We start from the raw sequence: 71,361 nt of genomic DNA, 5'->3' as shown, positions 1-71,361 counted from the left end.
ATAATTATTCACATTTAAAGCTAAAATTTAAACTGATCATATTACATACTTCATTTTTGACCCAATGATGATGCAAAGCAGGCAGAGATAGTTGAAGAAGGAGTCACCGGTCAACAAAGCTTTCCAAACTGGCACCACTCTGCCCCTGTACTCTCAAAAGTCCTCAAATCTGATACAATGATGGCTGACTCCTGGGGGTTATACAAATATCAATATGCCTTAATGGGTGGATGTCAGTCTTGAGGAGTGAACATCGATAAGCAGGATGCATTTGCAAATTCCCAGGTTTAATACTGGGCCTTTATGGATGGAAAAACTTGATTCCAATAAATAGAAGGTGCAGGATACTAAGGAAAGGGCTACATGATGCTCGGTGTAGTCATGGAATGAGTTGTGCTCCATATGAGCTGCAGCTTCTAATGTACTCTGTGAAAAGCTTACAATGTAGAGTATATATATATATATATATATATATATATATAATAATTGTACAATCCTGAAAGGAACGCTAGAGTTTTGCTTTAAATAAAGAAATCCTATTGATTCCCTGTAATTGGTGATTGAGGTTAAAATCTCATAACCACCCTTCATGAGCACATGGGTTAAAGAAGTCCACAGTCCTTCCCTACAAATTGTTCAGCTAAGATATTTTGCAAAAAGCATGTGTATATTTCCCTCTGTGAATTGTTTTATTAGTAACATATGATCCTGATTAATTCTTGGCAGAACTAACGTTCAAGTTGTTATGGGCCACCAGCAGCTCTGTCTGCGACTCACTGTAAACTGGAATCATTCCTGTCTTTCTATCCATTATCCAGTGAACAACTGCTTCTCAGGACCGGTGTGTCTTTCCATCTATAACTGTTTATATATTAAATCCTTACAAGCAGACATATCCGTTTTCCATTTCCCTATATGAAAGAGCCATTTGTGCTGTCTGCTGGATTAGAGCTCTGTAGGTGGAGAACTTTTCCTGTGCACCTTTAGACATCTATTACAGAAAGTTTTTATGTAAATGGAAACCATGCATGAGTATATATGAATCTTACGCTGTGTACAGTACAGAGTTTTTTTTTTTATTACTGTGGAGGAAAAATAGCTTTAAGTTGTTCTACATTGGAAAAGATCACATTGCACTACCTATCCTGTCCAGGAGATGGCACCAGATATTCAGGTACAATATTACTATAGGTCACTTAGCATTGTAGAATGTAGGGCAGTGCTGGCAGGAGAGCTAAGGAACAAATGCCCTAGGGGCAACTTTGTGTTCACCATAAAGGCCCAGCACAGCATTATCTTCATTGCCACTTCTTTGAAAATATGCTACATAGGCAATCCACACAGTAGTAAAGGAATGACCTGTAAAGAACACATGTGGGGGGTGGAATGAAAATAGAAACATGAAAAGTAAATTTAGCTGCATATGTAGGTTATAATAAGTTAATTACTAGTTAGGAATATAAGTCAGCTTTAAAAGACGCTAGTGAGCAATCAAAGAACAGAGATCGGCAGATGCCAAACTGCTATTGCATTGGGCAAAGCAGCTGCAAGAATATGTTTGTTCAAGGTGAGCAGATTTATTAATTGTTATGGCATATGCCAAGGTTGGGCAAATGGCATCAGCAGTAAGGGAACAGAGTCACAAGGTCAAAGGATATACTGGGGAGGAAAACACATCAGGCAAACACAGCAGTTGCTGATTCTCTTCAATACATGATAGTTATATATCTGCCATGCAACCCCCTAGTTCTTTTCTGCACCATTCATCTGGATGATACAAGAATATGGAAGTGCCAACCAGTCAGTTAGCATTTTCAGAGAGAATTGCCAGGGCAGCTTCCTTTCACACATGATATGTTTAACAGAACGGTTGGTGTATGCTATTAACAAGCAGCTTCGAAAAATGTCACAAAATTGTATCAGGTCTTATTATGATTTCAGTTGTACAGTTTTAATATTTTATACAGACCACTTTATGTAGCTATTCAATAATTTGCTGACCCAGCACTTTAAAATCTCAGATTTATGTCGCCTGAGAGGTCGGTAAATGACAGAATACTAATGACCGATATTCTATACTATGGGGGGGATGGAGCTGGCTGTGTCAGACTTGTCCTCCCCCTTCCCTTTCCCTGGAACAGAACAGCACTGTTATTCCACTGTCTCTGGAAACAATCACTAACAGTAGTTTTTAATGACAGATATTGAGCATGTATACCAGCTTTTAGTCGTGTGACCACATGCGACACAACAGACCCAAATATAAACACTGATATAAAAGCGCCATACACGTGTCCTCAATGAACGAGCAAAAAGCATAACATATAATCTCATGATGATATATGTACATAATGACACAACCATTCGCATTGATCAGCAGACCGCTATATTGGCTGCACATGCAATCATTTAAAGATCACACTCTTACTGTCCATGCATGTCTGGTTGTGTGCACACTTGTCTGTCAAGATGGATCATTCACTGCACCCGAGAGTCATCATAGATGTCATCTCTGGACGCATTTTAAATAAACAATTATCTAATGATATTTCGGTAATCATTTGTTTTGAATGGCGATTATCTTGCATGGCTTTTCTCAACCTTTTTACATTGGGGAACCTCTAAATAACTTTCAGGTCTTGGGGAACCCCTTCTATAATTACTATATCCACAACTCATAATAAATTAGTGTGGTGGTCAGTGAGAGGAATACCTTTTACATTGCTGGCCAGTGGGAAGAATGTCACCCTTACAGATAGTCAAAAAGGTGGTGTCAGTTAAACTAACCTGAGAAGCACAAATTCATTATTGCTCAAGGAACCCCCAGCAACCTCTGGAGGAACCTTGGTTGAGAAACACTGATCTATCAGTCTACAGTCCCTGTTTTTTGATGCCTCTGGGTGCGTTTGTCTTGCCAGCATTCCTCTGCCACTACTTCCTCCATTGCAACTGCCCATAAAATCCCCAGTGTTGATTTTGGAAAAAGAAGGTGCTGGAATTACCTTTCACTGTAACCACCAGGACAGGAAATAAGAAGAAATCTATTGGGGATACATTTATGAAAGCACCTTGGGGTATGGAAGGTTTGGAACCACTTTTATTGGTTTATCTGTTTAAACGTGGAAGATATATTTTACTTCCTGCCTGGTGACTTATGTCATCTAATGCAGGAAGTGAGAAGGAAATCTCAGGAGAGAGACATATGAAGGTTCTAAACATAGTAACCTAATACTAAAAAAAAGTTTAGAAGCTGCCATAGCTTCTTCTGGCTGCAGTCATAACTCCTGATTTGTAAACTTTTTCTGGATCAGTGATTAATAGTCCCTGGGTATATATGAGATAAGGACTATAGGTTTGTTCATAAGTTGAATTGGTATGTAAGTCAGAACAGCTACATTATTTTAATAAATGCAATTAGGACAGATGTTTGTCCTAACATATTATTAGGCAGCGTGGTGTCAGTTACTGTATAAAAACCTCACTGTGAGCTAATCACAAACAAAGCACATTCCTCGGTCCTGCACTGGAACGAGCAGGGGCGAGCAGATAAGCCCCGTTCATATCTAAGTGTCGTCTATATGTCGGATGTCCTTAACTCAGGGACTACTTGTTTGATCAGAATGACTACAACCTTTTTCAGAGCAGTTCTATATTTTTCCTAGCATGGATTTTCTTTAGGATGAAATTACAAAAGAGGACGGAATCCCTTGCCTGTCCTAAGAAAACCACTGCAATAGGCTCCCATGGTGGCCATTGACACAAATGCATCAGTATTTGGTCACATGGGACTTGTAGGAAAATGCAGAATCAATTGGCTGAGATCACATGACATAAAAAAAACAATTTTGTCAAAATAGCAGGCGCCTCTAAAAAAGTTAAAACACAAAACATTGTAACAAATTCCATTAAACAAGAAAATGGTTCTTCCTTTTTTCATATGCTTGGTGGAATACCATCAATCTGAAAAGCACACTCGAAGTCGAACTCGAATCCCGCATGAGTTACCTATCCACGTTCCATCGCAGGGTGCCGCCATCTTCCTTCTCTTCTTCCTAGGTAATATCTGTGTTTTTAACGTCATTTGGTGCACCATGTGTTATATTATATCCTCAGAGGCTATATGTTTCAATAAAAGTTTTTGTGCCAGAAGTTTAGCCATCAATGTAATTCTCTTTATATATATATATTATTTTTCAGGTGTCACACTGAATTGATATCCTAAATGCTTCTAGCCTTTTGTAAGTGCAAATGTCAATACTTATTCCCATAACTGCCTGGTATGTTCTCGCTTGACTGGTTCCTCTGTTGGTGACTTCTGGGAATCTCTGGTCAGCGGAATAAATCTGTAACTGTAACTCTATAGGGCGCCCATTAATGGACTGTTGGGACGTGTTCCCTGACACTAATTAACGTGTGGGATACAATTAATGGCAGCACCATGCAGCGCTATGTAAGACTCTTAGATTTCCTCTGGTAAGCCTTTGATCGCTAATTACTGCCGTTATTCCATAATCCCTCTGCTTGATGCATATCGACCAATCAAATGTATTTAATTGCCTAGTGGTTTAATATTAGAGTTATGTGAAAAAATAAATCTGAAGGGGTAATCATGGGTACAATTTCACCTATAACCATTATGAGCACAGATCCTTTACAGCAATTACCTTGAAATGGCTAAATTGGAATTCCAGAATTACTATTTTACATTTTCTATGGGATATGTTAGTCTAGCAGTATTGACTTTTTTAGGCTTCATTGGATATTTCCTTGTATATTTCATCCAAAATGTAAATGATTTACTCCACCAGAATTGAAAACATTTGCTAACAAGTAACAAATGACTTTTCTTTCACCCACCCGCCCGTTTCTTCGGGTACGGTGGTTTGAGATGGCGGTCAGGTGTTCTAGGGATGTTGGTGTTTGGTGGCGGTATCAGTGGGTGGGAAATCCATCGTTGGTGGGGATTCTCCTGAATGTGGAGGTAAAAGCCATGGTTGGAATGGTATGGGGTGGGGGCTGCGAATAATTGTGATATCATTCCTGAGCTGGGGTATGGATATGGGTATATATATCATATATATCATATATGGGGGAGGCTCTTGTTACCAAAGAAGTAAGAGGTTCAGGGTATAGTTAGAGAATGTTATCATAGGGTTATGCTCTATTACCATTTATAAGGTTATTTATTGTTATTGTTGTTTAAAAGAAGTTATTTAAATTTGTAATAAAAGGCCTACGGGCCATTAAGCACTATTAGTGTCGTGTGCAAATATTAAGGGCTAGTTGGGTGGGATACTGGATGCGGTTTTTCTACCATGCCACAGTCATGTGATTTTATTATGGATTTTTACTTTTACTATATTGTAATTATTAAAGAAACAAATTCCTAACTGATACTATATCATGGTCATGTACTGTATCATCAAATAATCCAAATTTAGTACTGGTAAAGTCCCATCATTTCTTAAACGCATGGTGTAAGTGTCAATTATTCAAGGATTTGGTACCCATATAATTTGTCAATGCATCAATATGACCTTTATTCATACAGTTCAAACAGAACTGATAGAATCATGTAACAGAACAGTGTGGATTACCTTAGCTACCCAACTCCATTATACAAGGCAGCGCCATCATTATTGCACAGATATTCTGCATCATTACGCAGAGTGGCAAGGCTGTTAAAAAGCTATACATACCATATGTATCATTATTACACAGAACATTGGGAATGGTAAAATAGTACAGATAGCATCATTATACAGAGCAGTGTGGATGTATCACCTTAGCCAGCCATCTCCATTATACAAGGCAGTGTGATCATTATTGTATAGATATTCTGTATCATTATACAGAGCAGCTGTTAGAAGGCTATACATATGTGTCATTATTACACACAACACTGGGCATAGTAAAACAGAATATCTAGCATTAATATTCAGAGCAGTGTGAGATTATCACCTATTAGGTATTGTGGTCATTATTGCATGGACGCCTTGTATTATACAGAACACTATGGCCTTTAATAAACATAGCAGAGTGACTAATATGTGGGAAGATGGCATCATATGTCCATTATAATACAATAGATATTAAAATGGATCATCAATGTATTTAAGTTGAACTCATATACAAACCTTACAATAGAGGTAGCCCCCTAGTTAAGGACATCCAACATACGGAAGACTCCTGGATATGAACGGGGCTTCCCTGCTCCCTTGTGTGCAGGACGGAGACTTGGAGGGGGAAGGGGGTGGTTTGCATGACTTCTTTTGCTAAACACAGCCGAGGTTGTGGGTTATCTTAAGAGTAGAGCTAATCTGTTGATCTGCAGCCTCTTGCAACTATTTAATGACCAAGAAAAACTTTGCAGTTGTTTCTTTTTTGATATCATAGCACAGCTTGATCCAGAAGTTAGTGAATGTCTAGGCACCATAAAGTTTTTTTTTTTGCATTGTTTGTGATTAGCTCACAGAGAGAATTTTATACAATAACTGACACCACACTGCCTAATAATATGTTACGACAAACATCTGTACTAATTACATTTATTAAAATAATGTACCTGTTCCAACTTACATACAAATTCAACTTAAGAACAAACCTACAGACCCTACTTCAAGGGATGGGGATGTCACCTATTTATCATCGGTGGTAGGTGTTTTGTTGCTTACAGAAGTGGGAAGAAGCTGATAACATTGGTTCAGATGTCAGTTTAGTGCACAGGAAAAAACAAGAATTCTAGCAGCAGTGTTCAACCCGGAAATTTATTAAATCTGGGTGTAAAGAAATTTTAGGTGGGTACAGCAGCTGCTGTATTGTGACTCAACTGTTCAGCAACTACCCAAAAACAGCCGGCTGGTTACTGAAATGTGCTGGGTGGTGTGCCCGGCTAAAAGGTACTGGGGAAAACACTGTAGCTGGATCAACCCAAATTTTTTTGTACAGTACTTGCAGAAAATATACCAAGCTTTACAAAATGAATGTTGCAACCACATCTAAGCCGCAGTATATTACATTCTTGTACTGAGATACAATATAAGTAAAATTGGTATAAATATATAGAGCAGTGTGACTATTATCAGTGTATAGATACTCATTATTAATATTATTTTATTATTAATATTCATAGAGCAGTATGACCATTGGGATATATAAACACTCTTGATGATTATACAGAGCAGTGTGATCATTATCAGAGTATAGATAATCTGTTATTATTATACAAATAATATGACCACTATATATATATATATGTATATATATATATATATATATATATATACAGTCATGGACAAAATATTGGCACCCTTGCATTTACGTCATAAAATGCAACACTTCTCTAATTACAAATGCTTTGGTATTGTCAGGTTTACAGCCGGCTGGTTACTGAAATGTGCTGGGTGGTGTGCCCGGCTAAAAGGTACTGGGGAAAACACTGTAGCTGGATCAACCCAAATTTTTTTGTACAGTACTTGCAGAAAATATACCAAGCTTTACAAAATGAATGTTGCAACCACATCTAAGCTGCAGTATATTACATTTCTGTACTGAGATACAATATAAGTAAAATTGGTATAAATATATAGAGCAGTGTGACTATCAGTGTATAGATACTCATTATTAATATTATTTTATTATTATTATTCATAGAGCAGTATGACCATTGGGATATATAAACACTCTAGATGATTATACAGAGCAGTGTGATCATTATCAGAGTATAGATAATCTGTTATTATTATACAAATAATATGACCACTATATATATATATATGTACATACAGTCATGGACAAAATATTGGCACCCTTGCATTTACGTCATAAAATGCAACACTTCTCTAATTACAAATGCTTTGGTATTGTCAGGTTTATTTCTTTTGTTGGCACTGCAAAAGCAGAAAAAAAAAATGTCAAAATTTTTGGCACCCTCAACCTAATACTTGGTAGCAAAACCTTTGGAAGAAATTATTGAAATATTGAAAATAATATTATTGTTAATCGCTTTCTGGAACAATCAAAGAGTCTTTTACCTCTCTCTACTGGAATTTTGGACCATGATTGTATATTTATATGTACTTAACATGTAATATTTATCCATGTACTCAATATTATTAATAATATTATTATGACCATTATCATTGTATTATTATACAGCGCAGTATATTAATAGTTGGTGTATAGATACTGAGTATTAATTTACATAGCAGAGTAAATATATTTGTTATTATTTCACAGTTTGATTACAGGCCCTCAGCGTCATCAGAGCACTGATACTCGGAATCGCTATGGCGTGCAATATCTCGGTACAGGAATGGTTGAGTCCTGTCTGGCCGGGAGAGGAAGCGTCTGGCTTTCTCCTCTGCAGCAGGACAAACATTTCCGTCTGTCTGAGCTGCAACCTGTTATTATGTCGCTGCCGCAGTTAATCATATTTAAACTGACCACTTGTCAGACCGGGGGTCCCCCTTTCCATCATCAGGTTACTTAGGAAAGGGATGAGTGGCAGGAGGACATTCACTTATGTGGTCAGCATGTAATCAAACACATCATAATCTACGTGTCATTCACTTGCACTGATTTTGTTTGTGACATACTCTCTGGCCTTTTAATCAGACCGGCCACAAGTAACGCTAATCGTCCCAAGGCATTACACAGTAAAACCGACTGTATGTATGTTCACACATGGTCTGAATTTCTTGACTCACAAACTCTAGGTACATCAAAGGGTCAGCTTGTTTCAAAGTTTTACTTTTCATACTAAAATTTTTTTACAGATGTAAATTCATTACAGATGTAGCCGGCCTGCTGAGTAATATGTATTGAATGACGTCTCTACTTTATGGGTCTTTTGCTTTACATAAGTACTCATCTAATCGCCTTTGAATTTCCCAAGGGGAAACCATCATGCAAGGTCAGTAAATGCATAGTTATTTTAAGTAAATGTAACTTTTAAATTAAAATTTATTAATATTGGTTTTGCTGTTTTATATTTTAAATATTGGCTAATATACAATTCGGTAATTGGCTTCCCCCCAAAATTAACTTTGTTAATGATATAAGATTGGTATATGCAATCTCCTCTGGGAAATGCTTACTGACATGATCATGGTGTGAATACCGTGTAGGAGGTCACTGGTATTTAAATTCATAAATGCATATTGTGGTTTTGTATTACCATAATGGGCCTAATTTATTAAAGCTTTCCAAGACTGGAGAAGATAGACTGTCATGGGAGAACCTGGGTGATCCAGCAAACCTGGAATAAATCTGGTCCAGAATTAATATCAAATTAGGAAACCTATTCCAGATTTGTTACATCACCCAGGTTCTCCCATGACTATCTTATCCAGTCTTGAAGAGCTTTTATAAATTAGGCCTATGTTTCCTCACTTCCTGTTAGGATAGGAAATAATGAGAGATATCTCCGGTGGGGAAAATCGAGAAGGTAATATGAGAAGCTTGTCTTTTATTACTTTTTTTTGTCCAAATATCCTGATACCTTAGAACAAGTGAACATTGTCACATTGAAAATATGTTACTGGCAGAACCACCTGCCATGTTATTGACTATCATGGAAGAACCTGGGTGATCCGACAAGCCTGGAATGAATCTGATCCAATGATTTCAAATACATTCTAGGTTTTCTAAATTACCCAGGTTCTTCTCCAACCCTGGAGAGCTTTTAAAATCAGACTCTATATGGCCAAAGGTTTGTGGCCATCTGACCAATGCATGGATATGAGATTATTGGACATTCAATTCCACAACCATGGACAATATTTTAGAGTTGGCCACCCCCATTTTCACAGATGTAACATCCTCCACTCCTATGGGAAGGATTTACATAACAATATGGAACGTACCTGTGGGAATTCATTCAGCCAAAGGAACATTTGTGAATTCAAGTAATATTATTGAACGAGGGAACTTGTATTGCAGTCAGACTTCCAATTCATGCCAAAGCTTTTTAGTAGGGTTGAGGTCAGACCCTTCTACAATTAACTCAAGTCCTTCCACATGGAAGTCATTAAACCATGCCTTTATAGAACTGTAGATTTCTGTAGAATTACAAATACCCTCGTACTGGAAACACTTAATAAATTGGAGGGGTGTAAAGATACTTTGGCCATATACTGGTGTGGTGTGATGGCCAGATGTCCACAATCTTCTGGGGATAATGTGTGTTTTATTTTTATTATGTGATGCAATGCATATCAATATATTGCTTTATTATATTAAAGCGTACCTAAACTCAAAATTTTTACTTTACATAAAAGGGTTGACAACCCTTTTATATAAAGTAAAATTGTATTTAAACAAAAAAAAAAAGAGTGCAGCACCTCCCCTTTTTGGGTGATCAAGACAGAATGGGAGCGCAGAGCCCCTCGGGATACCTACGTCCCGGGAGGCTCTTTGCTGCTTCTTCTGCGCAAGAAGGTATGCTCAGAAGGAGCCTTTTCTTTAAAGGGAGAAAAAGTTGCCGATCTCACGCACGCATCCATCTACGCCACCCGATCTCGCACCTGCGCAGTGCAAGATTGGGTGATGTTCGAAGAAGAACCCAGAATTCCTCTGCGTCTGAGCTGATAAAGGATACCGGAAAGACGCAAGACACAATCGAAGAAACTTCCTGATAGATCAACAGATCTCCAGGATTAAAGGTAATTGTGTTTTTTTTTGTTTGACTTTAAATCCACTTTAAGTAAATTATTAGATTTTTTTCTTACCTGCTGTGTTTATTGAGTTCAGCAGCTCAAACTGAAACATAGACATCCCTCTTTTTACACTTTACTTACAATTTTTCTGCTTAAAGTTTTTTGTCAAAATGTACCTAAAAGATACAACTGCTGTGAAATATTTTTCCCTGATGTCCTATGGGTTGTGCAACCCTGTAAATGTTCAGACTCTGCTGTAGATTATATTGGGTTCTCTGGATTTGCACTGAGATTTAGGGGAAGGCCAAGGAAAAGCTAGTACATGTACAATGTTATGCAACCTGCTGGCTAACACAATACCAGGATGCTACAGAGGTTTGGTGGTGGATTACAGAACAAAGTATCCTATCACATAATAATTGCATGAGGAGGTGAGTGGGAAATGGGGGGGTACTTTAGTACAAAAAATGTAAATTGAGAAGAACTCAACAAATTATTTTGGTAAAGGACTGTGGTAAATAATTGCCATGTCTTAATTACTTATACCTTTCTGACATTCATTAAAAAAAATAAAATAAAGGAATACAGTGGTAATGTTAGCTAATGGGTTCAAAGTATACACATTACCCAAATGTAATGCCAAACTCCACAGCAACTTTTTTTTTGTAGCATGAAACAACTGTTTTTACTCCATGTGACATAATCATCCCCCAGAACTACATCTCTCAGGAAACCCTTTTCCTTCATAATCACGAAGGCAGGCTCTTGGGAGTCAAGGTAGCAGCACTGTTTGTTGGGAAAAAAATCAATACATATATGTGGAAAAGGACAATGAGAGGCAAGGATTAGGATAGCTCTGTAGTCCAGCAGGGAATATGTCAGATAGGCTTACAACAATGCTTGAAATTCCACTGCAGTAAGGGAAGTGTTGTCAGCCAACAACAGGAAGTTACCTAAACATAATTTTTAAAGTAATAAAACATGAAAAAATGTGCTGGTTTCTTCAACCCTTATAATTGAAAGGGAATTGATGTAGTTAGCCAATGGCAGAAAAAACAGAAGGATTTTTTTCTAAGTGTTCCTGACCCGTCACCTAAGATTTTAATATATGATGAATCTTGACCAAAGAAGAACCAACCTAGAACCTTAATTAGGTGACGGTACATCATACATTCACTGCAAGTCCAACTGCCTAAAAGAAAATGACCTGTACAACTACAAATCTAATTCACACGCCTGTTGGTCCAGTGCTTCCCTATACCAACCATCTCATGTAAGCCATGGTATGCCTATTGCTACGTCAATCAGTACCCATGCACAAAAGCTCTTGTTGTTGCATTAGATGTATGCCAATGCTGTCATTATGTACAGTCAGATCGTGAAAGAACCAGGTGAACATTTTAAAAAAGTCTGATTTCCAGTCTGAGTTTTCACAGCTGCTAACTATGGATTTCTAATAAGTTGGAATAATGACTTGGAAAGGCAGCAATACTTAACTTCGAACTGCCTCTGTGCACATGTACTGTTAGACGGAACTGCAAGATGAAAGGCATGATTCACCTTAAGACAGTCTTACTTAACCGTTTTTATGCCAGCGGAACCCTAAAATAATTTACAGGTCTTGAGGAACTCTGCTAAAACCAATTTAAAAGGAGTTAGTGGGAAAAAAATTGGTGACCAGTTGGAAGAAGAACCTTCTTATAGTGGTGGCTACAATACCACCTTGATGGCTCTAACAAGTGGTGCTGACCCCAGAACTATACAGCCATCATTAAATGGGAGGTCAATCAGTCAAAATTCATGGAACCCCTAGGAACCTCTGGAGGAACCCTGGTTAAGGACGGCTTAAGGTTCTCACATTAACATAGCAAAAAAAAACAAAAACGAAAAGAAAACCTGCATAACTATAAATCATAGATTATTAATGTGGCTGGTGCCGTATTCAGTCTTTGGACTGAATTATATATTCCACTCCTCTGGGAATATCTGCACATTTCCATAGAATGGGGTTGTTGTTTTCTGGCTGCATTGTGACACGTAATGAGGTGCTGCAAGGTGTACACATTTCTATCTTGACATTACAAGTAAACCAGATGTTCTCCAAATACTTTGTGCATCACGCGGGAAGAATCAGCCGGGATTCAGCTTGCTAAAACTTGCCGATAGAACAAGCCGCTGCACATTGCAATAACTTACTGTAAATATTTACCAGTCGTAATTGTAACTTTCCCTAATGTCTAACAAGTGCATAACATGTTAATTACTCACCACTTCTAACCAATAATTACTTTCACTGCCTAATACACCTAATTGTTGTAAAAGACACAATTTCTGTCTTGTCCTCATGTCAGATGGCACATTCTAAACTATTTAAAGTGGACCTGTATCCTGAGTTTAAATAGCTTATATACAAGAAAAATATGCTATTTTTTCTGTTTCCACCAGAATAGAGTTACAGTATGTAAACCTCAACACTGAAAAGCCTCTAATCTGTTTATTTTTTGGTCTGGTAAATATGCCATTCAAAGCATTTTGTTAGGTGTGTTTGTGTAAAAAATAACATTTGATTTGACCCGAACCTTAGGGCATCTTGAAGGTCTTTTAGGACTTGGGCGGCCTATTTCAGGACTTATAGGGATCCATTAATACTAGCTATGAGATGAACAAGTGCTGGGGTTCTATCCTGTTGTAATTTAGACCTGGAGAGCACTCATGTCTGGGGCAGAGAGGTGGGAAACATAATGCCTTACCTGTGCCTCAGGTTTGTAACATGAAAGTAGAATGCTTCTACTAGTTCCTCATGAACCCTTTGGAGAAGAAGATCTGTAAGACTTAGGCTATCTGTAAGTCCTTGGTCCAGTGCCAGTACTCATCAGACGCAGAATCCCCAATCCAACTCCCCACTCTTCACCTCTTGCCTCAGGAGGCTAGTTGGACCATCCCAGCATACGGTTGTCTCCAGATCTTCAGTGCGCAAGGGGGAAAGACTGACAGAGGACCACAAAGCAGGACAGACGACTCAATGGGAAGTCAGACAGCCCAGGGTCAGATGCCAGGTGTTTTACAGATACGTGAAGTCCAGAAACAAAACCAAGGGTCATTCAATGGTATCAGTCCAACAAACAAGGTATCCAAGGGTTAAGATAAGCAGAGCCAGGGAACCAAACAAAGGTCAGTTCAGGCTAGAAACAATCTTAGGTCCAGAAAACAGTCAGGAACAGGTTCTCAAACAGAATATCACACTACCAGTAGTTTAGGCCTTAAGCCTACAATGGGCAACTGGTGCCTGGGGGCTAGGAAGCTTTAAAAGAATCAGTAGACAATGGCAGAAAAAGATCAAGCTAGGAACTAATGCACTCATTGGCTGCAACACATACTCCAAAAGCCCCTTCAGTTGCTCAAGTCTCAAAGCAGGGGATGCTAGGAGAACATTCATGGCTAAAGGGAAACTGGGGATGCTGCATGTGCAGAGAGCTGATTGCTTGATATCCTCTGCTGCCGAATGCAACCCCATCGAACGGAGTAAAGAAGGCGCACTGGTCATAGTGGTTTACAGTGCCGGATCACCAGCCAGATATGTGTCTCCTAACACTATCTCAAAGGCTCATGTTTGTACTTCAAAAACAATTTTCAATATAGGGCCCAGACATTTGTTCTCTTTGGTGACCATATCCATCTTGGCATCTTATGGATAATTATAAATACTTTTGGTTTCCAGCCATGTGTAAGTCTAATCTCAACATTTATCTCGGAGCAGACTAAACACACCTTATAGTAAGCACCCCTCTCAGTATAAATGTTCTCATATATGTTATTACATACCTTGCTTTAGTTCTGCACCTAATTTATACCTTTTTGTAGTAGGTAATTTGTGATGTGTGTAGCTATCAGTTTATTTGCCAGGAATGACTCGAGCAATTACCGGGCACAGGAAGGTAGGTTGTAGGTTCAGCAAAAAGGCAAGCAGAAGACCAAGGGCCCCTCGTGGAATGTAAAACTAGAGGGTTGTTAGGTGTGCAGACATGATCTGACCGTCTTCCATAACTTTAGGGTATTGATGGGTCCATAAACAAGAATGTTAGGCTTTATAACCTGCCTAATCAATTCCTAGCCCCCAGCAAAAGCCTCCTCATTGCTCCACTGACAGCACTGTGAAATCATTATCTCATCCATCGGAAAACATCATCTCATGCCTATAAGGAAGCTGTCGGCATGAAAACGGGAAAGAAGCTGACATCTTTTTGATGGTTCAATTTCTATTGTTACCATCCCTATCTTTCCCTTGCTGAATAATGAGTCGGTGACCTGCAACTAACAAATACATATTGGATGTCGGAATAATAAGTTTATGGATCATTGACAAAACACCTTTAGAGCATGAGCCTTAAAAAATATGTGAGCAATTATTATATTACTACAATTGCAGATTACATTTCAGTAGGAATTTGCGTAATTTAAAAAAATATTTTTTACATTTGATACATTTGAGAATAAACACTTTGTACTGGTAGGACCATGCTCAGGGTTTTTTTGGCCTACTATAATTAAAGGATAAGTACAAGATGACTTTTTACAAATATGCCCATGGTGATCCTTTATGTTGGAGGCAAAAATATTCAGCTTCTGATTAATATAAACAGTAATAATATAGCGCCGACATATTACGCAGCGCTGTACATTAAATGACAGTGACACAGAAAGAGGCGAGGACCCTACCCCAAAGAGCTCTGATGCAGAAGCCCCTGGATTCCAATTAACATCTGAGAGTTCAGGTCTACATCGAAACTGAGCAATCTCCCCACAGGCCAATAGGCTGGAACAGATTTGTGACAACATGTCATTTTATCATTTTGGATAAGCCGGGGTAGAGTTTAAGTTTTGTTTAAGGTTTTATTTGTGCAACCCCACATGCTGTCCTTGTGATGCACGAACATGATATACGATTTGGTTATCAAGGGAAGAATAGGAAATTGACAGCCAAAAAATGATTTAACCTATTTAATGTACAGCACTGCGTAATATGTTGGCGCTATATAAATGCTGTTTATTCATGATAATATTAACCTAATCTGACAAATCCACCAAATGGGAATTGTCCCTTTTGCTTCCCTCTAATTTCTGTATTTCTATGATTTGCAGGCTTCTCTCTCTGTACAATGGCCAGGAATCTTCCCAGTTTCTCCATGTCCCTGTGATCTGCGTACAAAGCATTTATAGTGGAATCTGTATGCTAAACTTAGAAATGAGATGATACTTCTATGTGACTAAAGGGACTTTTTGTGATGACCTGTGTTGATGTCACCAGGACAAGCCCAAGTAAGATCTACCGGTAGTCCCAGGGAGGAGGAAGATTAGCTCAGTAGGTCCACGGAAATGGGTACTAAAAGTTTCTAACTAATCAACAGAAACACATGGCTGGGATTTTATAAAGAACCGATTATTACAGACACGTTTACTTTCTATAAGGACTTCTCAGAACAGGGAAATGTGATCATGCTGTTTCTATTTGGCTAATTTTGGCAGCAGTTCTACTTAAGTGTTGTATTGAATGATATATGGCAACCAGTCACATGATGATGTGAATGATAGAAATTAGTGTTATCAGATTAAAGACAATTGTGATTTTATCACTATTTATTGACTGTTTAACTTGTACATAAACCCTAAATCTTTATTTTTCATCATGTTTGGCAATGTGCCTCATTGTAAAGAGCAGAATCAGCTTGCAGCAGAAAGTTTTGTTACCGCCAAGTAATAAACTTATATCCCAGTACATTGCTATGACTCCTAAGTCTCTATAATACAATGATCAGCAAAATATAAAAACCACTGACAGATCAAGTGAATAATATTAATTATCTGCTACAATGGCACTTGTCCCGGTGGGATAAATTAGGCAGGAAGTGAACAGCTAGTTCTTGTAGGAGATGTGCTGGAAAATGTACAAGAATAAAATCTGGGCAACCTTGACAAATTGTGATGGCTCGATAGTTGTGCCGGAGCAGCTCCAAAGAGAATGACCAAAAGGTTCTAATTACTAAGCAAAGACAACAGCAAGGTCCTGGGTGCTCATTTATGTGTAGGGGGATGGAAGTCTAGCATTGTTGGTTCCCACATAAAAGCCAATGTAGTGCAAACTGCTGAAAAATGTTGTTGGCTATGAAAAGAAGGTGTCCAAACACATGGTGTATTGAAGCTTATTGCATTCAGGGCTGCGTGGCTACAGAACAGTCAAACCAGTGCCCATGCCAACCCATATTCACCACTGAAAGTGCCAAGGAATGAGCATGTGAAGGTGAGAACTGGACCATGGAGCAATAGAAAAAGGTAGCCTGGTCTATTTTGGATATTGTGAATGTCTGGGGGTGTTTGCATCTTTTTCCTGTAAGAAGTGGCAGCAGATGTGCTATTACCAGAGGAGGCAGTAAGATTTAACGGATCCGTTACTGCCAGAACCCATTGGTAGGGCCACCATTAGAAATTTCTCGGCCCCATACTACGCAAACGTCCTGGGTTTACCTCCCTCATCTCCAAAGGTTACAGCATTGTCAAAGTCAAGCTTTTTTGATTGACGTTGGATATATAGAACTCTTGTTGGCCTTGCCCACAGAAAACCTTTAAAGATCAAAGCTATTCTGGCAGCACAAGGGGCACCGATACAATATTAGGCAGGTTTTATTGTTTTGGCTGGTATATATCAGTGGATATGACCCTTAAACGATTTTAAAAGATATTGTCAGCTGATTTTTAATGTTTTTCATTTCTTAATAATATCCATTTGTATATGAACAAGAAATCCAATACATCTACAAGTTCCGGATTGCCTGCTTACAATCATTACATGTATTTTATTATTGTGCTCATGTTAGCAATTATCATTTGTGGTTTTCACAGCATCATGTTACCAAAAATATTATCATTTGCTTGCAGGGTTTTTACTTGGCTTTGCATATTTCATTATTTTTATATTCGTTGCTGTATGGAGCTGTGAGAACTCCATATACCTGACCTAGGGTGGTTTATACCTGAAATCCTTCCCTATATGTAATTGGTAGCTTCAAAAGAAACCAACATGTGATTACACAGTTTACAAGAAAATATAAACCTCTAGAGCATCGTCATTAACTTTGTTTATTACTTACCGGTTACACTGGCTCAGTAAAGGTGTTGGCGGCTTTATAGTCCTGTCCACACAGGTAGGTATGACCAGGTGTTCCAGGCAATGAGCACCTCAGGCTAAACAATTCCCAATTCTTATGACAAGTTTGGCATTGATGGTTATAGTTAGACACCTGGTGACCACTGAGACAAACACAACCCAAGTCTCTTGGGTCATTTAAAGACTAAAAACAATACACAAATATATCTGCCAAACAATCTGTTCAGCCATCATTGTGATTTATGGCAAGGAGAGTGATGGCACTATTTTTACTGTAGTTTTGTAGCTGTAACTGTGTCAGCTGCCTGCTAAATGGAGACTAAAAGATAACCACATTAAAGTCCTTTTTCTGCTTTCCTCCTGCTGAAAGAAAAGATCTTACTTTTGGTTTCTGATAACATAGTACCGATCTCAGCCCTCCCTGCACTCACAACATGTCCTCAATCCTCCAGGTTGAATGATGCTGGGTGCTATAATTGACGATGTCTAGTAGCAAAAATTAAATTCTGCCAGGGGCAAAGCTAGAGAGGATCATGGCAGGAATGTTTTCCACCATTACCAACTGCGTAGTCAGCAATTGGATTTAGGCAGATTGCACACATTAGGGATTTACAATTGCTTTTTTTGGTGCTGGAATCTCCGTTTCTCAAGGCTTCAATGGGATATTCTTGTCTTTTCTTTAGAATGATTTATAATTTGAAGGGTCAGCTTATATTATAACCACCTGGGCAGTCTCAATGTTGTAATGAGAAAAGCTGCAGCATCTGCATCTCTGTAGAAGTCGAGCAGCCGTAAGGAATATATCACCAAAAATGAAACTGTTGTAGTGAATGCCAAAAATGTGACTTATATCTCAAGCCTTTGCAAAAAACTTTTTTTATCCCTACAAACATTTGGGAAAAGCACCAGGGGAACAGCAAATGAGATTTACTGGGGAATTTTGTATGTAATACCGCAACATAATGCAGTGTGAAAGGGCCCTACAGCTGCCAACAGACTTAAAGTGTACCTAAACTCCGAAATTTCACTTTACACAAAAGGGTAGACAACCCTTTTTTTGTAGGGTAAAAATTCTGATTGTTTTTTTTTTACCTGCAACACCCTTTTTTTAAAAAAAAAAAAAAAAAAAGAAAGCACTTCCTCCTAGTTGATAGAGAATGAATGGGAGCTGAATGGGAGCGCAAAGCCTCTGGGATACCTATGTAAGAAAGCACTGCCTCCTAATTTTCGCCTAGGCTATCAAGAATGAATGGGAGCGCAAAGCCTCTGGGATACCTATGTCACGCATCCCGGGAGGCTCTTGGGTGCTCCTTTTGTGCGTGCCCAAGCATCTCGGGCATGTGCAGAAGGGGTCTTTTCCTGAAAAGGGAAAAAACTTAGTGCTGTACCCTACTGAAGTCTATTGTGGTCAAATTTTACAAATATTTATTTTGTCAGATTTCAATGCCGATAGGTAAGTTATTGTTAGCAAAGGGGCATAAGTAGCTGGGCACTGCAATAGGGGCATATAGCAATACCATATGCAAATTCACTTCAGATTCTGTATTACTTAAAACTTTAAATGTAGTGTTTTATAAAATGCAAATGGTGTATGTAACTGAATTTGGCTTGGTATCGGTCTCTTGTAATCCACTGGCTTCATATATGTATTCCATCTGTGTATTTACCTAGAGTTCTGAGCAAAACACAGAGACTACATTGCTAACCTTTACTAAAATGTCATTTGTCTAGGCATTATACCAATCCATCTGCTTCTCTAGTCACAGAAAATTAAATGCAGTTTTTTCTCAGATTTTTCTAATCTGCATACTGGTTTCCAGCCAACGACTAAGAAAATATTAAAGTCAGAGAGTTCTAATGACTGGGTAATTAGCAAGGACAGGGCTGTCCAATACCGGCCCCCAAGGGCCAGGGTCTGCACACATTGTTAGTATTTCTCTAGCAGACAGCAGTAGATTTAGTAAGCCATGGTTTACAAAGAGTCCTTTCTATGAATATTCTGTATGTATGGGACCATTGAGGATGGGAGTTGGACAACCCTGGGCGAAGAGATGGTGGTGTTCTTTATATATATATATATATATATATATATATATATATATATATATGACAGTACCCCATAGCTGCTGCTTTCTAGGTGTACCTCTCCTTTAAGCAGCACTGGGTTAGTTATTTTTCACAGTGTTGTGTTCACGGAACATTGGCAATAGTGCCGACCGCAGAAGAAAATGTGGAAAGCTGTATTTTGTTGATGTCAGCATTACTCTCAGCTTTCTGGCAGTATAACAGCGAGGAGGACAGTTTCCCTATCGTACCTACAGAATGAGCTGAGTTCATGTGGAAAATGGATAATCCAGAATGTGTGAGCACTAAAGAGTTAACGGGTGTGCGATCAAATTCTGAGATGTGCTATAGGAGATGCCAGACAAAAGTGAAGAATTAGAACCTAATCATGCTCTTGCATTATGTTGGTCCCCAATGGGGCCAATTTCCTTTTGATCCCAGTCCCAGTGGTCAGATAAAGGGGGACTGTATAGGGGTAAGGACAAAATGTAAGAGGTTCTATACCCAGACCCAAAACTTAAATATTAAATTTGTACTACTGAGTTCTACTTAAAGTTCCAATTGAAAATCTGTGATCCAGCAATCCATTCTGCAATAAACAGACTTACCTGCGGCTGCTACGACTAAAGTAACTCCCACACAGGGACATCATCCTGCCCTGGCTAATCAAGATGGTCAAAGATCGAAATTAGGAAAAGGGAAGAAAGAAGATGATGGTGCCCGCAATGGAACAGGGACAGGTGAGTGAATTTAAAGAACTACGATCAGGCAGGTATAGTTATTATATTGGAGAAGTGACATCAACAGCTCGTTCTGCAATAAAGGACCTGCTTGGCCGTAATTTTTTTTATCTCTTTTTTATCAAAATAAAATGGTTACACTTTTTCCAACACATTTCCCGAAGTGATAAACCTACCTGAACAAAAAACTTAGAATTATAAATTGCTCCCATGTGCCGCCGGTGGCAAAGATACCTTTACAGTCCTTCCAGGAAGAGAAGACACTCCTAAAACACATTGTAGTGTCTTCTCATGGGACCTTCCATGATCTGCATTCCATAGGATCCGGGCGGATAGTGATGTCGCCCTCACCTAGGCACCACGTGTGGATGATGGGGGGGCAAGATAAATATGATTCTAGATTTTTTATTTTCAGATTTCACCTACTGAGAGGTCAGTTATTAAAGAAGTAAACCTAACATTCACTGAACATTCCCCGGTGGGAATCAATCACCACCATAGATAACACATGGACCTGGAAGATTCTCCACCAGTAAACATTTGTTAAATGTCAGATTCACTGCTTTATAGAAGCCTTAGAGTAGGTGATTTGGGTAAGGGGTCCATAAGTGGACCTTTCATTTTAGCAGAAGGTTTACTTGCCATCTCAACATGACCCCCTGTTATTGTAATGAATGTGATATATAATAGTACAGTAGGCTCCCTAATGTGCTATTAAAAAGGGTGTTGGCAGGTTTCTTTACAACTGCCGCAAGCTGCATCAAAGGAGACGTATGAGAGGTGCTGCATGTTTTAAATACCCAAACCCCTGCCATGACACACATGTACAATGAGAACCAGAGAATTCCTTGGTAAATGATTCTTTAGTTTTGACATGCAGTGAAGAAAGTGCCCATCTGACCTCACCCTTCCCTGTGGACCTGGATTACCCAGAATGCCTTAGCAAATATACAAGAGATTTTGAGTACTAAAGTAGACCTCCAGGAGAGATATACAGGACAACTACGACTGTCCTTCATTTTAGGATTGCTAGTTGCTTTGCAGTTGATGACCTGGGCCAAGCATGAGGATTAGAATGTCAGAGTGAAGTCACAACTTATGTGCATGCTTGTTTTAGGTTTGTGCCATATTGAAGGCATTGGATGAGCATGAAAGCCTGAAAAGTAGGGTTATTAGAAGGAGAAATGATCAGGAGCTTTGATCAAAAAGGAATCAATCAGCTTTATTAATAATGCAATAATTTGGGTTCTCCAAGCATTTTCTGGCAAGCCCCATTTTACAAACTATGTGTTTTATCTGGGCTACTGTACAAATTATTGGGCCCATTGCCAGTATATGTTGTGTTAATAAAGGTGCATTAAAACCATGCTTTGTGATAAGATTTTTCATTAAAACCCTTATTTATTGCATTGCACAACAACATGCAGCAAATATACTTTTCTGGGGTGCACGTGTTGTAATATTGTGTTTGGGTGTCATGATTGCACAACACCGCAGTTCCTGGATTAAGGTTTGTATTTGTAACACAAGGTATAACTATGACACTACAATACTTGCTGTTCTAGGATGAATACATTCATTCTCTGTTCATTGTCCATGGAGAAGCAGCAGTATCATACCAGGATCAGTCAACACAACATCTCTAGCTCCCTTTTTCTTTGTAACATGGAGTTTGCTTTGTAGTTCATTGAGAGAACATGGTATGGCTGATAACACTGTTTGATATGACTAAGTGCAGTTTACTCATTTTTCACCTTTGGTTGTATTAAAATAATATAAACATTCTTTATTACTACTAACCTATGGTGTTATGATATAAAGGGAACCTGTCAGGATATCCATATGAAGATCTACCATTACTGATTTGTTTTTTAAATGCAAACTCCTTTTCTTTAATTTTATTATTGCTTTGCTACTTAGTGAGTCACTAACCTGGTACAACTTTATAGCCAATGAAGTGTGGGAACACCTGACATGCACATACCCATCCAAGGTTCCTTATTTATATAGCTCCAACACATTCTGCTGTGTACAGTAATAGAAGGGTGCATTTTATAGACTACAGGAACATGACACAGAAGGAAATCCCTGCCCATACACGTTTTTGCAATAGTGGCAACTTTAAAAAACCTTCTCTACTCTCTTTCTGCTGAAGTGCATCTATGACAAAAAGTGATATTGTTACTTTGCAGAACCAACCGGAGGAGACTATATAGAGTTAATCTTTGCTCTAACACATCTAGTTTATGGAGATGTCAAAGACTAATAATGTAATTTAGAAGGCTCCTGGATATTACATTTTATGCAGGGATGAGAGGGTAATAATCTCCTGGTTCCTGGACAATTTAGTCTATGCAGCGATGAGTGGGTTAATACCCCCTGGCTCCTAGATATTCCAATTTTTGCACAGATGAGAGGGCTAATAATCTCCTGGCTTCTGGACATTTCAGTCTTTGCAGAGATGAGAGGGTTAATAATCTCCTTTGCAGAGATGAGAGGGTTAATAATCTCCTGGCTCCTAGCTATTCCAATCTTTGCAGAGATGATAGGGTTATTAATATGGCTCCTAGATATTCCAATGTTTGCAGAGATGATAGGGTTAATATTATGGCTCCTAGATATTCCAATCTTTGCAGAGATAAAAAGGTTATAATCTCCTGGCTCCTGAACATTTCAGTGTATGCAGAGATGATAGGGTTAATAATCTCCTGGCGCCTGGATATTCCAATCTTTGCACAGATGAAAGGGTTATAATCTCCTGGCTCTTATATTCTTTAATTTTTGCAGAGATGAGAGGGTAATAGTCTCCTGGCTTCTGGACATTTAGGATTTTGCAGAGATGAGAGAGTTAATTTCCTGGCTTCTGAATTTTCCAGTTTATTCAGGTATGACAGGGGTAATAATCTCTGGTATTTCACTACTCTCCAGCTGCACAGAAATTAGACATTTACATTTTTTGCTCTCAAAATCCGTAATGGAGGTTCCTGAATATTCCAAAATGTGTGGTAATGACATGGTTAATTATCTCTTCCCTATTTCTAACAACCTGAAAAGACAATAAAGAGGTAATGTATTTTGATGTCAACGCACTGTAGCAGATATTCCAGTCTTTGAAAAAATGACAGGGTAATAATGTCTGTTCCATGCAGACATTCAAGGGTTAATATTATCTGTTCTCACTTTAGTGTATGAGGTTTCTGGATATCCCAGTCTAAGGATATATGAAGGGGTTAATATTCATTGCTCTCACTATTGGCTTGAATAGATATTTAAGGGTTATTACTGCCCTCTGGTGTAATAATCTATGCCCAATCACTGCTGGTATGCAAAGACAGTAAAGAGTTAATATTATTATAGTTCAATGTGGAAGGCTTCTGGATAGTTTAGACTTTTCAGTGACAAAAGAGTTAATACCTCTGGGGAAGGAGGGTTGCTGCTGGCGAACACATTTGAGAGTTACTACTCTGAGCAATGTGTAGGAGGTGTCTGGATATTTCAGGGTGACAGGGTTAATAATCTCTGCTCTATTGGTCTATGAAAACATTTAGGGGGTAATAATATCTGCTCCCAGTTCAGGGTAGGGGGCTCTTGAATATGAGAGGGTTAATAATTGTAGCCTTCCTGCTGCTGACCTGTAGAGACATTAGTGGGTAATATTCTCTGATCGCCTTTTATTGTAGAGGGCTCCAGGATATTCCAATCTATGTGGTGGTGAAAGTGTTAATATTCTCTGCTCTATTACTACTGACCTGCAAAGGCAATAGATAGTTAATATTTTCTGGGACCAGTGTATATTTCAATTTTGGATATTTCTTGGATACTGGGGGATTAAAGGGTTAATAACATTTGTGTTATTATGGATTTGTGTATCATTAGAGAGTTAGAGTTTTCTGGGCTCAGTTTAATGTAGGAGCTTTCTGGATATTCCAATCTTTTCAGAGATGAAAGAGTTATTAATCCATGTTCTGTCACTACTGACCCATATAGACCTTAGAGAGTCTATATCTATATTTTCAGTTTACTATAGAAGGCTCCTGGAGAGTACAATCTATCCAGAGTTTAAAGAGTTATTAACTTCTGCTCTACTATTCATCCAGAGAAATTGGAGTGTTATTATTTCCTGATCTCTATTCATTATAGGAGGTTCCTGGAGATTCCAGTCTATCCAAGGCTGAAAGGGTTAATACCAATGCTCTGTCGCTGTTGACTTGCATAGACATTGAAGGGTTATTATCTTCTGGTCACAGTTTATTATAGGAGAATTCTAGATATAGCATTCTACCTGGAGATGAAAGGGTTAACACTCTTGTTCTCTCACTATTGGCCCTTGTAGACATTAGAGAGTCTCAATTTAATATAGGAGCCTTCTGGATATTTCAGTCTATCCTGGGAAGAAGTTCCTAGATATTTCGGTCTACGTGGAGAGGAAAGGTTTAAAAAACACTGCTCTGCCACTATTGGCCTACATAGGCATCAGAGAGGTAGTATTTTGTGGCCCTTGGTTTTTTCAGTCTTTTGGTGATGAAAGGGTTCATAACATCTGCCCTCTTACGTCTGGCCTCACAGGCATTAGCTGGTTAAAATTTCCTGGCCTTTATTATAGGAGCCTCCTGGATATTCCAGTCTATGGGGAGATGATAGGGTTAATCATGCCTGCCCTTTCATTGCTGGGTGTGAGAGGCTCCTGGGATATTCCAGCCTGCGGGGCCCTTTTTTCTAGAGCTGTAATAAAATCTGCTATAGACACATGATTTGACGTGTTGGTTTTTGCCCAGCCCAGGAGAGCTGAACCCGGGAATACAGAGATCTGCACATGGATTTCTGTACCAGCTGGATAATGTTCTGCTAGCCAGCTGTACGGATCCTTTAATTACATACACACGGGGCCCAACCTAATCCAAAACCGATATTTTAATTTTACATGGATGCTGCCAGGTTAAATCACATGCTGGCATCTTGTATTTGTAGGAGATTTCAAAGATGCCAGCCTAATTTAACTGCTGCCACACCTACTAATGCAAAGGACCGGTTTATTATTTGTGGGCATACGGTAATCAGGGCACCATTGTATAGGAGCACCAGGGGGTCCTTGGCAAATATAAAATGGATGGCATTCCAGTTTATGGTACCCTCTGCCATCCTGCCAATTGTTGCCCTGGTAAAGATGGGGGCCTTGGGCAATGCAGTTTGCGTGCTCCAAAATCACCCCTGGGGGCAACTAAACTCATCTCTAGGTACGCTGACATGCTTCTCGTCTTTGGAGCATTTTTAGCTGATGTATGTATTTTTTACTATATAATATCATTATATCATGCCATATTTTTTTTCGGTGAACTGGTTGGCTGGTTTCATGGTATAGGGGGCTATTACTTGTGCCACCAGCAAATCCAAGAAAAATGGGACTGTTGGTACAGTGTGGGGAAGCAGCAACTTTTCTATGTGTTAATAGAGAGCATGATTGAGAGATCAGTCTTCTGCTTCTCTTTTCACAGCCCATTCACAGGGTGGGGGTATAGAGGAGACGTATCAGGACCCATTTATACCATTGCATTGTGGTAATGCATGTATTAGGTGCCTTGGTACTCCCCTAATTCTCCTCCATATGGCATCCATATTGCAACACGTTACAAAGTATGGACCCACACCACTGCATGTTTCGATGGGCTTCGGACGTGCTGTTAATGGTTGTCAAAACACATTTTAATGGATGGCACCAGAACATAAATGGACTTTCAGGTGACTTTTGTGAACTGACCATTCATTCATTAGATTATAAATACATTTATCCTATTTTATGTAAATTGTTTTCCTGTAAAATCCTCCTTTGCAAAGGCATCCTAAACCGCTGCGGTTGCTGCTGGGCGCTGCCATATTGGAAGAGATATTCGCAAACGCATAGCTGGCATTTAACTTATAGCTGTCAAATGACCTTATTTATTTTCCATCCAATAGAAAGAATCATGTAAAGATTTAAAATATTAAATTCTGCAGCATTTTTGTATGCAGGTTCTCTTTAAGTGTTACCAAACAATCCGGTCTTCTCTTTAGCCAGAAATGGCTATGCTGGGTGGCATAACTGCAGAAATACAAGGAATGGATGAAATGAAATACAAATCTATTGACATATAAAAGAGCCTTCTATGTATTCCATGTGTTTTAACTAATGACCTGAAGTTCAGTTGTATTATCAGAGTCTGCCATACTCCATATATGTCTGAATATTTCGATGGAAAGAGTAACAGGCTCATTAATCATGGATCCCATACCATTCCATTTAATGAGTGTGAAGGAGACGTGCTCGTGTTTGTAGGGTGGATTGTATTACAGGGCTGTAGAGGACACATAGCTGTGCATTAGTTACTATATCACTGCCTAAGTCTTAAGCATTTATGTTTTCTATTACACGGAGATGTACAGCACGGCTCTTGTTTCACTAGGACACACTGAACCTCATAATGAATGAGCTAATAATAACTGTGAACAAAACAGGCGGCCATTCATCCCAAGGGCCCTATACACCAATACAATTGTAATTGGGTTACACTGCACTGTGTATGCCACTGATTGTGTGGATGACTACTCAGAAATGGAACCTGTATGGAAGACATTGGGCCAACCTCGTTGCAAAGTAGACTAGTTAACTAAAAAAGACTTCTGGATTCAATTATTTTTTAGGGTCACTAACTCTAAGAAACATGCAACCAATGGCAAAGGAAGTAGGTAAAGCTGACAATAAGTTTTGGTGGTAGAGCACCTATATGAACCTGGTACAATTACCCTATCTGATGACTTCTACCTGGAGATGTTGTGGAGTGCAGGGAGTGGAACAATTCTACTCATCATCAGAGATTCTCCATCACCAGCAGACAACCTAGCATGGCCACTCTCAACCAGGGTTCCATTGAACCTCACAGTTTCACCAGAGGTTGCTTGGGGTTCCTCAAACTGTGGCTGATTGACCTCTCGTTTGATGATGCCTGCATAGTTCGCTAGCCAACACCATTTGCTGGAGCCATCTGCATGACGTTAATGAGGTTTCTAGGTGTCTATAAAGGAAGTATTCTAGCCACCACTGTAGGGGGGCATTCTTTCCACTGGCTAGCAGTTTAACAGTCTTTTTTTCCCAAAAGATGTTTTTCATAGGGGTTCCCCAAGACCTGAATATGAATATGAATATGTGCTGACTTGGCATATCACATGGAATGGGAAAGGGGAGCATGGAGCCTGGTGCTGGGCTTCAATGTTGGCATAGGACTTCAGCTGCACAGAGAGTGCATTGTTTTCAGGGTCAGCCAATGTAGGCTTTCAGAACCTCGCAAATATTTATAATATATATATATATATATATATACAAAGGATGTGTATTACTAGACATAAACACCCATTGACAAGTTTGCTTTTATTAAGCTGATCTCTTCTACATGTACTTGAATAAAAAAATACTTTCCAGCCATAACATCCATGAGCACTAACCCTGAAGTCCTCATCGATTTGTATTGCTCCCCCACTTGGCAGGGTGATGAATAGACAGAAGAGCACCGCCAGTTCTAGAGAAACGCTTCCGGCACTTTATCATCCAGCATGGGCTCTGAAAGACAACGTTGTCCTCCACTATGTTCCTATACACAGAATCATAAGAAACATTCAGTCTGTTATAGTCACAAGCCATTTACAAGCGCACTTGGCTTTTTTTAGAAGAATCGCAGAGACTATAAAAATGAATATAAATATTTTGGCTACCGGATGACATAAGCCTCAGAAATCGTCAAGAGGAACTTGGAACATGCCGATAAGATCACACAGTGGAAAAATTGGAAATGCTCCTATGATCAGAAAAAAAAACTCTATGTGTTGTTATTACTTCGTGCAATCATCCGTGCACTTTTTTTTGGGGTTAGCCTTTTGATTCTTTGTATTTCTTTTAGCTACATAGAACACATTGACCATATAACAAAGTGATATAGTGTCGGTGCTGGAACTGGTGATTATTTTCTATTGATTTTTAAGCAAATAATAGAAAAGCTTTGATCATTCAGAATACTCAATGAAGCACCAGCTTAAGATATGTCAGACAAACTGCACTACTGCATGTTAAAGTCATAAAATCCACCTGAATGTCCTTCGGGGAAAAACTTCACTTTTTGAGGCCACCATAAGTACAGCTTGTCATTGGAATAAAAACGACAGCATGAAGGGAAACCAATTCAGAGTATTTGATCCTAGGGGTAAACTGTACTCCAAGCAACCCTGGAGGCCACCACGTGTACAGCTTCCTATTAAATAAATGGGGCAGTATGATGAGGAGCCATCTGAGAGCTTTTATTCCTTTGGGTAAACTAAACTCCAAGAAACCCCAAAGGCCACCATGAGCACAGCTTCCAATTGGAATGAACAGGAAAGTATGAAGCGGGGCCAAATGAGACCATTTACCTATGGGTAAAGTGAACCCCAAGCAACATTGGAGGTCACCAAGATTCTTATAGGAATAAATGGGGTAACATGAAGAGGAGCCAGTTGAGACCATTCATTCCTAAGGGTAAGTAGAATTTCCAGCAGCCCAGGGGCTGGAGCATAGCTTATATATAAGCTATACTCTAAGCAACCCTGGAGGCCACCATGAGCACAGCTTCCAATAGGAATAAATGGAGAAGTAGGAAGAGGAGCCAGTTGAGACCATTTACAGTATTTCTATGGGTAAGCTGTACTCCAAGCAACACTGGAGGTCACCATGAGCACTGTTATAAATTAGTCAATGTGAAGAGGGGCCAGTTGAAACCATTTATCCATATGGGGAAGCTAAACACTCCAAGCAACCCTGAAGGTCACCATGAATACCACCTCCCATATGAATGAATAGGGCAGGTATATAGTATGAAGAGGAGCTGGCCAAAACTATGTTGGAAGTTAGATCACCAGAACAAGAATGAGCAGAGGACTAGTCTTTCTGTCTGGGGTAGGGGCAATTAGCAATGGACAACACAATTAATAATAATTGAGCTTCCTTTAAAGAATTTAATTCTCTGGGTTTCACACTGTTCCTTGATAGAGCTGTAGCTACCCATCCAATGATTTGAATACTTGTAGTCAATCCTAGGGATTGACCTAAAATAGTTTTAATTTGATTTAAAATCAATTGCTGATGAAATAAAATTACATAACACTTGCATTGCCTGGCATTAGAGTCATGTTAGACTTTCAGTTTGCGGATATTGCTCTGTTATCAATATTGCTCTGTTTCATAAACCACCGTTTGAAGTCTTTTGTTTTATAAGAAAATGTGAAATACATATCTGATAACGTCTATGCAGCATTGTGCAAACCCAGATAAAAGCTAAATTGTGTTGACTTTCTTCTGCAGAGTTGAAATGTTGTTTCCTGGATCACATTCTGATTAAATGTCGTGCCTGGATTTGCTCTTTCAACAATCGGTTTACACAAATGTAATATTTCAGATTTTGGTAGATATTGGAGAGTGAAATATGAACCCCGGGCAAACAGCTAAATACACAGATTAAATACATACAGTACATACTGTATATGGGAAGAGTGTAACCTGCCAAAGAATTTGTATTCATTCCTGAGATTTACACATTCCCATCACACAGCACAACCAGGGGAATGACAACACTTTTTCTGGTATGGTTATATATTGTAGAAGAGATGCGGTTGTGTTCTCTCTCCCCCCAGGCTATTGAATGGACACTGAAGGAGCAGCAGGAATCTGACGTCATGTTCCTTGTTACCAATCCTAAATGGAAAACACCTGGTTGGTATCCAGGCTTGGCTCTTTCATATTCAGTTCTGTGTTTTACTATATTGAAGATTTCAATAGACTGATAAGTCAGAATCAGGCACATGAACATTAGCTTGATCTTTATCTTTAACAAAAAAACTGCCTTTTCTGCCTACCTCTTATATCTCCCTGCTGTTTAACTTTAAACCAATTGAAAATTTCTCAGAGATTTGCTATAAGGGCCCTTTTAGAGCCATGGTGTAATACCATATGTTTTTTTTTTTTTGCTCCTAGGCTCTCAGCAAACTGCTGTGGCCAAGGGAGACAAACCGCACCACAGCCAACTAGATGAGTTACACGACTGTGCCACGGCGTAACCACTCAGCAATCTGCAGCCACATACAAAAAATGGTTCCCAACCTCTCCCATTCACTTGCATTGGAGCAGATGGGAACACAGTTCAGTCTGTGCGAATACACTGTTACTGCAGGTCTGAAATGGCCCCAAATTTCAGTGGAATTAAAGGCAGAAAAATGAATGAAAAGTGTTGGGTTCTCTTCTGTTCTATGAAGCAGGAAGGGGGGAGGACACAAAGGAATTTCCTTGCTGTATCCTCCCCAGTAGAATACAACATGGGTTGTTAGCACAGCCAATCACAAAACAGGATTTGGGGACAGCTGTACAGATGCTCGAATATTATAAGACAATCACAATCCTTCTGGGGGAGATATCTGATCCCAACACAGGCCATGCCCCTTATGAGGGGTCCCTACCTTCCCTGTTTGGTAACAAGAGGATCTGCAATGCCTAATGGTGGACTGGAACACCCAACAGTCCCACCCAAGGAATTATAACCAATTTCACTGCTGGGGTTCTCTGCTCACAACTGAGATCTATATCTATAATAGAAGCCAGGAGCTAACCATGCACTATAATATCATTTCAGGTGGACTGGCCCTTTAAGAAGATTGGATTGTCAGCTCCTCTGGGTAAGCTCTGATGTCAGTGTTCTCTGTAAAGCAACAACATGCTTGTTATTCCCCATATAATTCATTATGTTTATCAGTGACCCCAGGAGAAGGTCAGATGTGCTGTTTTCCATCATTCTGTAACATGACGCTTTGTGGTCTACAAATATTTGGTGAGAATTTTTTTTCCATCCCAAAAGATTATTCTTCTAATGCTAATACTGCGGATGGGATGGAGCATAATACTGGAGGGATCTCTGTGGCCCCTAATATTCAGAAGGCTGTCATAGGATCCAAGTGACAGGCTGGGTTAATGAAATGTAACATGAACATTTTAGAAGAGTTAATATCAGTTAATAAATAGATAAAACTGAGAGGGCTGCCGTCACCCTCGTTGTATTGCTTCCCACCCTGAAGCAAGTTATGGAGAAGATTCACCCAAGTAACTGTAATTCAGTTAATGCTATTGTTATTATTAATAATAATAATAATAATAAACAGGATTTATATAGCGCCAACATATTACGCAGCGCTGTACATTAAATAGGGGTTGAAAATGACAGACGAATACAGACAGTGACACAGGAGGTGAGGACCCTGCCCCGAAGAGCTCACAATCTACGAGGTGGGGGAAGTAACACACACTAGCAAGGGAGATATGTAGCGGTGGGAAGTGGGGACTGGTTCAAAAGACAGAAGAAGACAAGTAGGCAAGTTTGAAAAGATGGGTTTCGAGTCCTTATTTAAGTGAGAAGAGGAGGAGCAAGCCGAATAGGACAAGGAACCATTCCAGAGAGTCGGGGCAGCTCTAGAAAAGTCTTGGAGTCATGCGTGTTGTAGCTGCAAATGGATCCCTGAAAAAAGGCTCATACATGATTTATATGGTGAGGGAGGATGGAGCTGCATCGCCTTATCACATGAGTCTTCCCTGTACAACCCCATCTAGAATAGTTCTTGAGGGGCACCACAAAAGTTTTTAGTGGAAATCCTGGAATGCTTAGCTTACACGCATTACATATACATAGATCCTAAATTAAGGCATTAAAGTGTAACTCAAACAGTGTTGTAAGTTTTTCATTTGTGTCTGAAGCCTTGTGGAGGAGATTTCCATCAATTGTCCTGCAGCTGAGTTGTCACCCATAAAGGAAGTAATGGAAAAGAAAACATATAGCATTGCAAATGTAGTAGAGCCCGAGTCCTCACCCCAAAACTATTTAAAATGGAATAAAATAATTTTTGTTGCAGATTCACTGTAGCCCTTAACCACTTAACTCCCTAAAGTGTAACCCTAACATTTAAGAGACCCCGCGACCTTACTTTATCCAAAATAAATACGTTTTTTCTTTGGATAGAATTTACATTTTTTTTACTGTAATATAACACTTTACTTTATAAAACAGTGAGGACAATGTGTCAGACCAAAATGAGGGACGGCTGAGAAGGATAAAGGAACAAAAGAATTCGGACAGTCATTTGGGAACTTTTCACACCAGTACTGCAAAAAGTATTTTTTTGGTGTTAAGAACAGTCTGCAATGTATGGCTAGAAGCTAAAGGCTCTTTGACTTTCTAGCTAAAGTTGAATATTCTAATATTTTGCCTTTCTTGGTTCTCTATGCTCCCTCTTGCTTTTAGAACTTCAACAATTATACGTTTCCTTTTTTTTCAATTACTTTTTTAACCCACATTACCATCTTCATTGGGTCTCTGTACCTCCTAATGTAAAATAAGAAAATCATGGCGGCAGGGTGCTTCATAATAAAACATCACAGCACCCAGCTTCAATACTCATTCAAAAGCCATCAGCTTTGATAGTAGTGAGATAGCACTGGGGGCTAATAATATATCAAATTGTCCTAATGGGAGGATCTCAGTCTAGAGAGCCGGGCATTCCAAGGCAGAATATATTACTTGTCTGCTCTAGAACATGCACCTCTATGATGAAAGAACTGAAATCCAATCAATGAACAAGGCAGGATATGTTATTATTATTATTATTATTATTATTATTATTAATAATAATAATAATAATATAATAATATTTTTTAAACGGGATTATTATAGCGGCAACATATTATGCAGCGCTGTACATTAAATAGGGGTTGCAAATGACAGACAGATACAGACAGTGATACAGGAGGAGGAGAGGACCCTGCCCCAAAGAGCTTACAATCTAGTAGATAGACAATAAGCCAAGTATTGGATGAGCTGGATGATCATCCAGCCAGCAATCTATGCGGGATATATCAGCTTCTAATGCACGCTGTAAGAAGCTCACAGTGTGCTATACAGGACATTTTCAGTACAGGAGAAGAGTCTGTACAACTGTGCAAAACTAAGAGTTCAACTTTAATTGGTTACCAAATCAGACCACCCTCTACCATAAAGACATCTAAAAATCAGGTCAAAATCATGCAGATTTGGATGTGAACTGTTGGATGTGGACATGCAAAATATGCATGCATGCTTTGGCTGCCATATTATATAGTCCCACAGCCTGCAGAACATCCAAAAAAACATGAAAACCCAAAGAACTCTTTAATGCATAGCCAAGCTCCAACTCCCTAATTCTGGCTGAGGTCCTTTTATTTTTTGTTGTTCCTTGTTGAGAGTCATTGACCATTATTAATGTACGAGAAGCAGGAGGAGAACCAACCTTCGGAAAATGATGTCAATACTTTCAGAGCACCTTACGTTTCATGGTTTCCGAACTGTTGGGCAGGGTGAGAGACAGTGCATGCAGTTTCCAAAATGAAAAAGTTTTGCCTAAATTTTGACATAAAAAGTAATAAAAGGAACTGGTAATTTTTTGCTCTTCTCATTGTTACATGATAATTCTGTATAATACAGCATGCAGTGGTCATGTGAGATATTCCATGTGTTAGTACATTCTGCCACGGCTGTTTTCTAATAAAACATTATCAGGTTTCACTGTGAGCCCTCACCACCCCCAGGACCCAGCAACAGTTCCTTAAACTACTCTGTGTCTGTGTGTGTCAAACTTAAGTACCATCATATCCTGGGTGGAGCCTGAAGTTACAGAAAAAGCATTAAAAAAACCCCAGCCTGTTACAGCACACAGGAGGAAGGAGAGAGAGAAAGAGGGGGCCGGTAGAAGCATGTTCTAGCAAGCTGGGAGACAAGGCCGTCAAATTACATAGAAGAGAGTGGGAGCAAGCTACATACAAGGCACATAGAGAACAGCTTCTTTAAGAAGAACTTTGGCACTCACTTCTAGGAGTGCCAGACATCTCCAAGGCAGACGAGAGCTGTACCACATCTTCACCCAGGTGGGATGCTGTTTACTTGGCTCAACTTGACCTCTCTTTTTGGTATGCTTTGACCTAGACTTACATCGCCTAAATCTTGGGATTGGACTGTTCCCCATGGAAGTGGATGCTCTTGTAGTATAAGGACGATGAGATCGAAACAAACCTTGATGTAAATTAGCCCCCCAAAAAATTGGAGAATCCAGATAGGCAACAAGGCAACATTCAAAGCTTGGAAGTCAAGAAGGTTCTTCTTTTGGCCGTGTCGTAAAACTTAGACCATGGGGCTCCAATGGATGTGGTTGTTGGTCTTGTTGGTGGACCTTCTCCATGTGGCTATGTCAATGTCTACGTGCAAAGCAGTGGACATGGAACAGGTGAAGAAGAGGAGAATTGAAGCTATCAGAGGACAAATTCTTAGTAAATTGAAGCTCACCGAACCTCCAGATGTAGAGAGCGAGGAGATGACAGTCCCCATAGAGGTCCTGTCCATTTACAATAGCACTGTGGATACGATTCAGGAAAAAATAAAGAAGGAAAAGCCCGTTGGGGAGGAATATTATTCCAAACAGGTTGAAAGGATTGAAATGATCAGGAATGGTAAGATAACTATAACCTCATGAATTATATTTCTGGGGAACTCTACGTATTGTTTAAAATAAGAAATTATTGTATTACTGTACAGCCAGTAAAAGCTTTGTTCTTAGGCAAAATTATTTTGAACAACAGAAAAGTTAGAAAACAAGAAGAGGAATGAAGAAGGCAGGATTATAGAGCGTAGTGCTGTTTTGGAAAATGTATCCTAATAAAACTCAAAAGGTTCCTAATATTTACCGAAATAAAACTGCTTGGGCTGCAGTTCTTAGAAGTTTACACAGAAGCCCAACACTGAAAGCAAATAAAGACTTTGCAGAGTAAATTATAGAGTGGTGTGTTAGAAGCCCATAGCACCTAACCAGCAATCTTTTTTGTTCTGAAGAAAAGTACAATCTGATTGGTTGCTTGGGTTGCTATACTTTGTACATCACCACTTCTTTTCAGCGCTCCATTTATTCTGCTCTGTATTACTATTTCTTTTCCTTTATCAGTTTCAACAAAAGCATATTTCGTTTGCGCTGATAAGCCTTTTTTTGCTGTTTTTAAGGTAATTTCCACATTCAGCTCACAGTATTAAAATCTGCGATCGCCATAATTATCAAATTCAATCAGCGTGATCACCGCTTTATAACATTCACTGTTATGTACTTGGAACACACCATAGGTTATAATGGAGTTCAGGCACTTTTAAGTGTTGAAAAGTTTATTGACCCTTCTAAAAAGTTGAGATCCAGTAGACGCAATGTAAATCTATTGATCGTCATTTTCCAAGGTTGCGATATTGCCAGAAGAATTGGCAATCAGTATGTGAAAGAAGATTCAGATCACTTATTTCGTATACTCACGCTCAATTCTAGCCTGTTTGCCAGGGAACAAAACCGATTCTTTGATAAAAATTCTGATAATAAAGTGATAAATAAGTTTCTAAAAGTTGCAAACAAACAATAATGTTTTAATAAAGTAAACTACGTGCTTTGATGAATTCTATTGACCTATCACATATACATGAAAAGAGAGCTTTAGGAAATGTAAGATATGTTACTTAAAAAAAAAACAATTAGAAACCATGTTTCATTTTTAAATCTAGAATGGAAAAATGAAAGCTGATTGATTGCAATGAAACAACATGAATGTTTTAGAACTCCTTTCAAAGATCAGCCCTGACATGATCAATCATAAGAACAAAGTTGTATACTAATCTATGTATGTTTTCCAAAAACATGCAGTTAGGGTAATTGGCTTCCCCCAAAAAATTGACTTTAGACTATATTAAAGACATATGACTATGGTAGGGACATTAGATTGGGAGCCCCTTTGAGGGACAACAAGTGACATGAATATTGACTTTGTACAGCGCTGTGTAATATGTCAGCGCTATATAAATACTGTGTAATAATAATAATCTATAGCAACTGATCAGAAATCATTTGTGTTTAATTAAACTGAACTCAGAATTACAAAAATGTAATTTTTGATAGACAATTGTCTCTTTGTCATAAAATATATTTACATTTTCTTGAGGGCCATGTCATTGACTGGTGGCAACAGAAAAGAAACACTTGTTTGCTCCTATGGTGTTGCTCCCTTTCTTATCAAAACATTGCCAATGCTTACTGACCAGCAAAAGAGCAACGCCGAAAACTAACATCTCACCCATTCAGTCAATAGACCTGAATTATTAAAGCTCTAAAGGCTGAGAGGATACACTTTCGACAGTGAAGCTGGCTGATGCAGCAAGCCTGGAATGATTTTTTTAAAAAGTAATTGGCTAATTGTTATTATCAATCCTGGTCCAGATCCATTCCAGGTTTGCTGGATCACCCAGGTTCACTGATGAAAGTGTATCTTCTCCAGCCTTGCAGAGCTTTCCTAAATCAGGCCCAATAAGAGAACCACACTATAAAAGCCAGTTAGTGTATCCTGTGCTTTTCTTTAATGATCCTATTGCTGGCAAGTTGGACCTACATGTGTGACATGGGTCTAAATTACATTTTTATGTAAGAGTATCAATATACTATTCCTTTCCTGTTAATTAATCATCTTTTTTATTTACTACAATCCAAATTGTGCATGCAGAATTTACATTCCATGATACTAACATGGTCTTCTATGTTCCATTGGCATAATAAAGTCCTTGAAATGCTTAGAAATAAAAACAGCCCAGTGGTAACATTTTCCTGTAAATGATGATATATTCAGCCAGTGATGTGACAGCTTCCAGCATTGCCTGATGGGGCGAACCCCTAACTGATGTCATGAACAGAGGGGCTTATTATTGTTATCACAAATTTTTCAGCATTTTGGAAAATCTATATTACCAGTTGGCATTTTTTTTCTCTGGGATCTGAGTGCTGGGTCAGGAGTCTCCAGAGGAAGATGGAGAATAAAATAATTCCCAGTCTGTGTGGGCATCAGATTTGTATTGGGCACAGAAGGATTGTGTCTATTGGTATGGGAGACAAAGAGGAAATATCATACCCGGCCATAAGAATATTGTCAGCCCCTGTATGACCATGTTATATTGTAAGCCAGGTTAGATCCAGTAAAGGAGGTGATGCTAGCAGAAGGGTGTTCTTTTGGGGGCAACAAAGTCTGTGTCTATTTGTTTCAATGATGTAAATCCAGTTCTGATGATCATAGTACAATAATATTGACGCTTGTGTAGAACTGAATGTTGTGTTCAGATCTTGGTTCATGAACGAGGACGGTAAAATGAGAGTAAATCATGAAAAATAAATGCTGACTGGTTGCAATGAATCTGAAACATTTCAATACTAACTTACATCCAGTTTACGAGGCACCGGCATGGGAATGAAAGGGTAAAAGGAACCATATTGTGACCACATTGCATCTCTTCCTGTATGTTCTCTAACCATTTCCTTATCCATCTGTCCTGCTCCCCTTCCTCTTTTTAAAGCTTTTAATATCCCATGTATGCCACTGGTCACCCTTCCTGCTTTTCCGCAATTCCCCAGCTTTGTTTTATCTATTTTCTGTTTGTGTTCTCTTTTCCTTAAGCGAAACTCTCCAAACTGATATGGACCATTTAATCAGTTCACACGAGAGAGTCAGGTTCACCAGTGAAGTGAAATACTGTTTCTGGTGAATGGTTGGATTAGCTGTGAGTTCTGAATCTCAGTTTGTTCATTCCTAGTCATGAGTAGACTTATTGTTAAAATGTATTTGTCATGTATGTCAATGGGGTACATGTCAGTATTGCTAGATCAGAATATAGGCTTACTACCCATGATAAAACAACTGTTGTTTTTAAAGTTTTTGTACTTGGAACACTTGATTTATCATAAAAGACTGCAAAAGTCTATTGTTAATCACCTAACTTGTCTTAATGGTCTTAATAGTAGACCTGAAGTGAGATAAGAGGACACAAGTATTGTGGATACGGAGCCTGCATGTGTAATTTGCAAACACAGCTGTCTCCATGTACATATGTATAAAGTAACCTATACATACATTGCCCAGTGTTTCTCAATCAGAGTTCCTCCAGACGTTGCTAGGGGTTCCTTGAGCAATGAGCAATTTGTGACTCTCAGGTCAGTTTAAGTGACACCAATGATCTTTATGGCTATTTGTAAGGATGACATTCTTCCCAATGGCCAGCAAAGTAAGAGGATATAGTAATTAAAGAAGGATTTCCCTCATGTAAAAAGGTTGAGAAAGGATGCAGCAAGTGGCCCCTCCACTAAAAACGAGTCCTTTGGGCCCCTTCCCAAATCACCTAATATATGCAGAAGTTAAGCCTAAAAACTTACTTTAGCCCATTCTTTCACATCTCTGGGTGTAGTGTTACCATTTTTTGGGTACAATCCTTTGGAATATAGATATTTCTTGTTTTGAAAACCTCTGGCAGTTTATTTTTTTTGGCAGTTTCCCTTCACTTTCTTTGCCATAGGCACAACAGGAAATTGTAGGCAATATAAAGGGAATTCATGTCCTCCACAGTTGCCCCCGGATCAGGTGGCCTATTTATGGAGACTGTCTATAGTACCTATAGCCCTCCTATTATATGCTAACCTCTATTGGGAAAATGTTGGAGAATTAAAGTGTATTACTGAGCATTGAGCCCAGTACCTAAACCTTCCCTGTACCATCAATCTATAATTTCCCCCTGCCTTTACCACTGATTCAAAGCTAAACCTTCCCTGTACCACCTGTCCTTAACTCTGCCCTCGCTATACCACTGATCTATAGATAAACCTTCTCTTTACCACTTACCAGCAGTTCTATCATCTGTTGCAGTTTTTAGCAATTATCTCCTTGCAGTGCCAGTTATAATTCCTTTTTAGTGGAAATGTAGCTATGTAATTACTTTCTCATGAAGCCGCTTATTATCAGCAGGAACATATTATTGCCCCTTATCAGCCACTCCACCCTCATGGAGTCCCTTGGTAGTTATTACACCCTCATGATGTCATTGGTCTTCCATTACTACACATGATGAGTAGTTACCAACAATCCATAGTTACATGTTTATTTACTGTACCTCCTACAATAGTACAGTAATAACCCATTTTTTCAAACTTGCCTACCCATCTTCTTCTGTCTTTTGAAACCATCACTACTTCCCAACACTACATACCTCCCATCCTTTTGTGTGTGAAATTCCCCCACCTACTAGATTGTAAGCTCTTCGGAGCAGGGTCCTCTCCTCCTATATCAACGTCTGTATTAGTCTGTCATTTGCAATCCCTATTTAATGTACAATGCTGCGAAATATGTTGGCGCAATATAAATCCTGTTTAATAATAATAATAATAATAATAATACTGATGAACAGATTCATTTACCATCTACCTAGTAATGGCACATGACTAAATCCTCCTTTTCATAGCAGTTTATAATTCAGTCTATACAACAAAAACATTGCTACTCGGTCCCTATACCTTACCACTAGTGTATAATTTCACCCTTTCTGTAATAATGGCTCATGGCTACATCCTCACTTTATCACCAGTCTATACTTTCACTCATCCTTTACCACTGATCCATAACTAAACCTTCCCTATACCGCCAATTTTTAATTCCGCCTTCCCTATACAACTGATCCATATCTATGTACCACCAATCGATCATTTCCCCCTCCCTTTAGCACTGATTCAAAGAAAATCCCTATGCCACCAATCTATAAATCTACCCTTCCTATACCACTGATCCTTAATTAAACCTTCCCTGTGCCATCAATCCTTAATTCTTTCCTCCCTATACAACTGATTCACAACTAAACCTAAATACCACTATATAAATATAAAACTCTACAACTAAATACCACCAATTCTTAAATCCTTTACCACCGATTCAAAATTACACACTCTCCCTACCACCAATGTAAAGTTTCCACTGGCCCAACACTACACTATCCTTTTACCACCAATCTTTAATTACCTTTAATCTAAAGATACAATTATATCACTGTACCACTATCACATAATTATACCATTAATGTTGCACTAACCCATTGCTACACCTCATCTATGATATTAATTAGTATTTAGACCCCACTAATCTGTGCCACTATTGCATAGTTACACAATCATTCTACCACTAATTTACTTTATTTTTTAGTATTTGCACCATCCCTGTACCATGTATTATAAGTTACTCAATTTTTATACCAATGGCGTTCCGGTACACCAACAGTGTACCATTTCTGTATTGTACACCTGATCCATAGTTACACCATCACTGTATGATTGATACAGTATACCATTATTTACATCATCACTGTACCCCTGATTTAAAGTTCCACCATCCATGTACTATTTCTCCCTAGGTAAACTATCACCATTGTTATGTTCTCATTGTAGCACTGATTCATAGTTATACTATCACTATTGCACTGATTCTTAGTTACACCATCATTATTTCATTTATTTTTCCTTACTTCATCACTGATCCACAATTACTTTATTATCATACCACTGATCTATACTTACACCATTGCTGTACTTCTGATCCATAGTTATACCATTTTTTCATGACTATTCATACCTAGGCCATTGCTTTGCCACTACTCCATAGGTATGCCATCCATGTACCATGTATATGTTCCTAATCACCTACCAGTTATCATCACTGCTTCCCATTATCCCTTTCCTCTGTCTCAATGGAAATGTTGGCCTGCACAAATGACTGTACATAAATGGAGCAGTCATTTACACCCAGCAAGCATGGTATCGAACATCAGTGGTCCCAATATTCATGGGCATAATTTTTTGAATGTCTTGATGTCTACTTATATGTCAATTAATGACAGCTTCATTTATCTATAGATGTGTAAGTAGCCTTACATTCATGCATAATGGCCTGCAGAACTCATAGCAAAAAGTTGTACTTGTATCCAATTTTTACTTGATGCTGACGTAAAGGATAACTCTACTTTTGTAAGATTGTTACAATAATATGTAACTTCTACACCAACTATTTCACCATTTAAAAATGGAAATTGATGTTCCCTTTCATAATGCAAGCAGCTGTAATTTTTGATAACCAAATAACAAACAAACAAAAAAAAACTTGCTTCCTTGCGACCATGACATCTGGGGTCATTTATTGTGCAGAACTTCCCCAAAAATGTCACTTCCTGCTCTTGCTTGAGGTTCATTGGCCACCCAGCAGTTTTTTCATCATTATTACACCACTGGCACTAATAATGAAAGTATAACAGGCCAATCCCACTCAGCACACAGGAAGGAGGAAGCAAAATGAATTTACTCGCTAATTTATGTTACATGGACAGCAGGCAAAGTGGAGTTATGCTTTTAAGGGATTCTTTTGCTAGAGTACTAAAAATAAACTCAAAGTATCCTCTAAAGGAAGGATGTTAACGTTTCTAATTTTGTGAGCTTTGAAAACCTCTGGCAGTTTATTTTTTTGCGGTTTCCCTTCACTTTCTTTGCCATAGGCACAACAGGAAATTGTAGGCAATATAAGGGGAATTCATCTCCTCCACAGTTGCCCCCGGATCAGGTGGCCTATTTAGAAGATACCCCTCACCTATTCTTCTTAGGAAAGTTCTATGATTTTAGATTTTCTCCCACTTTCTTTCTCAGAGACAATGGTCACCTTTACAAATAGAGATCTATTCATAAAGCAGTGAATCTGACATTAATGATGGACCTGTGAGATTCTCTATCATAAAATGTCTGGTGATTGTCAGATTTGCTTCTTTGCAAATAGATCCTATAAAGTGGGAAATTTATTAGAAGGGGACAGAGATCTAACTACAAAACTTGGCAGAAGATTTGACAAAACTTTTACCTAGAGATGCACTTGAAAATGTGACTTCACATTTCTATATATATGGGGTACATGGCATGGGGCGAGGGAATGTCTGATCCTTGGATTCATCTCTATTGATGAGCTTTGGATGTCGCTGGTTTCCAACACTTCAGATGTCTGATCCTTTACTGATCACTGTATATAAAACTGTGACATGCAGGAATTTTACACAACACACTATTGCAGCATAGTGATAAGAACAACTAAAATAAATTGTTGTAATATAGGAATTGTATGTTGTAGAGAAACAAAACATCCATTGCACTGCAAAAAAAATGATTAATGCAAATGGATCATAAGAAAAATCTACAACTAACAATACTACTGACAGCACCTCCAAATCATCAATTCCCTAATTCATTGTAAATAAAAAAACTTTAGTCATTAGGACCACAATCTTTCAGCACTAAGGCTTTGTACACATCAGATTCTACTTGCTGTAAATGATCTTCTGTGATCGTTTCCAGCCACAGGTGAATAAAAGTCGAATGAGTGGTGAAAACAATACATTGTTCTGTTGTTTAGAAAGGAGGGGGGGATGAACAAATGGCTCCCTGCTGCATCCTTTCCCATATGATAGTACAGTGGTTGTTCCCGCTCCCTTCATTGGTGAATGTCAGGTGACAGCTATGCTCATGTCAGATTTTCACCCAAGATGATTATTTCTTTCAGGTGACAATCATCCAGCAAGTGTGCTCAGCCTAAGGCTATGTTCAGGTAGACTTTCAAAATATGCGGTACCATAGCAGTTCACTAGTTTTGAAATGTGAAATCACCATCACCACAATCTTCAAGAGCCATATTTTTGCAGCCGTATACCAGTCATGTGGTTGCATTTGCAGTTTGGCAGCACACTCAGATGCTCCATCTCAGGTTGGTCTCCTGCTGAACCACCTCCATATTCCTAAATATAAATACGTTCCTGACTCCTGGCAAGCTTTTAAGTGCCTAAGAAGCATTTGCAAGGACAAATTACTTGTTTCTGCTATCTATATATATATATATATATATATATATATATATATATATATATACACACCTTTATTTCCTGTGCAAAGACATTGCTCGTATGGTGGCTTGCAAACATTTGGTAAACCATGAACTTTATGGCAGCTGAATTTAAAGTTATTCGTCCATCTGAACATAGCCTTAGTATGATATACAAAGACAGAGCCTGGCTTCTTTGACTATGAAGCCACCAACCTGGAAATACATATACAATGGGAATTCAGAACTAGCTGTATATTTGTTCCTGATCAGTGGCTTACTAGGTGGTACAGATCGGATGATAATCCCTGAGTCTGCACCCTAACAAACCAAGTCAGCTAAAGGAGATCTGAATTTTTTCATCCTCATGCGTTTACTTTAACCCCGCAAATAATAAATGTGGATAACTCACAGAATGGAAATGACCAACACCATAAATGACAGATACGGAGGTGTTAAATGGAAGATCTAATAATGCTTTGTGTTCTCTAACTACCGGAACTTCAATATTACATGATATAACTGCTTTACACCCCTAATTATTGTGAAAAGTACAGGGATTTTCCCAGATTGGTAATACCCTGTGCATCAGAACATTGATATGCAGCTCAGGTGATATATTTAATACCTGTTGGCACATTTCCTGCTGGTATTACTAATGCAATGGCATTAGTAACACTTTAAAAACATCATGTATGGTACAATTAACTGCACCATGGATTCAAAATCAAGTCACCATAAAAGTCATGTTTAATTGGAAAGATCTAACAACTTACAGCCATAGAGATCAAATTAACAAGGCATGCATTGATTGCCTTATAGCAATTGGCAGGATTGTGGAAGTGAGAATACTATAGTTTAATTTAGGATATTGGATGTACAGCAAGGATTTCTTCAAAGTCATTTGTTATTTTCTATCACATGTTTTGAATCCTGGACCAGAACCATTCCAGGTTTGTTGGAATGGATCTGGTCCATGCAGCCTTGGAGAGCTTTAATAAATCAGGCCGGCTGTATAGATCTATGTGGGTCATCAAAGAAAACATGAGAAAAATATGGGAACTAACACTACCGATATCACCTTCTGAAAATTCTAGTTCTCTGGCTGGCTTTAGTACTTTAGTAACCATCTCTGAAACCAGGGCATGATTACTTCTGCAGCCAGTGACTTTTTCTACCCTTGTTGCTGATACAACATCCTGTAGATCAGTTTATATGTATTAGGATGTGTCATGCTGCAGAATCTATTAAGTGGCCGGACTCAAGAGGTTCTTCTCCTGTCCCTGGTGGGGGGGCGTGGTGGCCAGAGCCACGGACCACCAAATTGTTTGCAAAATAAGAGTGGGCACACATGCCTTCCCGCAAAAATTTGAGGGCATGGCGTTCCCACTTTTGCCCGCCCCACTACACCCCTGACTGTAAGGGCTATTCCTTCCTGATTATCACCATAATGGGGGCATTCTTCCCACCAACCATGAATAAATGCATTTTTATTGACCTGAAATTCATTTCAAGGGTTCGTTGGGGTACAAAGGTTCAGAAAGTCTGGTCCAGGTGTCTGTCCTTTTTTTAGCAACAAATCACATGCATGCAATCATATTTTCCCTGCAAGCTTTATGCAATAAAGTAATTTCTATTAATTTCTACTATTATACTTTGTTTCTTTCATTTATTAAATAAGCTCTCTTGTGTATGGGGTTCTTGTTGCAAGCCCCCTACATAAAAGTGTTTATGGGAAGTCCCGGTTACCCATAGCAAGCTGCTTCTCATATATGTTTCTAGCGCGGTGTGGATAAATGAAAGAAGCAATAATGTGATTGTTTCTCCTCCACCATGCACCTTATTTAAATGAGGCCCACAGATGTACGATCCAAGATCATAGCTTACACCGTTTAGGTCTGATGGTGCAGAAATGAATTAGAGGGCGAGGGGATTATTTTTATATGAGCACATGTAGAGCCAGGAACTCTATAATATTTGAAATTTGATTTAGAGGAAAGCCAGTCAGACGAGAGGTTGTGTAGCTAAGTACTTTCAATGGCTTCGTGAAGGAGGGGAGCTGGGAATAGTAAACTATTTATTTGACCGTCTGTCTGAGCCCCCGTGCCCCGTATCCCATATGGTTTCAAACTATGAAGCGATTGTTACAAAGACTTCCCCAACTGGCCGTATCGTAAACACGCAGGAGCTGCCGTCTGATCCACACGTGAAGTGCAGGCCCGTCTGGAGCACATGTGTGTAGCAGCCCATTACACTGACAACTCTGTGCATTCTCAGCCGTACGTCTGCACACATCACAGGTCCCCGCCTGTTTTCCATTGGTCTGCTCACACCTCGGCCTGCTGCGCTCACATTACTGCCAGGCCTGTAAAACCATTTCCAGGGGCACTGTGCTGCTGAGCAAGCTAATGATGCTGAATATGTTCCATATTGTAACAGCCAGACATAGAGCGGCAATTCCTGTACAATGCTTGATCTTGGAAAAATCTGTACCACGCTTTTTGTGCTAATGCAGACAATTTTAAATTCCTAATTGGTCACTGTATTTTTTATGTTTTTTAAACAATGTTCCTATCCTGTTCCAGAACATTAATAATGTTAAAACCTTGTCAAACTGTCTGCACAAGGGAGTAAAAACAACAAAGGAGGTCAGTAATACAATAATGTCAAATATGGAAGAATGCTGGCAAAGTGGCTGTAGGTTCAAAGCCCAGAAGTGACCCATCTTCATGGAGTTTGTATAGGTTGACTCCAGGTGCCTTTGTTTCTTCTCAAACTATAAAGATATGTGGGTTGGTGAACTGGTTTCTACCTTGCTAATGCACCTTCAGTATGTCGAATGCAAAGTATAGTAGAACACATCTATGGCGCTGTACCATCACCTCAATACTTTACCAGCGGAACACTAACCAACCCCTATTTATCCCTGTAACCACCAATCCTCATAACCTCTCATCCACACACCCCTTACAAACTACTAATGAGCCCCCACCAGTGGTGGGACAAGATCCTTCAGCACCCAACTGTCCACCCATGAGTTATAAATTGTTTTCTGAAGTGCCCATGGTGGTGGATTATTCTGCCTACCTCTTGGACCTCCCCCATACTTTGCAGTAGGCAATTCAGCCATTCACTTACTCAAGGTGATGGAAATAAAGACAACATTTAGCTATGGAAAGCTAACTTGTAGAAGCTTCCCGGGAGCTGGGAACTAACCACAACCTCTGTTACTATTGTTTCTATACCACTGGATGGATGAAGATGCATAGCAGATATGCTATATGGACAAACCTATGTAGATACTCCTATTGAAGAATTCAGTTGTACAAAGCCAGGTCCAAATAGACTTTATCTGAGGAGTATAGTCTGGATGATCTTAGTGGCCTGCACAGAGCCCGGGGGTTCTCCTTAATTCACATTTATGCGATTAAATGGAATGCAAATTGTGATTCCGGTCTTCTCAAACAATTTCTAGCAAACCTATAATGTTATGGGAAGTATCCACAAACTTCTGGCCATATAGTGTGTCACCATCATGAGTAACATGTGCACTAATCCCAGGGTTTCCCCAAGTCTTTGTAGCTGAGTTTAATGGAATGAATGGTATTTTCAAAATCCGCTTTCTGTTTATAATGAGCTGCAAACAAACACACCCTGACATCATGTTATAAGAATCCAGCTTTACTGGGTAATGAATGGGAAAAATTACAACTACGGATGAGTGTGGAAATTTTGACCAGGTTAAAATTAAACTTGGATGTTGAAAAAAGTGAAACGTCATAGTAAAAATCAACTTTTCATCTATAATCACTGACATTTTTAAAAATAATTGCAAAGAGATCACCAACAACAAGAGGCTGTGGAAATGAAGAACCTTCTCCTAACTTTAGCTCCCAGATTTTTGGGGATGCTTAGATAGGGGCAGTCATGTTTTAGCGGCCTGGTGTTGGCGAGAAAGGACTGGACATACTCCCTTCGTTCCCCCCTTTTTACTATCTATCCAGATTCCATGTTTGAATGGGTACCATTATTATAGAGACCCCCTAGTTATTCAAATTAATATGCATAAAAACACAATTTTCAGACCTTCCAACCATATTATTTGAATGATTTGTGTAATAGATCATTTCATTGTTTCCCCTAAGCTGCAGTCTCCAAATGTCTTCATACTATCCTGTATAATAGATTTGTACATGAAAGTCACGTTGACAGGAATGTTGCTGATCAACTTAGACAAAAACCTTTTATTGAAAGAAGTCCGGAGATGCTAATGATCTAAAGTCCTATGCTAATGAAGACCCCCAAGTGGCTTTATAAACATATTTCCGCACCTGAAATTTAACTTTGATTAATTGAAAACTGAAATGCTTTTTTAGGACATGGTCCTGCAAATCTCATTAATCTCCCTCCCAACTTTCTAATCAACACAATTACACTCAAAATGATGGCAGGAGGCTTTAAAAAAAAAAAAAAAAAAAAAAACAAAAAATGGGGTTTCCTGACTACACTGTAACTATGATTTAAGCTGATAACAATGGTAAATAAAGCTATTTATAGAAAATTGAACTGTATGATAAAATTATCCTTCTGAACTTGAACACATGTTTATAGAAAGAGTTATTGATGTGTGAATAGCCCGTTCACTGGAAACTTTGTTTTTTTTATTGATACCCCAGGACTTACTGCACACGGGATGGTGTCTGGGGATGGGCTGGCAGCAAGCCAGGAGCCCACAGATAATAGTACCAATATTCCAACAGAGCCAAGCCCAGAAATCAGAGGTCATACACAAAATATCTGTCCACCCAAGGAAGTACACAAGCAGAGTCGGGGTCATAGGCAAAAGATCAGTCCAGGCTGCATACAAATGATAGGTCAGGAACAGCCAAGTTCAGCAACAATAAATCAGCTGAAACCAAACTTAAGCACAGATTACCCCAACTATACACTACAACAGGCACTGGGAGCAGAGAGGCTATAAAGTCTCAGCAGCCAATAGCAGTGCAGGACTGAGTCTGGAGCTGATCAGCCTCTAGAGTCCCCTTCAGCTGTGCACAGCCTAACAATGGATGCTGGGGATAAGGTACATCAGGCTGCACGGCTAAAGGGAAGCAGGGGCTGCTGCAAATGACAATCGCTGGACAGAACAAACAGTGTTTTTTAATGCGATGGCACACAGCACAGAGTCACCGTACAGATGAGCATTTCCTAACATTACCCCCTCCTGAGCAGGGTCCTCCACCCGCAGTTTTTCAGTATTACCACTTTGCATCCTTGTCTGACACCTGGAAGCCTACTTTAAATTTTACAGAACTCTAGACTGGGGTTTGTCAGGAATGGTGGAAGGGTTTTAGTTTTTGGATTGCACACAGTGTCCAGGTTCTCTGGAATAAAAACAGAGCCCTTCAGACCTTCTTAATCTCTCCGACAGCCTGAGGAAGCCCAAATGCATTGACTCCTTGGCCGGAGAGGGAGCTGGGCTTGCCTCAGAGGTAGTGAGTGGTCTGGAAGGTGCAGAAAGTTTCTTTATGCAGTGCTCAGGAAGTCTGCAATCAATCCTAAAGGCCAATTGGATAGTCTCATTCAAGGGGTCTGGTAAAGGGTGGTTGACAAATATCCTTAATGGCATTGGATAGACCCAGGCGATTTGGCTTCTGAGCGCTGGCTCATTCCACTGCAAATGTACAGCCCAGCAGCAGAACTCTGCAGCATATTCCTCCACTGGCCTATAGGCCTACTGAAGACTACAACTTTTGCCTCTGCAGTTGAAGCCAGGCCATATCAGCATACAGAATCCCCATGGCCTTGAAAAAAAGCATCCACTGAAGAGAGGGCTGGGTCATCCTGAGGCAGATTGAAGGCCAAGTCTGGGAATCACCCTGGAGTAGGGAGATGACTAGGCCCACTCTCTGGGACTCCATGCCAGATGAGAGTGGCCACAGCCGAAAATATAACTTGCAAGCATTCGTGAAGTTTACAAACTTTTGGCGTTCACCTGAAAATTTTTCTTGCAGGGTAATCTTGGGTTCCACAGCAGGATCCAGATCCTGCTTTTAAAGCTCTGGAGCCACCACACGCTGTGCCAACTGGTTAATAGCATCTGTCAGGAACTGTATTTGTTGGCGGTGATCCTCCATAACAGTGGGTAGTTTTGGCCTGTTGTAATGTAAGGCCCTAGTCAGCAACCAGTCCTCACCAGACACCAGTCCCCCAATCTATCACCGCAGTCTTCACCTATAGCAAGCCCCCGCTCAGCCTCGGGAGACTTGTTGCGTCTCCCAGCACTCGGTTGCCCCCAGGACTTAGTGCGCAGAGGATGGTGTCTGGGGATGGGCCGGCAGCAAGCCAGGAGCCCACAGAGAAGGGAGCATGAAGATTCCAACAGAGCCAAGTCCAGAATACAGAGCAGAGGTCATACACAGAAGATCCGTCCATTAAACGAAGTACACAAGGGCAAAACACAAGCAGAGTTGGGATCACAGGCAAAAAGTTTGTCCAGGGTGCATACAAATGATAGGTCAGGAACAGGCAAGGTCAGCAACAATAAATCAGCTGGAACCACACTTCAGCACAGATTAGCCCAACTACAACAGACATTGGTGACTGGGAGCAGGGAGACTTTAAAGTCCCAGCAGCCAATAGCAGTGCAGGACTGAGTCAGGAGCTGATCAGCCTCTAGAATCCCCTTCAGCTGTGCACAGCCTAACAATGGATGCTGGGGATGTCATAAAATACATCAGGCTGCACAACTAAAGGGAAGCAGGGGCTTCTGCTATCTTAGTTCTCCTGGCTGCTGCAAATGACATCCCCAGACAGAACAAACAGTGTTTTATACTGCTATGGCACACAGCACAAAGTCACCGGACAGATGAGCATCTCCTAACACCCAGTTATGAAAGTGTTGACTTGCTAAAAAGATTGTTCCTTTTTAGTGGCCTGACCATTTTCTTGCAGATCTCCATTCCTAATATCAAAAGATGACCATTGGTCTATCAAGCCTATCTCCACTTTGGAGCAGATATTGCTCAACACTTATAATGATACTTACCAGATATAATGGTACTTATTACTTACACAATAATGGCAAATGCCAAAGGCTTTGATAGAGATCAAGCATGTTTGCTTCAAACACCATTTTGGCACTTGCCAAAATGTAAGTCTATGGGAACTGATTGCCACTTTTTAATTTGGACTTTGTAGCTGGAAGAAGTAATGATGGGCACTCTACTCAAGGGAAAGTTACTGATTGTCAAATTATTTATAGTATGGAAGACAATCACTAATCACCATAAAACCTCATCTCTCTTCATTACATGTAGTGGTATCATTGTGGTAATCAGAAAAATAGAGAACTGCACCAGCAGCAGAAAAAAACATTCAAATAATATCATATGTTCATTTTTAGGCATTCCAAAGAATTGTCTCCTTTGACAAATTTCTGCTGAACTATTCAGCTGCAAACATCAGACAAAACAAACAGGCAGAAAATGCAGAGTTTTGAGATATTAGCTTCAGCTAGAAATAGTGCTGACTCAGATAGTAGGAGCACTGATGACATTAGTCCGCCAAGATCTACCTAGAAGATATTGAGCTGCCTGGACACCTTGGGACTGGGTTGTCTATTTTATATATATTCAAGTGTAAGATCTTCTGTAATACTTTTGATCGTTGTTGACCTGTGGACTAGATCTGGAACCATCCAAGAGATTAGATGTTTCTTTTCCTGTAGACTTTAGGTTTGTGTTAAGCACTGGAGGAGGGGTGACTCAACTAGGGGTCCTTTACACCCATTTACCGTATAACGTCATGACACAGTTATCTGCAAAGTTCAATTGTTACAGGTTGCCATCCCCTGGCAGCTGACACAGGATTATCTAAGGTGCAGAATCTAAGTGACCCCAGGGTCTTCACCAGCACACACTGCAAATAGTCAAGGGGTTGGTGACCCTATTGGCCACCAGGCTGCTTTGCTACAAAGGGGTCAACACATTGCGGCCCCCTGCACCGGGAAGTGACACAGATCAGAAGACCTCTGCTTGTGAATGGTGATGAGGCCAGAAAACAAACTACTGGCTAGGCCGTATCTGGCCTAAAGGCCAGAGTTTGCCGACCCCTGGTCTAAGTGATATATTTGTGAAGTTAGGTTTTGATGGTGGCTGAGAAGGCCTGGCTCACATATAACATCATAAACCAAATACCAAGGTTGTGGTCAGGGCTTCATGTAGGCCACACCAAACTCATTAAACCATGTCATGATTTTTTGCACAAGGTTCAGGGAACAGGACCATTCCCAAACTTTTACCTTTGAGGTTGGAAATGTACTGAAAGTGTTTAAAAGGCTTTATAGGCTATTGCATTGACAGCACCCTTCACAAGAAACCCCAGAACCTAATAATGTTACTATCACACATATAAAAATGTACATTTACTAACCTGGCAGAGAATGTTGTCTTGTCATATTGTTCCCTAAACTTATTAAACCGAAACTAAAGCTACAAAAATTCACATTTACCTTTGATCCCGCAGATCATTCAATGGCACTGGACTGTTCCTCGTTCTGGTCCCGTCCTGTCCTGGAAATCTTCTTTGTCCCAGTTGTCTGTTGTCAGTATGACAGTGTGGCGAATATCTATGAATCCCAACAGTTTAGTTGTATTTTATGGAAAAGTTAATTTAACATTGTCTTTATTATTTTTTTATTTCATAAAAAGCACTTGAATCTGTGGAATTAGCTGTTATGTTAATCTGTTTGCTATATAGAAAAGAGGGAGAGAAGTTCAATAAGACAGGCAGACAGTTAAGGTGGGCTATGCCCAGGAACCTGCAATAGATTTTTTCATCAAACATATGACATATATGCAATGTTTTACAAGGAATCCCTATTATGAAATAGAGAGAGTGTCTTTAGGGATCTTGATAGGTAGCTATGCTTTCTATCTTTATGGATTATGCATTTAAATGTTTATGTATAACACAAATAATAATGCATAGATTGATGTGATTATTATCTCTTCAGAGCATTCGCAAAGTAATTCCAAGAATGAATTCACATTCACCTTCAGTGCAGAGCATGTAAGGAAGGTCGTGGTAACTGAAGAATCGCTGCACCAGGCTGAACTGCGAATATTTCGGAAACAGGTCGAAAAAACACCGCGAACAGAGATTAGAGTGGAGCTGTACAAGGTGAGCTAATGGGGACACTGTGGGGATCATCAGCATTTTTACTGCACAGGTTATGTGTAAGGCTAAGCTCAGACAGGTGGTGGGAACCCAGGCAGAGCCCTGTGATACTGGGGGTGAACCTTGCCAGGTGCATGCCCACCCCAACCCCTGCGCTGCTTCCAAATGAACCAAAATTTTAACATTTGAGAGTAGACGGCAGTGGGGGGTATTGAAATGCTCTCTACGGCTATTCAATCTTTATGGGTAGCACAGTGGCTCAGAGGTAAGTACTTTGGCCTTTGCAGCCCTAGTTCCTAGGTTCGAATCTTGGCCAGGACACTATCTGCATGGAGTTTGCAGGTTCTCCCTGTGTTTGTGTGGGTTTCCTCTGGGTACTCTGGTTTCCTCCCACTTTCCAAATACATGCAGTTAGGTTAATTGGTTCCCCCCCCAAAATTGACATTAAAATGTTTTAAAAAGACATATGACTGGGGTAGAGACATTAGATTGTGAGCTCTTTTGAGGGAAAGCTAGTGACATGACTATGGACTTTGTGCAGCACTGCGTAATATGATGGCTCTATATAAATACTGTGGTGTAATAATAATAATATGGATGACCACAGGCAAGCACAGTTCACTGGCATGAGGAAGTGATATTTACAACCCAACTTTACCACCTGTCCTAACTCTTGTCTACTGATAAATGTGATACCATAAATCAATAAAGTTCATAAATATGAGCCTGAAGCCCCTCACTTTTCTCCTTCTAACCTGTTTCCCATACATACACAAAGAGGAGCGGCTCACATATATTTCAATCATCTTTTAGGGGAAATGGAAAGGAATCTGCCCCCATACCCCTGAATCTGGTAAACTTCATAAATAGTATTTATTACAGAATTGGTTTTATTAAAGTAGATCCACTGTAATTTACATGTTTGCTATGGGTGGGTCTGCTATGGGTGGCCCCTCTTGGCTAACACTTTACTTTTATTATAAATTCACCATTCTTATATAGGTATGCTCGCCAGGTGTCTAACAAACATTGTCCTCACTAAATAAATCTGCAGCTATGGAAACATTATCAGCTTTTTTTTAATATTACAAGGATAAGAGAATATAAGAGAATTACTACATTATATCAACCAATAAACTACTATCTGTCCTAATGTCCCAATATAAATGAAGGGTGAACAAATAAAACTCTATATTTCTGTAACCACTTCTGCTCTCTGACACTCTCTGTTCCTTGCTGGGACCTGTACACATCCTCATTGGAGATGATACTAACTGGATAGCGTTCATCAAAATGTCATACGCCATGCCAAACCTACATAGCCATAAAGTCTGAATAAATATATTCATATAGTATATTCCAGTATATTTAAAACAAAATTATGCTGTAGGGAGTTAAAAATATTTCTTCTGTTTTCTCCTTCTTGTGATCAAACTATAACTTTGTAACTTTTTTTTATCAAATCACGAGTTGTGAGGCTTTAGCAATGTTTAATATTCGATGCTGAGACCCTGGAACATGGCCAGACTTATTTGTACATGAGGTTCTATGCTTCTGCTGAGAAAAGCAGATAAACACTTGGCCTGGGGTTGTATTATAATCTTTAATAAATACCTAAATGTTTTACATTTTTACTTTTTACCATGCAGACACAGCATACAACATATCTTCATACCCTTTAAACCCGTGTTTTTCAACCAGGGTTTTGTGGAACCCTAGGGTTCCTCCAGAAGTTGCTTGGGGTTCCTTGAGCCATGAGAAATTTTGGACCTCTCATGTCAGGTGCCACTGACACCAATTATGTTTTTTTGTTATCTGTAAGGGTGACATTCTTCCCAATGGCCAGCAATGGGCATTTTTTCTACTCACCCCCCTAATGTATTGTGAGCTGTGGCTATAGTTACTATGACAGAGGTTCCCTAAGACCTGGAAATTAATTCAAGGGTTCCCCTAAGTTAAAAAAAGGCTGATAAATACTGCTTTAACTATTCTTGTATTAAGTATTAGTGTAGTTTAATAGAATGTTTAAAATTTGTTATTATCCTCCTTACTTATGTTGATATTTTATGGAGCCACCTCTCTAAGCAGGCAAATATATAAACAGAAATAAAGAAAGAGGGTTGAGGCTCACTGCTTATTACGAAATAATAATTATGTATTTTTACATATTTGATCAATACATAACTACAGTAAACAAGTATATATAATTTACCTTGTGGTAAATACGTGTTAACAGTTCACAAGGCTTAGGTGTTTCATACTATACAGGGTGCTTCAAAGCATACAAAAAAAATTAAGGTGACCATATAATGTATAAACTCAAACCATGTAAAGTCGTATAAACTCTGACGCGTTTCGCCACGATTAGGCTTCTTCAAGGATATGTTATTGAAAGAATTTTATGGTGTACCAGTAAAGAGTCATAACCAAAAGTGACATATGTGATGATAAGAATAAATTTATTGAAATCTCTGCTGTGGTTGTTGCAGGACTTTGTTGTACTCTTATTTAATGTTTAGGATTCTGCTGGGATGCATACAATAGGGAAATATTCCCTTTTAAATTGAAGATGCATTCATCTATCAATGTTGTGTTATCAATGCCTACCAGTGTCTTGGATAGTAATCCTTGAGGCCAGGGAGAGTTCAGCAGAGCGTTAGGATGACAGGGAGCAGTCGAGAGGAACTATTTCCCTTCTGTATGCATCCCAGCAGAATCCTAAACATTAAATAAGAGTACAACAGACTCTTGCAACAACCACAGCAGAGATTTCACCAAATTTCATCACATATGCCACTTTTGTATCTTATCCTTGAAGAAGCCTAATAGTGGCGAAAAGCGTTGGAGTTTATACGACTTTACATGGTCAGAGTTTTTACAACAATATACGTTCACCTTGAATTTTTTATATGCTTAGAAGCAGCCTGTAAAGTATGAAACACCTAAGTCCTGTTAAATGTTAACAGGATATAGATAAAAATACGTATACTTGTTTACTGTAATTATGTATTGATCAAATATGTAAAAAGACATCATTAATATTTCGTATTAAGCAGTGAGCCCCAAACCTCTTTCTTTATTTCTATTTACATTGTTTAATATATTGTTTTTTTTTTATTTTACATTTACCCAATTTACAAATCAAGCCCCTCTATTCTCTTTCAGGAGGGCATCAACGGCTCCTCTCGATTTCTTGATAGCATGTATCTATGGATAACCGATGCAAGTGAATGGATTTCATTTGATGTGACTGATTCTGTAAAGCAATGGCTGACCTCAACAGGTAACAGAAATGCTTTCTTCTGGTGATATTGGAGGGGGAAGAGACTCACAGCACTGTGCAAACTGATATGACAGACGTTTCCTATGACAGGGGTCATAGCAAAGGACACCCCTACTTCTATAGCAAGACGTGTTAGCTCAGCAGTAGCATCCATGGAAATGTGTCTTCTGAAAGTTAGTAAAATAGTGGAAAGGCTTGTCTATCAAAGAACTTGTATGAAAGCTATGTATTGACAATGTGCAACGGATTACTGGTTACAAAAAAGCTTAAATCCAGCCTTGCCTTTAATGTTGCTTTTAGCATTGTGACCGCTTCAAAGTTTGCATTAGATAACAAATTAGACCTACTCATTTCATGGACCGAGGCAGTCAGCACCATCTAACCCATTTCTTCCCAGCATGCCTGTCTTTGGTTCCACCCTGGTATTTATTGGATTTTAGGTCCAGAAACATGTGTAGGTGTTACCTAGAATGCTCTGTATGCAAAATAAATCTGCATAGGAATGCCTACTCTTCCATACTGACTTTCAGCCACCTGGAGGTTGTAAAAAGGAATGGGCAATGGGATCTCTACATCTAGTAGACGTTCTCAGCCAGATCCTAAACAATAAAAAGGGAATGATTCCCCATAGGCAGCTATGCTCGGTGGCCAAAGGTTGATCCTTGCATGAGTAGAGTCTACATGTTCAGGAAGCAGAAAGTATATAACCCAGATTCCAAAGGAGATAAAAACATTAATTCATTCTATTTCTATTTTAGTAGAAAAATGTTGCTTTTAGTGCTTTTAGTGTATGTGTGGTGTTATCAAACTATTGTACATGGGGTAAATGCATCTGAAGGTGCCTGTGTAAATGATCCCCTGGTTTACTTGGCACCAAGGTTGGCACAGATTTACGGTTGGTGGCCCCTCATTTTCATTTGTGCCATGAACCACTGAGCCATAAATCCACATTTGATATCCTACATATCACCGCCCAGCCTGCTTACCATTGGCATATTATTATTATATTTATCATTCCCCCATATCTATAAACAGAATGTATGCTCAAAGATTTTTTTCTAAGAAAGAACAATAAAACAACTGATACAGAGACATAAATAAAACATCTCTTCTTCAGCCTGGACCAGATCTTTATACACACGGTCCTAGGGGGATGGCGTGGTCAGGTGTTAATACATCCTCTACCAGGATATATACAGGCTGATTCCTAGGGGGAATTTTTTTTCCACTGAGGGTGTCTCACATCCAAACATTTTCTGATAAATGACACCTGAAGAACAGACACCTATGCATGGATTTTAACAGTTCTTTGTGATGGATGGTCCATATTTGATTTCTTTCTGCAAAATGCTTCACATCACACAGGTGTAAAATGAAAATCTGTAAAAGTTTCAGAATTTATATAATGTACATATGAAATTTTGGGGATATCAACCTCACCTGTAAAAGAGCCATCCTCACCCTGTATTCCAGGGGTGCGCAACAGTTGTATCCCAAACTACCAGTAGATTGCAAAGGCAACACGAGTAGATCGCGGAGCCCTGCCTTTCAAAATCATCTCTACCAGACACAAGAGTTAAGGTGCGTACACACTTCCAATTTTTATCGTTCAAAACGAACGACGAACGAACGACGAACGATCGATTGGGCAAAAATCGTTCGTAAAAAAAGTAACCAACGACGCAGACGAACGAGGAAAGTCGTTGGAAAACGAACGACCGGACCGGCGGATCGGATTGGACGACGATCGTTGAACATCGTTCGTGTGTACGTTCGTTCGTTGATCGTCCATGGTCTGAGCATGCGTAATGAACGAACGTTCGTTCACTTTCCTGTCGTGCACATAGTTCCTCTATCGCTCAAACGATCGTATCTATTGTGTGTACAATATCTACGAATGATCGTGTCGTTATCTCTATGTGCAGGATCGGTGCTATACGATCGTTCGTAGATATCGTGCAGGATCGTTCGTCGTTCGTTTTCCAAACGATAATAATTGGAAGTGTGTACGTAGCTTTATTAAGTCCAAGTTTTTATTGTTGGTAGATCTTTTTGACTTGGTAATTTTAAAAGTAGCTCACAAGCCAAAAAGGTGTGGCCAACCCTGCTGTATTCAAACATTATATATAATTTTATGTTTTAAACTTATATATCAGTGTGAATTTTTTTTTTATTGATATTTTGTTGCCTTTAAGTATTTGGGGGAGTGTATGGAAAAAAACACCACATTTGGGTAAGAATTTCAAATTATGTCTAGTGGTGGTATCTGGACTGTAGATTCTTCTGCAGACCAGATAATATTTGGCTATCATCTGCTAATGAAATATTAAACATAATTTGGCACACTACTAGCTGTGACTCTCTGTACCTCTTACTTTGATTGGGCACAGGTGCCAAGCTGTTTATGGAGTAGCCATGGTCAAGCTTATTCTTTGTAGAGAGTGAAGCTAGTGATGGGTTACTTCCATAGACTGATGAATCCACCAACTTTATATGTGTATCTAAACAAAGACCACCACAATTCTAAATGTGAAATATTAAATATGAATAACTTCCTACAAGCTTTTACATTTGGCAACTAAAGTGGTGTATGGCACAAAGCATTTCTTTAAGACTTCTTGGAATACTTAAGTCTGGGGACAATTTTTTACTTTGTGGATTTCATTGTGGGTCTCCATACCACAGTCATTAAAAGAAACTTGCATAATTTGTACAGTGAAATAGAACAGGAAACATAATGGTATGGAGTAGTCTTAAAATGTTATTGTGCTCACCAAACACCAGTCCCCCAATCTAACTCTGCACACCTCATTCCTCACATGCCATAAATCTCTTTCAGTGTACCTAGAAATGTATTTTCTTTGTATCTCCTACAGAACAAAATCAAAGCTTCAAATTGCAAACGCCTTGTTCTTGTTCGAGTACTAGGGAAGACCAACAGCTGGAAATTGGTGGTAAGAGAAGAAACAAGTACATTTTTTTTCATATGCGCCCAAAAAAAAGGAAGTTTTCCAGCACACTACACAAGTAGTCAGCACAAAAATCTGTTTTAGCTGTTGCAACAATTTAGATTAAATTAAGTAAAGGTTTTTTGTCTAAAGATGTCGGCAGTATTATCAATTCAGTAACCAGTGGCCGGGGCTGGGTTTGGCCAGGTGCTCATTGATTAGCTATAGGCTTGCCTATTTCTGATAGCAACACCCTGTAATTTTTTTTTCATCTGTGTGGCAACTTTGCTGAAACACATTTTCTTTTAATATTGGCCAGATTTCTACTGAAAAGAATGATTTTTATACATACATTTTTAAATACCATGAAGTTTTTGAAACATACTGAGAAGTCAAGCCAAAGTGTGGTCTGAGTTTGGCACACTTTTTAGCCCGACAGTATAAAAAATTCGAGAATTCTGGTATTGTGTGTGCTGAAAGTTACACAATTCATAATTTAACAAGGCATTACCACTGCTCATTACATTTGAAATCAGAAGTCCACTGCACACACTTACTTAATAAAGCTCTCCAAGACTGGAGAGGATTTATTTTCATTAGTGAAATTGGTGATCCAGCAAACCTGGAATGGATCTGGTCAAGGATTGAAAATATTTGCTAAAAAATACCAAATTACTTTTAGGAAATCCTTTCCAGGTTTGCTACATCACCCAGGTTCACTGGTAAAAGTGTATCTTCTCCAGCCTTGGAGAGGCTTTAATAAATCAGACCCATTATTTAGCTTCCTGAGTTTAATTATTGTAAAGTGAGAGCAACCAATCACTAGAACCGTGTAAGCTGCCTCAATTTAGAGCAGAACAGTACCTAAGTTCTTGCTGATTTGTATGACAGTGGTGGGAGCTGTCAGAACCAGTCATCAAGGGATTTCTCTGTTGTATGTAATAGGTTATCCTAGAGATCACAATTATTATATTTTGTAAGCCTGATCATTTCACAGACTCGTATGCCACGGAGGCCTGCAGATGTTCTCCTTGTTTTTTTCAGGGTTCCCATATAAACGAGGAGACATGGAAGTTCTCAGCACACTCAGTAGATCTCTTCCCTACCTCCTAATCACATACACCCCAGAGGGCAGATTGGAGCAGACACCCAGCACTCGGCGCAAAAGAGCGGTGGATGAAGAATATTGCCGCACGTTAGTATACACTTTACAATATTTGCATACCATATGTGGCGTGTTTGTCGCTATGAATAATGGGAATTACCATAGGCAGGAAGGTGATTGAGGATGGTGAGTATTTGAATTGGCTTTTCAGGGCATTTTAGGGGTCCAGTGAAGTTTCTCACAGGTACATGTAAGCGGTTGAGGGTTCTTCCAATTTAATGATGTTATAAATTGGAATGGCAATTATTTGAAATGACCTTGTAGTACAGTTTCTTCTCAAAATCGGAAATCAGCTTACCAACAAACTCCAGCCCAATTAACCAAGGGCCATTTTAGACCCTCGGTCCCAAATTCTTTCTTTCAAGTGAATGTGAGTGGTTGGGAACGCTTTTCATACACAGGGTTGCGACAGATGAAAGCACAGTTCCATAAAATGACACATGGTTGCTTTGGGAAGAAATGCACGGCAGCTCATGTATTATGTTCAGTGTGGTTTTCCATTCCCAAGTAAAAAGCAGCAGTTTGCCATGCATCTGGGGAAGACAACTACACCAATTACCACCATGAGTATAAAAGGGGGCCAAATGTTTCACTTGCATCCATTTATAAGATTTATACAGCGCTTCCCTACCACACAAATACCTGACTTTAAAAACTCCTGCAGGTATCTTCCATACCAGCACCCTTTGACTGGACACTAAAAGGAGAAGCAGCAGATTGGGATCCCCTATCATTTTTCTCTCTCCCACCTGCTAGCATGCTCCTTGCACTGCAGAATAACTGATTGGCCCCTTCGCTAATTCTTGCTTTAAATATATACATTTTAGTATATGGTATTGTATACTAGACATTTATTTGTGTCTTTTATCTACCTAGAGTTTAGCTTATCAAGTTGGTATTTTACCATGGAAATCACAGAAAAAAAATCAGCCGGCCCGTACAAATGCTGAATATGTGTGAAGAAGTTCTCTTCCACAAATTCTAACAACACCCTGTGATCAGAAATAACTAGGAATATGTGTGATTTAATGAGCAAAAGAATGAAAGATCCAAGGGAATGCAGCATTGTTTTTGTTACATTTGAACTCACAGGATTTTGGCAAATAGAAGAACTTTTATCTCTAATGGTAAATGTAGCTATGATGAAGGAACTGGAAAGAATGACTGATTCCAACAGCAAGAGGAGGGATCCAAGAAATATATTTATTGGAAGATACATGAGATTCACGCTTTCTGTATACAGTGTTCTATTTCAGAATATAATTCAAGAAATATAAAATATAACTGTAAAAGGGTAAAGACTGGAGAAATTAATTTCCAGGGGCAAAAACTGTTATTATGAGAGAGAGGTGAAAGTGATACACAAAATAATGAATCTGTAAGGGTCATTTCAAACCCACTGTGAGCCGCCGGGCTCACCTGTGGCTCCCATCCTCCCCCATTCAATTGAATGAGAGTGGTTGTGATCCTTTTACTTACACACAGCTGTTGCAGCTCATGGTGTGGTTTACAACATTGACCTGTTGCATTTGGCTGTGTAGTAATAGCCCAAAGATCTGCACTGTGGTCACGGCTGCAGCAATGTGCAAATCTTGTGCAGTGTGCTTAGCCTCTCGTGGCTGGACAGCAACAATTTTCTGTGCAGCTTGGAGATGTCAGCTACATGATTTAACAAAAAAGAATATAAAAATGCCCCTGTAGAAGCCAAAACCCAATAAGCAGATATAATATTTGGAAAGCAGACACAATATAGTAGCAAACTTTATCTTAAAACTCAACTAAACGCAAAATTAAAAGAGATAATTCTAATTACAATAAGGTTGATATTTGAACACAAGATATAGATACAAAATGGTAAAAGGAAAATCTGTTTCATGGCTCAAATAGGCTTGCACTCTGTATTACAGCTATTTCCTCTCATATCTGAATCCAGCCCGAGGGAGGGTCAGATAAATGTGATCATGGGACATCCAAAGCAGGAAGAACAATATATGTCAGACTACATTTCCCAGCATTAAAATAGCAGTCATGGGCCTGATTTATTAAAGCTCTCTAGGACTTGAAAAGGTAGACTATCATGGGAGAACCTAGGCGATCTAGCAAGGAGAAAGGACTTAAAGACACAGTAAGTAGTTGTGGCTTTGACTTATCACTGAACACCAACTACTAGTATCACAAAAGCCCTGCCTAAATTTTACATAACTTATTTGCACCACTTATCCTAATTTAATATGTTTACTTTTACCAGAATACGTAAATAAAAAATAATATACAAATATTGAAGAAAGGGTAAGAAATATAAAACTTTTGTGTTCCCATTACAGGAATAGTGGGAAGAACTGCTGTGTGAAGCCCCTTTATATTAACTTCCGGAAGGACCTTGGCTGGAAATGGATTCATGAACCCAAAGGATATGAAGCCAATTATTGTTTAGGAAGCTGTCCATTTATTTGGAGCATGGACAAACAGTACAGCAAGGTAAGGCCCGTAGTATGGGGGCAAATAAGTATGAAAGGCCCTTCCAACAAATGGAAGGATACACACAAAAAAAAATATTACAAGGGCCCATGAGGGCTCAAACTTTAGTGACCTATACCAACCAATTTAAAGTAAGTCCACCATGATAGAAATGACAAAACTGCAATTGCTGACCTTCTGAAAAATCTAGTTTCCTGGATGTTATGCTGAACCTGTGGCTTCAGTTTTTTTTTTGACCCACTGACTAGGAAAAAGTATGTAGAAAATATAAAAAATCCTTATCTGCATATTTGCTTTGAGTCCATGACTCAACATTTTGAAGCTCAAAGAAAACAGTACAATGTTATTATTTTTTTTTAGCAACAGGAGACAAGCAAAAGCTCTCACTATTCTTAAAACAACCCAATGTTTGTTGGTTTCAGGTGCTGTCCCTCTATAACCAGAACAACCCAGGAGCTTCTATCTCTCCATGCTGCGTACCAGATGTTTTGGACCCACTCCCTATAATCTACTACGTTGGCCGAACACCAAAAGTGGAGAAACTCTCAAACATGGTGGTCCGATCTTGTCAGTGCAGCTGAGACTGGAGAAACACTGGAGGTCAGAGGTTATACAAACAAGACGGTACTGGACTTTGCCACCACCAATGTTAGACAGAGAGACCTGTGGTCAGCACTTGCTCTTGCACCTGGTGTTTGAACATTTATATCTGAGGTCTTAGGTCAAAAGAAACTTTCCTCTCTTGTGCTTGGGTTCACAATTCACCAGATACTGTTCCTGCTAAGCATAAAGAGCTGCACACCAACAACGTCAGTACTTACACAGTAATTCACTTATTTCCCACAAAGCTAAGCACTTCTGAAGAGACATACCGGTATACTCCCCTTGGTATACAAACTACAGCTGAAAATTTTTTTTAAGTTGTAGGTGATTGGGAAACACCAAAACCAAACTGGAATTCACAAGCCTAGCAAGTTTACCAAACCACATAAAGTTCCATGGTCAAGCAAGAATTTTCTTCTCATTCTCTCTGCTTTATTCTGCTGGCCATGTCGGCCTGGTAGAGTGGTGGCCATCAAGTCTTAATTACGAAGGCAATGGACTAAAAGGTAATGGAAGTTGTGCAGCATAATTGAACAGAGTCTGTATCAGCTACGTGATGTGCCCAAGCACAATTGCCTAATTTCTGGTCTTGGGCAACACAAAGTAGCAGACTGCCAAAAACTATGATCCATTATGAATAGGCCTTCAGACATAACTCCAAGAGTGCCTCATAACCCACCAATTGCTGCTGTTCCTGTATCCACTATCACATTTGTTGTCTAGAGTTTTTTCCGTTTATAATAAGGCATTTGATTTAATAGCATACACAAAGATCCACAGGCACATTAAACAGACCATAAAGTCAAGAGACCCCTCCATTATTTTCCAACAGGCCTTGGAAACCTAAAGCCAGCAAATATAAGAGAAAGTAGGAAATACTTACCTGCAGAAAGGAGTGTTCTTGTATTCCACAGTGGCCAGTTTTATGACCAGAAGATAAGGCTTATGCGATGACTGCTCAAGAGGAAGATTTAAACCAGACCTTCCAGCATAAAAAGCAGCTTCCCTTGGGTACTTACCTTTTCCACTAACGTGTTCTACCTAACTTTCCCATTCCTCATGCAAGAAGACTGTCCTAAAGCATCCTGGGCTTTCTGACATAGATATCCGAGGTAGCTTTAGTACAGTCTACCAGCAAGCAGAGGACCTCACACCTGTTGTGGCCTGCCATCTGGTGAGGAAGTGGCAGTCGCTCTCCAAACCAAGACATTATGTCATCTCCATTTGGAGATAGTCACTTTAGAAAAAGGACCGTTCTGGATTCCCTGGGTTTGTTCCTGCTGAAGAACCAAGGGGCATACAGCAAATCATTTTCTTCGGGTAAGGGTAGGTTGGCAAAAAGGCAGAGCAACTTACTAGTTAATATTTCCCTTTGGAAGATCCCACAAGATAAGTTAGATTCTGGAGCTAAAGTTAATACAGCAAACTTGCATTTGAAAACCCATTCTATAGTATTAGTAAAAATAGACATAAACTTGCACATGCCTGGTTACTATCATGAAAAGTCTTCTTCTGCTCCTCCATGGGTGGAACCTACGTCATTGCTGCTGTCAGGAAAGAGGTTTGCCAGACTGGCTTTCATACAGCTTTTCAGTGACTCGCTTATGAGAATCAGTCAGCCTCTGCGCAAAAACACTGATGATTCTTACATGAGTCAATGGCAGTCTGTGAAGGAGACCGATTAGTCGGAATGCTTGGAGCTAGAATTTCAGGGGGGGAGGGGGAGGTTACAATTAATAAAAAATAATTGCAATATTCAAAATTTCCACTAAATGTTGTCAGCAATCCTGCATCTTCCACCTGAATTGGAAATGGTGCCTACTCAGGGAAACAAAACACAAAATGATCCACCAATATTGGTGTCAGATAATAATTCAGGGTTAATGGTAAACACCCAATATAAATTGATGAATTGCAGTGGATTGGAAGGCAGATCATTTCATTTTCTGAAAATTGTTGTCTTTATCATTTTTTAATTTTTTATTATAGTTTGACTTTTTTTATTTAAAAATAAATGATATAAAGTTCATAAATAAATTTGGTACTTGGATAAAATGTGTGTTTTTATTGAAAAATGTTTAGACAAACTAAGGTATGATAATGTATGGTTTACAATGTATGAATCTAATCTGAGTGTGTGATAAAAAATCCAATATCAGATCAAGGTATGTCTAAAACACAAAAACATAAATGTGATATATTGCAGTTTATCACTTTTTTTCATTTTTTTCTTGTAATTTTAACTGGTAATCCCACGAAAAATATATTTCCTGTCCAAGAAGCATCCTTCCTCTCATTCATCATCATCTAGGGTTTTCTTCACACTGACTACCAATGTAAGAGGTAATCACCCTCACATTCATCATTGATGTATTGGGGTATTCTTCCTACTGATTACATTGTTAGGCGGATTCATAATTCCACTGATCTCCATGTACCATGTTTTTTTCATAATTTTTCATAATGACCGCCGATGTAAGGGGATTCATCCTCCAAATTCTCTCCAATTAATTAGAGAATTCTTTATACTGACAACCAATGTAAGGAGCATTTGTCAGCAATTTGATCAGTGATCACCAATGTGCTAGGATATTCTTGACACTGACTATCAATGTAAGGGGTATTCTTCCTTCCAGTGACTCCCTATGTTCTGGGAATAATTTGTCTTGACTATCATATAGGGTGCATTTTTCATTCCATTGATTCCCCATCTACTGGGGTATTCTTCAAATGACTACCAATATATATGCCCATTAGTCACTAATGTACCAAGGTAGTCTTCATATGGACTAGCAATGTAAGAGACGTTCATTCTTCCACTCATTCCCCATGCATTCAGGTATTCTTTAATTCACTAGTCATGTAAGGGCCATTCATCCTCCCATTGATCCCCAGTGTTCCATGGTATTCTTTATATTGATTAGTAATATAAGGGGTATACATCCTCCTATTGACCACCAATGACTTCATGCTGACTATCAATGTATTTATCTTCCCATTAATCCACTATGTACTAGGGTATTCTTTCCAATGACTCGTAATGTAAGGCGTATACATCCTCCCACTGACCACCAAGATATTCTTCATATTAACTACCAATGTAAGAGACATTAATCTCCCAACTGATCTCCTATGTATAGGGGAGCTCTTCCTACTGGCTGACAATGTAATGGGTATACATCCTCCAAATGACCACCAAATCAGCATATTCTTTATACTGACTACCAATGTACATAAGGGCATTCATCCCCGCTCTCACCCCCATTGTACTGGGGAATTTTTCATACTGACTTTCAATGTAAGAGGTATATATCTTCTCACTGACCACCAATGTACCAACATATTCTTCGTACTGACTACCAACGCAAGAGGCATCCATTACCCCATTCATCCCTTGGGGTAATCTTCCTACTGATTCCTAAGGTAAGGGGTATACATCTTCTCACTGACCACCAATGTACCAGGCTATTCATCACAGGGGGCTTTCTTTCCATTACCATCATCATCATCTATCTAATTATTGGGGACATTTTTCTCATATCCCTAGAATAAACAGTGAACCACCTGAGATTTATACATTTCAAAACACTAGTCATGATAATCCAATAATCTCAATATTTAGGCATATATTAATCGTGCAGGTTTAAGATTTATGTGCCTCTAATTCCTCATTCTAAATATGACACTTCAACTCCCCAAATATTAAAGAGTAAAACAAAACCAATAATTACTTTTGGGTGAACTATAAAGTGCATTATACAGAGGTAACTGTAAACCTTTCAGTTCCTTGTCGGAATTATTAAATTCCAGAGATTTTGCATAATATAATACGTTCTTTTATGATTAATCATTTAATAAATCTCTCCAACTGATCACACTGCAAATTTAACAATATGGCAAATCAAGGTGAGAGGCTTTGGGAAGGGTTGATCTGTTTTATGCATTTGTGACGAATAAAACTGTACAACCATCAGACTTTATGTAATAAAGCCATCCCAGCACAAGAAGTAGATGCTGACCCTGGATAATGCCAAAGACGGTGCAATCTTTTTGGAGAGAGAAGCAAATGAAGGCATGATCATGGGAAATACTGTAATAGGTAACAAGTACCCGCAATTGTTACACTTACTCATTGCATAGAATGCTGCACATAACATATATATATATATATATATATATATATATATATATATGATGCTGGGTCCATTTAATACCATTAAGTATTGCAGAACATGACTAATCGTAATTGCCAAGCTGTAAATATGAATGTATTATTTGGAACATTGTCATTTCTGGAAAGGGCACTTCTAAGTGTGGCATGTACCAGCTGGTACATAACAGATTCCATGCCAGTTGTAATCCCCTGCTTCCTGTCAGTGATGTCATCACTGATCCATTCACAGGCAAACAGTGACTACACACTGAGGAGAGCGTCTTACACATCTGTGCTTTGGGATTTCCAATTCCAATAAAATGGATATGCTCTTGGATGCTGACAATTCATACGTCATTGACCTGCTTACCTGACACAACATCAGCTGAGCAATAGCCGCATAACACCTTCTATGTTACTATGTTCTTACACATCAGTCAGCAAACACTTGGAGAGGTGAAGATTTTTGTATGTGGTCAGTTATCCACCATTATATCTGATGCCAGAACAGGGCTGAATTGGAAAAAAACCTCCTTAGTTACCTTTAAAAGATTCCCTGGAGCTGTGCAGAAAAAAAAAATATGGAATGCATATCTCATAATTTCATCATTTCACAAATAATTGATCACCATTAGACTCTAGGGTTGATTTATGAGTTATGACTCTGCAAGGTATCATTCACAAAGCTTAGAAACGCAGTAAAATAATTACAGAAATGTACAAAAAAACATGATTTTGCTTGTAGAGCGGCAGAGTCAGCAGAACATCTAAGTTAGGTGTTGTAGCCTTTGCATAGTAACCTCATTTTTAAATGCTTTGGATCTCTTCCACACTTGCAGTGAACGACAATCCCACAACAATCGCAACCGCATACATACATAAAATGGTTTCTCACCGTTCCCATTCAGTTGAATAGAAGCAGCTAGGGTTGTGATATACCTGCGACAAACAATCACAAGTTTGAAATGAAGATTTGAAGATTACCTTTGAATTTGAATCTACCTTTGAAGATTTGGTTTACAAAAAAAAAAAAAAGTAGCATGTTTCCTTTGCAAGTTGAACTTTTATGCCTTTTGCAAAGTCAACATGCTTTTCTCCCTTAGTAACTCAACCCCTTTTTTATGAATTCGTAGGTTGTTGTGAGCTAAATTAATTCACTGTCAATTACCAACATCACCATCTGTGCAATTTCCCTATGCCAGGAGAGTCTCAGTTTTGTGCATTGCCCTGATCAGGGGAAGTTTTTTTTTTTTTCTTTCTTTTCTTTATTTTAAGGGTATTTTTTTAAGTAGTTTAATTTATATTTGTGTTTTTGTATTTGTTATTTTTTATGTATTTGATTAATATTTGTGTGCTGTTTTCTTAGTTTTTTATTTTACTTTTTATGTCTGTTTTATTCTTTCAATGGAAAAATAAAAACAATGTGGCTATCAAAGGGCTTGGGGGTATCTAAAAGGAACTTTTAAACCCATAAACAACAATGTTACAAACTGCATCCTGTCAACCCTTCATTTGTGTATTAGGTTTTTTTTCTGCTACTTTTTACTGTTTTTCACCTGGTGATTCTGCCGGCAGAACATTTCCTAGGATGACAACACACACTCACTGCACTGTTTCTATGGAGGAGCGGTGTTGTCATCCTACGTTTGGGGATGAACTTTTACAGAGAACTTTTGCTTTTCTTCAAAGCCATAAAAGATGGGGATGTGTTGTACTGGGATAAATGTAAATTATCAGAATCATCAAAGGTAGAGAGCACGGAAAGGTGATAGCTCGCAGCATCTTTGGTTGGATCCACTGTTATGTATTGTACTTTTGAATGTATAATTATTGGACCATATGTGAGCAAATAGGGCAAGTTCATTGTTAGACTATATATATATATGCTTTAATTTCACCTTACTGACTGCAATGCATTTCACCAATATGGCACATTTCGGCAACATTTGGGGTATTTGAAAATGTCCATTAAAATATGCCCAGTCTTGTTATCATTGTGTGCTTTCATCACGTTACTGTTCTGTTGGATGCATTACCGTCCATACGTGACAGGCGAGGCACACAAGGTTGGCATTCTCCGTGACTCTGAATTGTTCTCTTTCCAATACTAAGTAAAGCGAGCCTTTATCTTCTTCCTCCTTGACACTTCTACCCCACATTGCCCGCTGACAGATATCACTGTTCAAAAGACTAAAACAGCTGCCGGCTCTAAAAATAAACCCCAGAAGGGATATGCCAGGCCATATCGGCCTCAGCACCGCAGAGCATCCTGCCCCCACCTTTATCACCCAGCACCACGGCCCCTCTGAAGACTTGATATCATCTGCTGATACAGCCGTTAGCTTGTAATGAACCCACAACTGATCTCTGCCAGCGCCGTCCAGGAAACTGTGTGACATTGCAGAATGCTGATACACCAACTAAAGATTACTGGTTTGTGCTCAGGATAATAAGACACAGGGCCGCCATTAACAATTTCTGGCTCCCATAGTAGGTATACTCCCCCCTCCCCAATGTCTAAAAGTTCCAGCATTGTAAAAGTCAAGCTCTTTTGAACCAGACTCGGTACAGAAAAACCCCTTGTAATTCCTTGTTGGCAACCCTGTAAAGACACTGGCCATTTTTGTTGAGTTTTTATTTATTCTATGACCCTGTTTTTGTAATACCCGTTAAGGTAGGGATAATTGTCACAAGAACAAGAAGACTAGAACAATAAATAAACCTTTGGCCTGTTCCTCACTTTATTATAATTGGTTTATGTCCCCATTGATAGGTTTCCATTGATTCCTGTCCTGATAGTAAGTTGTGACATGACTATGGACTTTATACTGCGCTATGTAATATGATGGCGCTATATAAATACTGTGTAATAATAAAAATAATAGTAGGTTTGGAAACCTTCCATTTTGGCTAGAGATAAAGCAACTCTTACTAAAATATTGCTATATCTCAAGCCAACCTTGCCCTGGAGAAAAATAAATAGTCCTGTCATCTGAATGGTGTCCATATACATCTCAGGCTTCATACTTGTTCAGGCATTCAATGGGAATTAAAGAAGGAAGACGGGTGGTAGTTGTGAAGCTTGCATCTCCTAAGAGGATTAGGAGAAGGTCCTGAAGGTCAGAGGACCTTACCTGCACACTTGTTCTGCTTTACTTAAAGTACTTGTTCTCAACCAAGGTTTCAAGAATCCCTGGAGATGTTCTAGAGTTGGGGGGGTCCTTGAGCTGTGACCATTCTTTTTGATGGTGCCTGGATCATCACTACTTGGCAAAGCCAATGGCATGACAACAAAAATCCTTTCAGGTGGTAATCTAATAAACAAATGTGAGAAGTTTTTTTAAACTAACTCAGATAACCTGTGTTTCAAAGGGATTCCGGTAGATATAAATGATTGTTACAAAGGTTCCTATAGGCTAACTAAAAGTCCTAAAGGTAGAGGATCATCATAACAGCCAAATAGTATCCACTGGGTGAAAAGTCAACCAAGGCAGTCTTAAAATTTCTTTTAGCAAAGCTTTCCTTTTAATATACATCTATCCACCCATAACTCCCATAAAACACGTTCCTTGTAAAGCTGTCCAAAAGTTTTTTTTGGCTCTGCCAGAATCAGCTTTTAATGGGTTAGCACTCCACACATGTCAATGAATTGTAACCCCGCTGCTTACAGCACAGAGCAGTGTAAGACTCGTCCTCATACACATTCCTCTGTACACTGTATAGTGAGATGTTGGATTGGGAGAGGTCAGGCCCTCAGTGTCTACTGAGAAGAAACAGCTGTTTTTAGATACAATAATACAAGCATCACGTGGTCCATTTCCTGCCTCTGGTTACTCCAGGAAGGAGGAGGAGGTAGAGCTTCCCAATGTTAACTGAATCTGGACAAGACCTGAGCTCCATAGTACAGACATGACTAATATTATTATTATTATTATTAGTATTAATAATAATAAACAGGATTTATATAGCGCCAACACATTACACAGTGCTGTACAATAAATAGGGGACTGCTGATCTACATTTATACGTATAGCAGTATCAGTACATTATGATAGGTATACACTATCCAAAAATGAGGAAT

General features: G+C 39.1%; 1 protein-coding gene across 1 annotated transcript; it reads left to right on the top strand.

The window, feature by feature from the left end:
- Window positions 1-34,396: 34,396 nt before the first annotated feature.
- On the top strand, window positions 34,397-65,182 carry TGFB1 (transforming growth factor beta 1). The gene is made up of 7 exons (XM_072429366.1): window positions 34,397-35,190; window positions 52,487-52,653; window positions 55,816-55,933; window positions 58,810-58,887; window positions 59,926-60,076; window positions 62,371-62,524; window positions 62,947-65,182. Exons 1-7 carry the CDS (start codon window positions 34,872-34,874, stop codon window positions 63,103-63,105), a joined length of 1,146 nt encoding a protein of 381 aa, XP_072285467.1. The 5' UTR covers window positions 34,397-34,871; the 3' UTR covers window positions 63,106-65,182.
- Window positions 65,183-71,361: the final 6,179 nt, after the last annotated feature.

This window comes from Pyxicephalus adspersus, chromosome Z, assembly GCF_032062135.1.
Source record: "Pyxicephalus adspersus chromosome Z, UCB_Pads_2.0, whole genome shotgun sequence".
Lineage (NCBI taxonomy): Eukaryota > Metazoa > Chordata > Amphibia > Anura > Pyxicephalidae > Pyxicephalus > Pyxicephalus adspersus.
Note: the sequence above shows the minus strand (reverse complement) of the source record. Positions and strands in the feature narration are given on the sequence as shown.

Excerpts from the sequence above, each read along its gene's own strand:
- TGFB1 (XM_072429366.1), top strand. The coding sequence starts at position 34,872 with ATGGGGCTCCAATGGATGTGGTTGTTGGTCTTGTTGGTGGACCTTCTC. Across the intron at positions 52,654-55,815 it reads TTAGAGTGGAGCTGTACAAG|GAGGGCATCAACGGCTCCTC; the intron begins GTGAGCTAATGG and ends ATTCTCTTTCAG. Across the intron at positions 60,077-62,370 it reads GATGAAGAATATTGCCGCAC|GAATAGTGGGAAGAACTGCT; the intron begins GTTAGTATACAC and ends TTCCCATTACAG.